Below are 72,089 nucleotides of genomic sequence, written 5' to 3'. Positions count from 1 at the left end.
AAGAATACCAAATATACACACAAGCTAAACATGCTCATAACAATCATACACAATCAAATCAATTAGTTGGAGACTCAAGACTACCCAAAACAAACAAAAAGACTTAAAAACTTTGTTTCTAAAACAATGTTGCAAACTTCTAAAGATTCGAATCCATCACTAAAGTGGATGAAATCTAAAGAAAAGATGGATTTTGATGTGGGTTTGACACCTTAAGTTTAAAAACAAAAACTCTTCTTTTTTTCTTTTTTTTTTTTAACAAAAAACAATGATAATTGCCTTCCCTCCCAAACTTAAATACATTGCCCTCAATGTATAAGAAATAAATGCATGAATGCTTAAAATAAGTAATAGGAAAATTGCAATTATTCAAAACACACAATTGAAATAGAAATTGTCTTATGAAGCACAAATAAGGAAATTGTTTACTTGCGCATGCAAGTTGGACACTCCAAGGGTAGGCATGGCCTCCTAGGTCTTTATTGAACTCTTGGATTCTTGAAAAAAAAACTTGGGTTGCCTCCCAATCAGTGCTTGGTTTATTGTTTTTCAGCCTGACATTGCCACTCCTCTACTCGCATCCTTTCTTTTTTTTCTTTCCATTGCTGCTCTCGGCATCCCTCAAGAATGGTTTGAAAAAGTTCTCCATCTCTTCCTTCTCATCTCCATAAAAGGTTGTCTCCTCATTTTCCGGAAGTTCGCAAGTGAGTTGGCATGGTACACTTCTTGGTGGTTCCTATGACGGATCCTCATTAAGCACTCCATAGCCTTGTACTCCATGTTAGTGGTGCACAAGAATGGCCTCCTAAGAAAAATAGAAGTATCTCTCGGAATTCTTGGAACATCTAACACTATGAAAGCAAAAGGAATTAGTAAACTTTGACATTTAACCAAAACATCAACAAGCATACCAAGGGGTTTTTCAACCGAAAAGTTGGCGAAGCAAATAGTCGACTCAAACGGGTGTAAATCAGCTTCCACAAACCCAAGCTTCTTGAACACACCAAGCGGCATAACATTGATAGAAGAACCATTGTCAATCAAAGCTCTCTCAATCTGATTCTCCCCTATGCTGCAAGGTATGATCAATGTACCCGGATCTCTTTTCTTTGTTGGATGAATCATGAAGAGATAACCACAAATCTCTTTCGGAATGTTGTGACTATGCCCTTGCTCCTCAACCTTTTTCTCAATTGACTTTAATTCCCTCATGGTTCCTGGAAATTTGGTGACATCAATATTCGAAATAAGAGGGATTACACGTGCTTCCTTATACTCTTCAGTCATAATCGGATCTTCATCTTCCTCACTATCAATGATCTCAATCACCTCCTTAGTCTTGATTACTCTCACCCTCATTCTTAGAGTTGTTCTCAAAATAGCATTCATATGCTCCTCATTCTTTGGGTTAACAACGGGCTGACTAGGTAGCTTCCCCTTCGCTCTTTGCCCCAAAGTTGTAGTAATTTGCCCCACTTGACTTTCGAAGTTTGCAAGAGACTTCGAATTGGCTTGCATCTGCTGCTCGGTTCGGTTCATGAATGCATTGGTGCTTTGAGCAATCTTCTCCTCCAAGCTAGACCTTTCGGCACTAGGGTGCACATAAGGCTTATTGTTGCTCCCACTAGCTTGCTGTCCATTGTTGTTGCTCCACCTAAAATTGGGGTTGTTCTTCCATCCAGGGTTATAAGTGTTGGAAAATGGATCATAAGGCACCCTAGGGTTAGTTCCCAACTTGATTTACTTGTTCCACATCATTCCCTTGTGCTTGCACACTCATCATCTTCTCTTGAGCTAATGATAGCTTCTGCATCATTGTCTTGATTTCGGCAATCTGTTCTTCCATTGTGTTAGGTGCATTGGCTATCTCATACAACCATCTCTTTGATCCTCCTCTTGAACGATTCACATCCCATTGCTGAGAATTCAAAGAGAGTGACTCAAACAATTCATTAGCCTCATCTTCAGTTTTGGACATTAATGCACCACCACATGCCGAATCCACCTTAGCTTGATCTCTCTCCAAAAGTCCTTTATAAAAGCAACAAATCACATACCAAGGGGATAGGTTGTGGTACGGGCAGCTAGTAAGAAACTCATTGAATCTGTCTCAAGTCTCATGGAATGGCTCATCGGCCTTCTGTACAAACCCAAGTATCTCCTTCCTAAACTCATTGGTCTTGGAAATTGAATAGAAATGGTTCAAGAACTTATTAGATAAGTCATCTCAAGTCGATACGGAACCACTAGGTAGAAAATACAACTATCTCTTTGCCTTGTATTTGAGCGCAAAAGGGAACATCCTCAAACGATACTAATTGGCGTTCAATCCCCTCAACTGTATGGCTTCACATACCCCAGAAAATTCCTTTAGGAAGTAGATAGGATCTTCTCCATTCAGACCATGATAACTCGACAACAAGTGGATTTGACCACTCTTGATCTCAAAATCAGTAGCTATTGTCGCATAACGGATGCATGAAGGTTGCGTGGGCAGCGATGGTGCTGAAAAGTGACTTAAGGGCTGCTGCACATTCTCATCAGCTTCAGTCATTTCGAAAATCTCAACTTCCTCACTACTTGACACAGATGCACTAGGTAGAGGGCTGCTATTCGGTTGTCCTAACGCTTCGTTCTTGAGCCTCTCCAACCTTTCTATGATTTCAGGGTTCATAAACAATACCTAATCAAGAGCAAACATCAAATCAGTAGAAATAATACTTATAAAGTAATGGCATTTATTTGAAACTAAAAACTAACCAAAAACAAATCTAACTAATATATCTTAATTCTAATGACTAATAAAATAAATTCATTAATATTAGACACCAACCCCCGGAAACAGCACAAAAAACTTGTTGATTGTTTTCTTAGAACAAAATAAAAACAGATTTTATTCTAAATTTACTCGCAAGTGCACGAATCGCATCAGTAGCAAAGCGTACAAGCACAAGGTCGATTTCACAGGAAATGGTTAATAAACAACAAATCAATTCAATCAATCAATTAGAATAACTAAATTGGGGGTTTGAGAGTTGGAAACACACACACACGCACACACACATTAAACTGTCTTGCAATGCTAAGTTTTCAGTTATCAATCCAAACAAGTGTTGAGCTCATTTTATATATAATTTTTATCCTTAAAACTATACATTTTTGTCTATGTCTTTTAGCAATTTTTAGTGTTTTAATTCTTATTTTTATTATTTAGTTAATTAGTGGGTTTTATTAGTTTTTGACTTATTTCTTAAATTTTATTAGGTTGCATTTATTTTTAGGCTAGATTAAAAATTAGAATTTTTATTAAATAGTTTTATTTGTGTTTTGTAGGTTTTTAAAGTTAAAGCCCAATAAAAGAATGAAGAAATGAAGTTGTAGTGGCCCAAATTCATGCACAAAGCCCAGCCCAATCCGCCAAGCAGAAGCCCAGCCCACCTCTTGGAAGTCAAACGGTCACTGAGCCCAGCAGAAGCCCAGCCCGCTTGCTCTCTTGCCTTCCGCCTCTCTCTCTCTTCATTTTGATTAATCAACCCATCATCCACTGGGAAGGCAACACGTGGCAACCACCCAACAGTTGCAGCTTCACCATTTCCTTCCGCCTCTCTCTTTTCCATTTCATTAATCATCATCTCTCCTCTCACATGCTGACACGTGGGAAGCCTTTCTCCTCATTCTTCCGCAAATCAACACTACCCATGTGAGCCAGCAGCCAGCCAAGCCAAGCCTTGAGCCGCTTCTCCACTATCTCTCTCTCCCTCACGGTTTCCTGTGCAGCCGCAACTTACAAGCCAAGCCAAGCCACCGGTGCAATATTAATCTTTCTTGCAGCGAATTGCATGCTGACACGTGGCACCTCTCTCCTAGCTGTTCCAGCTTTGCTCCAGCGCCATCTGTTTGTGTTAATCCTTATCTCAATAGCTGTCACCAGTAGGGGTGGGCGCGGTGCGGTTCGACTCACTTTTTCCTCGGAACCGTGCACCGCGCCAGACATGAATAGACGGTGCGGTTCGGTGCTTAAAACCGTGAAAAAAATAAAAAAACCGAACTAAACCAAACCATCTTGAATGCGGTGCGGTGCGGTTCTCACCACGGTTCTGGGCCTAATGGGGCCTCACACTTGTTTTTTTAAGCCTAACCCCAATTATTTAATGATGCAAACTCATCCTAATTAACAAGTTTTGGGACTTTGGGGTTTGGTTGGGCAAACTAGTTTATGTAACTAGACTATTAGAGTATATAGAATATATTAAATTTTAAACTTTATGGTTTAGGGTTTAGAGAATGAGAGATGAGTTGCAACCAAACCCTATACCATAAGTTTTAAATCCTTATACTATAAACCCTAATATCCTATACCTTATTACCTTATATGGCATATACCCTATATACACTTATATAGTATATAACTATATATTATACCCTAGAACTATAAACAATTAAAAATTTTAGTATATAGAGTATAAACTATAAAGAATATACTAATTTTTTTTATATAGAATATAAAGAATATACTAATTTTATTATATAGGGTAATGGGTATAACTAAAATTATATACTAAAACATTATTAATTTATTATTATATTATATATCTATAAAATAGGTCATAGGGTTATATAAATAAATTTTAGGGTTTAAACCCTAAAATATAGCTAGGTTAATATTAATTCCAATATTTTATTAGGGTTTAAGGTTTAGGGTCTAAAGTGTATAAAAATGTGTACAAAAAGTGTATAAAAAGTATATAAAAATAGTATAAATATATATAAAAAAAATATATAAAATGGTGTATATGACAATATGTGTATTAAAATATTAAAAAAAATATTTTTTGCAAGTATGCGGTGCGGTTCGGTTCGGTGCGGTTAAATAAGGTATAGAACCGGAACCGGAACCGGAGAGAAGTGGTGCGGTTCGGTTTTTTTGGCGGTGTTGACTTTTTTTTGTCAACGCGGTTTTTTTGCAGTGCGGTTCGGCCGGTTTTGGCGGTTCGCGGTAAATATGCCCACCCCTAGTCACCAGCTACCCCCCTTTTTCTGATATTTTCTACCCTAAGCTTTGCCTATATAAGGAAGCATTCAGCCCTTTTACCACATCTTTTTACCCTAAAATTTAATTTGCTGCCTTTTCTAGTATTCTCCAAGGATTTCTCTCTCAAGTCATTTGGCTATGATGTTTGAGAGAGAATAGGATGTAATTTTCTTGCATTTTAATTAATGAAATTTTAATATTATGTCACTATTTTCTCTTCTCCTAATCTTTATTTATTTTATGTTTAACTTTATATTATGTCTCTTTTCTCTCTTCTCTAATCCTCTATTTACTTTATGTCTTTTATTTTATATAGTTATTTACTTTATTGTTAGTAGTGTTATTTATTTTATTGTTCTTTATATTATATGCTCATTTATTTATTTATTTATTTATTTTTATTTAAGATATAAGATCATGGGTGGTCACTAAACCCCCTTACCAAGGTAAGGGGGAAGCACCACCATGAACATTATTAAGTGAGGTCTTTATGTTAAATTTTTCCTTGTTTAAGATCCTATAAGTTCTAGATTTTGATATTAAAATGAGAAAGAGATCCTCTTTCACCCATAATGTCATATATTATGGGTTGTTAAATCCTCTTTCCACATTTTAGCTTTATGGTTAATTGTTTTAAACAAAAACTTTTTGAACTCTAGTTGTTCCTTAGTTTTGGTTTACTTGAGTTGCTTAAAATTTGTACTTTCTAAGCAAAATCAAGATTTACCATATAAATCTTCAATTCTTGTGCTTAATTCATATTTATCTTTGTAAGAGGGCATCAAGTGACTCTTGGGTGCCCTCCTTTTTGGGAAAATTACTAAAAATCTCATTTAATATGTTCATAAGTGGTGTGGAACCCTAACCTTGGTTCTTATACCATTGTTTAGCTTCTAGAACCAAAAAGTTGTTATTTTCCTTTTTAGATTTAATTTTTCAATTCTTGCACCTTTATTTACATTTTTCTCTTTTCATCTACTTTTTTTGCTTTTTAATTTAGTTGCATTTTATTTTAAGTTTTCTCACAAACCAACAAAATTTCCAAACTAGGTTAGTTTTAAATTAACTTAAGTTTAAGCTTAGTGTATCGTTTGTCATCACTCCTTGAGGTTCGACCTCGTTAATATACTACTAGACTCGTATATTTGCGAGTAAATAAAATTTTACAACAACAAGCATACTCTAACCATTCAAGGCTAATGATAAACCAATTTAAACACATCATATCAAAGTTTGACTGCTAAAAAGGTTTGGCTAGTTACTTTCTCGCAATTGTTCTCCTAAGACATAATTAAGAGCTTCTTAGGCCTTCCTAATCAGTTAACTTACATGTTCCCTAGTACTAAGCTAAGACAGTTGTTACCCATGCAAGAGTCTTTAAGATCTATGAGAACGTCATACATGCACAACATACAAGCTTTGGTTATTTCCTTGTAGAGGTCATACAAAACCATTACCAAGAACAATTTCTTATTCCCTTGTTACTTGTGATTTACTGTCTTTAATTATTTCACATCTAAACCTAACAAATAAACTATATGCAATTACCCTAAGGTGATCAGTCAAAGAGTGCATACAACTAGCAAGCGGGTTCTAATAGATACATGAAATTTGATAAGTGCAAACATTAAATCAATTCATCAAGAGACGGATAAACGATTTGTTAGAGCATGACAAATCTGAAAATCAACCTACAACTTAACATGTAAGATAGAATAAACTAAAGCATAAGAAAAATAAAGAAACAAAACTGAAATATATAAATAAAATATCAATCCATGTTGGTTAATAAACTAATTAAAAGCAAGAAGAATTCCAAAAGAAAAACAAAAGAACATCACCAGAGGGGGCTGCAGCACAAGAGAGGAGAAGAAGGGAGAGACCTAAACAGCAAGGAGGCTCACGACAAGGTGAGCTAGGGTTGCAACATGGGTCTCTCTCTCTCTCTCTCTCTTCTCTGAATTTTGTGAACTGATGGATCCCCTGAATTATGAGAGAATGAGATGTATTTATAGAGGTATGGGTGAATTCCTTGGGAGGCAAGGAAAAGGAGGGTGTGACATAGGCTAGGGTTTTCAAACCTCATAGGCGCGCTGGCACATTGGGCTTTTAGGGTTTCATTAACTTGTGCGCATGGGCTGCTTGCATGTACTTGGCGTAATGGGTTGCTTGGAATGGGCTGCAAACTTGCGCATGGGCTGCCACCTCACCATCTTGTCCCTTTGACTTCACCTAGGCCCATGGCCTATTTGACTTCATGACATGGCATAGTTGACCCTTAACCATTGACTTTGACTTCCTATTTCGCCCCTCTCTCCCTCTTGGATTCTAATTTATTTCTTCACCCCATTTGATTCCATGGATGTCCAATACATTCTAGAAGTTCTTGGAACCTTGACTTGATTGGATTGACTTTGACCAACTTTTTCTAATTTGACTAGGATTGCTTGTCCATTTCAACTTCTCATAATGACCATATTGCCCCTAGTAAATCCTAGCATCATTAGGACTATTTTCCCTAGTAGGGTTAGGTTTTCTAGTTCAACCAGAAATTTTTGCTCTAATTAGGATTTTTTATTTCTGGCTTGACAATGATGGTTCTAGGCTTGATGTTTCCTCTTGTGCCTAGGAATCCTCATTTGACTAGGATTTCTGCTCTTTTCCTAGTTTAACCAAGAAATGTCTCAAAACGGCTTCATTTGCTCCTTTTTTCTATTTATTCTTCATTTGACCTAAAAACACAAAAACAAGACAACAGACACAAAAGTATCGAGTTATAATACTCTAGGTTAGAGAATTAGTATCATAAAATGATGTAAAATGCACACTCATCAGTGCCTTACCCCAAGTTTCTCCCTTGTTCACCTTGATTGCTTAGAAGAATGGTTTGCACCTGTCCGTGGATCGTGAGATGAATCTGTTTAATGCTGCTGGTCTCCCTATCAATACTTGTACCTCTCGGGGGGTTATGGGTTCTGCCATGTCCCGAAGTGCTTGAACTTTGCTAGGACTGTGTTATTTTCCTCTTTGGCTGACTATATTTCCCAGAAATTGTCTGGATGAGACTCTGAAGGCGCATTTGGTAGGATTTAACCCCATCTTGAATCTCCTCAAGGAGAAATTATTGTGTGTGACTGTAACACCACGTGACATGATAACGTGGTGTTACCAATCCACTCAAATTATAACACGTGTATAATAATTAATTTTTAAAACCCTAAAATCTAGGAAAAAAATCCTTAAAATCATCCACGTGTTATAATTTGAATGAATTGGTAACACCATATCATTATGCCACGTGGTGTTACGGTCACATATAATAATTTTTCCCTCTCAAGACCTCGAAGGTTTCTTTGAGATCATCGAGGTGTTTCTCTTTGCGCTTGCCTTGACCATCATGTCATCGATATAGACTTCCATAGTCCTACCTAGTTGGTCCTCGAACATCTAGTTGACTAGTCTCAGATAGGTTGACCCCGCATTCTTTAATCTGAATGGCATGACGGTATAAGAATATAACCCTCGCTCGGATATGAATGCAGTTTTTCCTTGGTCTTCGAACACCATAGGTATCTGGTTGTACCTAGAATACGCGTCGAGGAGCGTGAGTTGCTCGTACCCTGCTGTTGCATCGACCATTTGATCGATCTTGGGAAATGGATAACAGTCCTTTGGGTAAGCTTTGTTTAGATTCGTGAAATCCACGTAGACCCTCCACTTTCCATTCTTCTTATGTACGATGATGACATTCGATTTCCACGTCGGGCACCAGACGTCTCTGATGAATCCGACCTCGAGCAATTTATCGACCTGGTCGCTGATCACCTGGTTTCGCTCCGGGGCAAATCTCCTGTCTCTGTTGGTATGGGATTGCGTTTGGATCCACATTTAGGTGGTGGCATGCAATGCTGGGATCTATCCCTGGCATGTTTGCGTGCAACCACGCAAATACATCTTTATTTGCTCGAAGTATCCTTACGAGCTCTATTTGCTCGTCATTGTTCAGGAGGGTTCCCACCAATATCGTTTCTCTGGTTCTTTTTCATCCAGGATCACTTTTCTTAAAGGCTCGACGGTCATTGGTTCTCGCTCGTGCTCGATCCTGGCTGGTGAGTCCTCCTTTGATTGCTATTTTTTTTCCGGCTCAACCACCAGATTCTTAGTGACTGATCGGATTCCATTGGTGATATGATAGCATTGTCTTGCTATAGTTTGGTCTCCCACAATATCACTTGTGTATTTCCCATTGGGAGAGACCACTCTCATAATCAGGCATTTAGTTGATGCTTCTCCTTCCATCCACCAGATCTATTCCCTACCCATTATCACATTATACGTAGACGGGGAGTTGATGACCACGAAGGTTACCTGTAAGGTTTTTCGAGCAGCTACGACAGGTAAGGTGATTTCTCCGACGGGTATTGTCTGACTTCCCTTGAATGCTAGAATGGGGGTTGAGTTCGATTTCAAGGCCTTGTTGTCGAGGCCCATTTGCTTGAAGGCTTTGTAGTACATCACCTCAGTGCTGCTGTTACCGTCGATCATGACCCTCTGAACTCTGGAGGTTCCAATTTGAAGGGTTACCACCAAGGCGTCTTTGTGGGGACATTCGAGCCTTTCCAGGTCTTTCCTGCTAAATTGAATTAGTCCTTATCCTTCTTCTTGTGACGCTGCTGGAGTTGACGCCGAACTGATATTGTTTACCCTTCGTATCTTCTCGAGCTGATGTCCCAAGCTGCGTCTTTGCGCCGATTCTCCTTCTGGTGGTACCGGCCCTCCATGTATGGAATGTATCTCATGGAGGATGGGATCCGTCTGGTTACGTGTTGGCCGTTTCTACCATCTGTGTCTCCGGTGGTTTCGTGCTTTTTGTTTGGTACTGTGTTAATTGCCCCTTCTTCATCATTGTGGCAATCTGTCCTTATAGATTTCTGCACTCATCGAGGTTATGGCCGAAATCGTTGTGTAGCGCACAATGTTTGGTCTTGTCCCGCTTTTCGTGTGGACTTCTCATGGGTGTTAGGTCACGAAAGATGCCCTTCTTGTTTTCATGGTAAATTTTGGCGATACTGCAGGTGAGGTTAAGATTGGAGAACTTGTTCTGATCTCCCCAATACTTCCCCTATTTCTTCGAACTGCCAGAGCAATATCCTGATGAATTCAAAGCAGCTTGAACATTATTGACCTGGGAATGTTCGACAGGAGTCAGGATTTCTGGCGCCTGCTCCTGGGCTATTGCTGAGACTCTTCGACGGCTCATGGCATCCTCCTCTAGACGGATATACAGCTCAGCTCAAGTGATGCATTCGCTCATGTTGTGAGGTGGCATGGGTGCATGACGATGTCGACGTGCAGTTTGGATCCTGGTAAGAGTCCTTCTTTGAAAGCGTTGATAGTGGTTTCTCTGGGGCAGTTATGAAGAGATGACATCTCTACCAAGAAGCGGGACAAGTAGTCCTTAAGCTTCTCATTCTTGGTTTGCTTAGTGTTGAACAAGGCAATAATGTTCTTCTTGAGCTTCTGATTACAGACATACTGTGCGATAAATATCTCGCAAAGTTTGGTGAAGTTTCCTTTGGTCCTTGGCTTCAGCTGCCTAAACCAGGTCAAAGCTGATCCAGTAAGGCTTGAGGGAAAAAGCTTACAATGGAGAGCCTCATTATTTTTCTCCAAGACAAGCTGTTGCTGATAGTGATAGATGTGGTCAATTGGATCTCCGGTCTTGTCGAAAAGTTAGAATTTTGGAGGCTAGAATTTGTCTGGCTTTGGGACAGCCACGATGTCGTCAGTGAATGGGGATTTGCAGATTCCCCTCGCTGCTTTGATGGCGAGTTGAGCTAGGGTCAGAGTTCAGTAGTTGGAGAGAAGTTGGGGCAGATCCTCCACATCTCGTGCCTTCTTGTGGGATCGGGGGCCTTCCTACTTGTCATCGCTGATCACGATCTCTCCTTCCTCCCGTTCGTCATTGTGGTAGCTTTTTCGTAACCACTAGCTACTATTTTCCTCTTGTCGTTCACATCGTTGTTTGGCAGTCGCCCTTGCTTTATTGTCTCCAATACTTTGGTGGCCATGCAAGTGGCTTCCTTTACTTAGTTTGTCATCGCCTGTAAGAGAGCCATCATCTCTGCTTGGGTCTGGGATGCACTCAGGTTTTCATCACTTCCGTTCATATATCGTTGCTCTTCGTTCCCACAGACGGCGCCAACTGTTGATGCTAAAAATCTCTGATCTGGATAATTAATCAACAATAATAAAAATGTGAGCAATCTAACCTTAGAATCGTGACGAATACAATTGTGCTCCGCTATTGATCTCTTCTTTGATGCGATTATCGATTATCACAGGGGTGGTGGTACCTGCAAAGTCACTTTCATGGCTAAATGAGTGTTTGCTTTAGTTGGTATATATCTCTTAATTAGAATTTAGTGCATACCTTTGTTAGCTTGTGACTTCAATATTTATAGAATGTTTCACCTCAATTCTTGTGATACCATGATCTCCACTTCTCATTGATTCAAGTTGGTCGTGCATGAGAATCGTGGATGAAGTGTTTAATGATCATGGGTTTTTGGGAACTGACCCACGTTGGTTTGACCCCATGTGGACTGAAGCTTATTCAACACGTGTTGGGTTTTACATCAGTTCTACTGGACCTGAGTTTTATCCTTTTCGGGCCTTATGCACATATATTACTTAACCCAACTGATTTGTTGGCCCACTATGAAATATTTCCCACACCATATCTACCCCTGATGAACATTTTTTTTTTCAAACAATAGCAGGAATGTATTAAAGGGTAAAGGAAGAAAAAATGGAAAAAACTAGTAGAAAATTGATAATAACCAAGGAAGCATCAATACTTTAGAAAAATTTGGGTATGCATTATTCGATACACATTTTGTATCGATACAGCTTGATACGTATAAGATACGCAAAACGACATATTGGTTGACTTTTGGATACGGCAAGGATACGCCATCGCGAAACCTTTGATTCAACATAGGTTCTATGAAAAAGACCACTAATTCCCAGTACATACCATAGAAACAGTAAAGAGCTTATGAATTCGTACCATATCATCTTTTCAAGAACACTATCTGGGCACCCTAGCACTCCCCTTCTAAAGATTGATTTCCTTTGTTTGATTTAATTAAATACTTGATTATTCTTTTAACTAATTTTTAATTATTCATAAGCTAATTGTATTACATTAATATATAGGTTAACTAAAAAATTTGGCTTTGAAGAGGCCTAAATCTTTAAACAAAGGAAATTACAAGATAAGTCACCAAAAGTTGTAGATTTTTGCTAGTGTAAATATGAGAAAGAATAATTACAAAAAAGAAGTTGGGTCAAACTTAAAATACAAAATAATGGGGTCAAATAAACCCACTCTTAACCAAGGTATTAAATTTTGAAATTTTCGGCAAAATTTCGCCGAAAATTTTGATTTTTTGGGATTTCGAAATTTTAACACCAAACTAACAAAATTTTGTCCTAATTTTGACAATTTCACCTAAAATTTCAAAAAATTTCCCGAAATTCTTGAAATTTCAATGAAATTTTCGGCTCAGGAAGGCGGAAACCATAGGGAGAGAGGGGAGGAAGAGGCGAGCTGCCCTCATCGCCGGAGGCAACAGATTGAATGGCGATGTCGCCGGAGGCAGCAAATTGAAGAAAGATCAGAGGGTGATTGGGGAGGGAGGAGAGAGAAGAGATCTTGGAGAGGAAAGAGGAAAAGAAGGAGGAAGAGGGAGGAGAGAGAGGAGATGCGCAATGGGTTTGGTGTCTCATGTCTGCAGTGGCATCTAGGACTAGGAAAGAGGAAATGAGAAGGAAAAGTAAGTCACGGGAAGAAAGAAAGGAAAGAAAAGAGAAGGGAAGGAAAGAAAAGAAAAAAAAAAGGGAAAAAAAAAAGAGGAGAAAAAAAAAATTTAGGGTTAATTAGGGTTTGGGGTCTTTGGACAATTGGAAAGAAAAAAAAGGGTTTGGGGTTTATTTAGTTGTTTTTAAACCCTAATACATTTATATGTAAAATAATTAAAAATATCTTAAAGAGTCTAAACCCTAATATCTTAGTGTGTAGATTATAGAGAATAAAGAGCATTAGGATATATAAAGTATATAGGGTTTAGTGTATGAATTATAAAGTATAAATAATATATTAATTTCATTTATTTATTATACTAATTTTATTTAACAGTATTTGTCTCCAACGTGTATTATATTTATATTATATCACATGAAACCTACTATATAATTTGGTTTCTTCAATATTTTTTTATCAATGTAGTGTATAATATGTTAAATAAACATTTGGTAAAGTTTCATTCAAAATTGCGGTATTTTGATAGTAATTTCCGTCGTTTCTGTCTAATTTTTGTCGAAATTTAAAATTCTTCGAAATTTTCATTTAAATTTTTGCGAAATCTGAAATTTTACTCCTTGCTCTTAACCAAAAAAAGAAGAAGTAATATTACCCATAACCACTATAAAGATTATGAGATTAATGTCATTTTGCTCCGTAGGCTATTACATTTGTATCAGTTGGTGCTCACACGTCTAATTTAGAAAATTAAGGACTTTGAATTTTTCAATTTTGTCAATTGAGGTTATTCCGTCAATCTACACATTTTTCATCCAAATTTCCATTTGCATAGCACCATGTGCCAATCATTTAGGGTCCTTTTTTAGGGCAAAATGGTACATTCCATTTAGATCTTACCCTTTTTTTCTTATGCACCATTTTCACTCCATTTCTTGTTAATTTTGAATGGAATATATGTAAATTAACGGAATAACCTCAATTGGCAAAATTGAAAAAGCCACATTCCTTAATTTTCCAAATTAGAAGTCTGAACACCAAATTGATACAAGTGTAATAGTCTGAAAAGCAAAATAGCATTAATCCGAAAGATTATAGTATCCAAATGATGTTATAAGGTTTGAGCTTTCCTTCTCTCAGATACACCATTCAATTGAGGTGTATATAGAATGGTCCATTGTGATAGAATATTATCTTTGAGATGGTCAAGAAACTTGAAACTCTGGTGGCATTTAATTTAACTGTAATGTTCATGATAACGGATTAGAGTAGAACAAAACAATTGTATTTACAAATGAGACACATGCTCAACACATTGGAATTCTACAACTTATATTGATTTTTTTTTTCTCAAAAGTTTGCAAGGGCCATGACCCCTCTTAGTCCCGCCACAAGCCGTACTTGGAAATATGAGATCACCACTTGAATTGTCTGTCAATATCTACTTGTCCCCACCTCCGAACATCCCCATCATGTCTTTACCAGAACCCATTTGCTTCATCAAGTTCTGTAAGCCACCCATGCCACCAATTTGCTTCAGCATCTGGGGGGGAAGGACTTTGCTCATGTGCTGGGCATTCATATTTCGGGATAGTGCACTCATTTCACCCTTTTTCGGAATCTTAAGACCTTTCATCTTGCTCCATATCTTGGCAAGGCGCTTGTACTCTTCAAACATCTCCATTACTTCTCTAAGTTGACGACCAGAACCCCGTGCTATCCGCATTATACGTGATTCATTTATGAGTTTTGGATTTGTGCTATCCAGCTCTGCAACAAACACTAAGCTATTAGCAATAAAATTCAGTTGAACAAGATGATTACAGTAAAAACATGTGAGTGTCTTCAGGTTTTTCCCTAGAAAATAAACATGAGTTATTCCTGCAAGTATGTGGCTTCATATACAAAAACAAAACCCAAATGGCCTCGACTTACCTTCATTTGTCATTGAGTCCATCATGGTCATGTACCGCTTGATCTTTGTCTGGCTTTCCTTTTCACGACCTTTTGGCATTAATTCAGCACTAAATCCTGGAAGCATTGAAAAGACCTACATAAACAATAAATCATTAGCTTGCAGCATGATCCTCTCAAGAATGACATCAATGAGAATTGTACTTAATATCCTGTGTGTGTGCAGAGAGAGGGATGGAGGGATGGAGGGAGAGGGAGAGGGAGAGAGGGGGAGAGATGCAGAGAGAGAGAGGAGATAGAAAGTTTTTAGTCAACAAAAGGACATATAGTTCAAACCTATATTATCTAAAAACCAACAAGAAAGGTCAAAGGATAAAAATTAGCATTACAGTTGCTTTTCTTGTTCTGACCTATATTATCTAACGGATAGAGTCAACCTATATTATCTGTGGGCTGTCATAAGGCTAATAGCCCACAGATAATCATCAATATGATTCTGACCTCCCCAATCTTTTATTATTCTGTCCATTACTGAGTTGGATAATTCAACTGCATTGACATTTTTTTCTTGTTCTTTTCTTTAATAAAGTGTGTTGGTTAGTAAATTTTACTCATTACACAAACTACTCTAGCCATCAATAATATGGTTTCTTTAAATTCAGTAACGACATTCGAGGAGGGGAATTCAAAGACCTCTTCTTTAGAAGAGAGGTGTAGCTACTATTGACTAAGTAATCAGCAGCATTCGAGAACTGAAACCACAACAGTAAAGCAATTAAATGGGTAGCGGAAACAGAAAATTGGCGTAAACTTGATTCGAGTAAAAAGTCAAATTTAGGGAATGGTAAAGTCAAATATGGGAAAACAAGAAAACCCAACTTGATTTGGAGAGAAGTTTGGGGATTTCTCAAATTTGGAGAAGATTTAGGTAAGGTCTTTGTTTTTGGTCTTTTCTCAAATTTGAACCTGGGTTTTAAGTGATCTTTGCTAAACTAAGTCTGGGGAAGAATTCAGGGGAGAAATGTGATCCTAAAATAAAAAGTACAGTTTTTCCCTAGTCGTGAACCTAATATGTTGTTATTCTATTATTAGCTCAGGCAGTTCCCATACCACATACACCACCTAATTACGCCTAGATAAAAGAGGCACATTACAGTTAAAGTTCTACAAAAGAGAGTGATAACCTGGCTTATTGGACCCATTTTAAGTATGTTCTGGAACTGCTCATACATAATCCTTAACGTAAAGTTCCCTTCTGAAAGCTTTTGCAGAAGCTCTGGTTGTTGGTCCATAGGAACAACTTCATGAATCTTGTCCATAAATCCAGACCAGTCACCCATGCCTAATTGTAAAGACCATTGTTATTTAAATATTAAAAGCATTCATTGCATTTTAAGCACAGATCAAAACTTGAAGTGCCAAGACTGAACAAAAAAAGGAGCGTGCACCACCTAAGAGACGGCTGACAAACGGTTTAACATCAAAAACTTCAAACTCATCCATATGCTCTCCTGTTCCAATAAATATAACAGGACTCTTTGTTGCTGCAACACTGCGCACATATATTAAAAGAAAATCCAGTTGTCAAAGACTCGGATATTAATGAGCCAAGATTTACAGTTCTGATATGCTTTAATTGAAATGAGCAAGAAGTTTTCATTTAAAAAATATTGAAACCAAACTAGAACATAAATCAAATCTCAGCTAAAAAAAAGAACATAAATCAAATCCATAGAATTATGTTACAAATGAATTTTGGGCCATCTTTTTTGTCAGACCATGTTTATAAAAATAAAAAACGGAGAAGCGGAAAATGTTTAGGCTTACTCTAAAAACTCTAAAACACTACCTAAAAATTTCTGTTTCTCCCAAGTCAAACCATATTAAGGATTCATGTCTAATCTTTAGACATTATTTTTGTAGGCACTTCATTGAATTTAGTTTAATATGTTATTTCCATAGTTTTCTCTGTTATTTCATTATTTTCCCATGCATCGCACAACTTGGAAACTAGTCTAAGAACTAAAACAAATACTAAGTTTCCAGAGCGAAGCTCAATGAAACATTGTCATATCAGCTTAATCAATGCATTTAGATCCAACAAAAAAAACAGACAAGAAAAAACAAAGATCCAACTAAAAGTTATTAAATTATAAATTGCAATAATTACAGTAAAACTTACGCACTAAGAGCACCACCTCCCTTTGCATGACCATCCATTTTGGTAACAATAACAGCTCCAACTGAAACACTTTGCTTAAATGCTTGAGCTTGATCAAATGCAGCCTGACCAATACTGCTATCCATAACAAATATAACAAGATCTGGTTTCTGGAAGATGAAAAGAAAAATATTAAAAGAAAGATATTATGAACTGAACATGATAAACCAGAAAGTTAACAGAGTATTAAATCCCGGAAAAATACCGTTGCTTCAGCAACTTGACGCATTTCTTCAAAAAGAGCAGCTTCTTGTTTGTGACGTCCACTGGTATCAACAATTATAAGATCGCAATTCTCCTTTTTGAAGGTTTCCACACCTTCAACTGCAATTTTCATGGGGTCTGACTCCATATAGCTGCAGGGGTAAAAGACCAATAATCAATTGAAACGGTAAAAGCAGCATTTTCAGAACATCAAATTGTAATCCAAACATCAAAATAGGAAGACTAAAATACAACCATTTCTATATAAGAATCTTAAATTTGCCTTCCAATTTTTATTTTTTTTCATTTCCACTATCAAGAAATAACTACTATGCTAGAATGCCAATGTTTGTAAAACAAATTTTTCAACATTCTTAAACTCCACAATGCTTATCAGGATTGAAGTTTTACAAAGAAAAGAAAAACATAACCAGTAGAAAGTAAAAAAAAGTACCTTCCATAAAATGGAATCTTAGCCTTAGTTGCATTCTGCTTCAACTGATCAAATGCACCAGCTCGGAATGTATCAGCACAAACCAGGGCAGGCTTCCAGCCTTTTTTCTGATGATAATATGCATATTTTGTACAAGTTGTGGTTTTTCCAGACCCTGAATGTTTTAAAAAATTAATAAGCATGGCTTGATCAAAAATATAAACGAAATAGATAAGCTCACAGTAAATTAGATAAAGACACAACATGTTTCAATTCAAAATACACTTTTAAGAAAAAAAAAAAAAAAAAAATTCCAGAACATGAATCAATCCTAATATATTTCTCTCATATAGCCAGTTCAAAACCCAACTTGCTTATGAAAATTGCATCAATTGCACATGAGAAATGTCAAATAATCCAATCAGAATGAAAGTGATCCATTGGCCAAGATACCTTGTAAACCAACAAACATGACAACACTTGCTTTCCCTTTTTTTGGAGTGAAAGACAGCTTTCCTGGATCCAGCATCTGGCAGAGTTCATTGAATATAGCCTAGAAAGAAGAAACACTTCATTACAAAACAGCAGAAAACCAAGAGAAAATAACAAAACAAAATAGATCATCATATATCATTAGAGAAAATGGTCTACGAAAACTAAAGACTAACAACAAAAAGGGATACCCCACAGTAAAAAGTGGGCTTAACATACTAATTCCCAAGAAAATGTATCCAAAAGGCAGCTGTTAGAAGTTTATCCATCTCCATCTTCTGTCATACTTACAACTCTAAAACCCAAAATATTATTTGTCAAAACATAATGTAGGCTAGACATGATAAACAATCTATCAACTACTTCTTGTTTCTCACTATTTTCTTGAAAAAGCATCCCCCATAGATTAAAAATTTAAAAGGAACTTTATGTGAACACACATATACTTGGGGCAATGGGGAGATTCTACCCTGCTCAACTGCTATTTCGCTTTTCAAAACCGAAATTGTTTTACAAAGCAAAATTAAACCAAACTTTTGGATGAAATTCTTTATGTCAACATTTCTAAAGTCCTCAACATACTTAATTGTTGATTCTACACATGCTATTTACAACTATTAGATGTTGATAATATTTTGTCAGGAAAAAGAGACCATATTAAAAAACCTAAAATGGTGTAGCCAATCATATTTCTAGTACGAAGGTGTTGCAAGGAAGTGTAAAATTGAGCCAAATCACGTTCTTCCAGTGAAACAAGAAGGTTGAGTCGTATTGATTAAGTCATAAACATATTGACCATGAATTATTAATAGGCAACAAACTAAACTTTGCATATATCTACTTATTTCCATACACTATTAATTGCTCAAGGTAAAACATTGAACTGTCTTTAAATCCAATAAAGCAATATAAGAAAATCAAATTATTTAAAAGAAACCATTAAAAATACCCATGAGAAATATAAGGCAAATCAGACTAAACCCAACAAAAAAAACACATGATGTTCATAAAGTCAATCTAAAACCAATTACTAAGCCCCAAATATCAACAAAATACCTACTTAATGACCTCCCAAGCAGACCAATTTATCGCTTGTCACTAAACCAACCATTCAGATTTAAAAATTAAATGCTTGAGAGTGAATAAGAAATGTACTTGTTGAATGATCTTGCGCTTATTGTGACCAGCAGCGAGGTCATCCAAATTGACGATCTTTTTGATATTGGTTTGCATGTCACGGACGAGCTTGAATTGCACATCGGATTGGAGCAGAGCGCGAGTGATCTCATTGAGGCACTCATTCAGTACCTTCTCGTCGATCACCGTCGCATTGCTCATCTGCTGGAGAGCACGTGAAATGCTCCCCCCTAATTCCGCTAACACCATTTTCGCTGATTAAAGGAGAAGAATTTGACGGGTTTGGATGGGAATTTGGGAATTGATTGCGAATTTTGGGATTGGGTTTGGGTGAAAATTAGGGTTAGGGTTAGGGCTTTGTGTGAAATCAGAACCCCAGTGATGTTTCTTCTTCTTCCTGATTTGTGTACTGTAATCGAAACAAAACATAGCCAAGGAACTGCAAATTGAGTTTGATTTATTTTTTTGGTGGAATGGGCTGGGTTTTGGAATGGGCCTAACGCCACAAAGCGCTCAATGGTTAATAGTGTTTTGGTGGTGGGCTGAGTTTTGAGCTTGTTGTCGATGACAACTTGTTCCGCAACCCCCTTCCCAGTCTTAATTATCCGTTTAATAATGTTATATACAGTACGTGTTAATTAGGGAGCTTCTGTTATGGGATTTTATTTTTTTTTATAAAAAAAAAAAAAAAAAAAGCTTATTTAAGAATTCCTTCATAGAGTTTACTCTACATTTTATTTCAACAATACGAATTGTCTACTTTTTTAGGTCTCTATTTAATAAATTAAAAATTATTAATTGTTTAATTAAATTGTTATTATTTCAAGTGTTTGTATAATATTTGTATAAATGATCTGTATAATATTTGTCTTAATGGTTTCTGATTTGTATAATATTTGGTATAAATAATCTGTAATAAAGACATAAATAATTGATGAATTATATCATTGAAAAGCAATTTAGAGTGGACCCCATGAATTGGATTTACACTTTGAGGGCTTGGTTTACCTTTATTACTTTAGAATTTGATTCTCAAATAGGGGTGTAAACGAGTCGAGCCAAGTCGAATATTATCGTGCCCAAACTTGGCTTGTTTTAAATTTTTCGAGCTTGAGCTTGAGCTTGGCTTAAACTTGTTTCTTATACGAGTCGAGCTTTGAACGAGCCAAAAAAAATTGATCCCAATATGAACTCAAGTTGTATCGGGTTTATTTACATAATTTTATCTAAGTTATTTCATTAGCTACTATTTTTAAAAATATTAATTTCTATTGAACATTTTCTTCTTGAAAGCATTATAATATGTTAATTCAATTTATAGTTAATATATATTTTTAATTAAATTAGATAGGCACCAAAGATTTCTTTAAAACGACATATAGATGAATATGGTTTCCTTGAAATACAACTGTACCAAATAATCTCATCTAAACATTCATAACTATATAGTTTTCTTGAAATATGAACTGCTCACGAACTTTCCTAGTCGAACATATCTAAGCTCAAATAAACCAAGTCTGAGCCAAACTCGATACAAACTGAAGCGCTATATCGAGCTGATTTACAGCCCTATGCTCAGACAATTGTATCTGCACACACTAGGACAGGTTTCCAACCTTTTTTTTTTTATATGGTAATGTGCATAATTTGTACAAGTGGTAGTTTTCTCAGACCCTGAATGTCGTAAACATATAAGCATGAAGTGATTAGAAATTTAAACAAAATAAATAAGCTCAATAAGGGAAAACAATAAATAAGATATAGATACAGCATGCTTCAATTAAAAATACACATGAACATGAATCAATAATTGTATATTTCATTAAGAAATATTTAGTTTATCAATAAGTGAAAGCTGAACATCAGAAGCCGTCAGTATTACTACAACCACTGCCAATACCTGAGTGGAAGTGGGAAAACATCAGTATAGAATTCATCACTGATTTACCTAGATTTGTGAAAGGTTATAATGGAATTTGGGTTGTGGTAGATCGACTCACTAAGTCTGCACACTTTCTGGCAGTAAAGATGGATTATCCTATTGGTTACTTTGCTCAATTGTATGTTGGAGAAATAGTACGACTACATGGAATTCCAAAGAGCATAGTATCAGAAAGAGATCCTCAATTCACGTTTCAACTTTGGAGAACGTTGCAAGCACAACTCGAAACTCAACTCGATTTGAGTTCCCTAAACTTCCGGAAGGGATTTGTACGGACAAGTTAGTCGAATGTCCGATAGGGAGGCTAACTTATAAGATACTAATCAGAGATGGCTACTCTCACTACGGTACCAAACTTTGGTTGGTAAGCGTGGTTTTTCATTAATGTGTTCTATCATCAGGTAAGTTTCAATTATTGAGTACCCACAAAACGTTTGCGAAAAACTGCATGTTCGTACTAAAAGATTGTAAAAATTCAACTATCATTATTGTTGCTGGTTTTTGTGGTGATCTTTTTCAACTGTTTTTCTCTTCTGACCATATATCTATATATTTATTTTAACCTACTATTTTCAAACCTAGCCAGGGTCCTCCGAGGGAAATCTATGAACGTATATGATGCTTTCCCCCTACCTGCTTTCTTGCAGCTGTTTCTGAGTTTAACGATCTCGATTGATCAGTTTGAGAGTGGCATTCCTACATCTTGGGTGGCTTCAGCAAGATCTCTAGGTCCTTTACCATATCTTTTTGCTACTACAATTGGAGCCTTGTTTTCTCTTTTGTTGTTGTCATTTTTTTTTCCGTTAAATTTGTAATGTATTTTGAACATCTTTAGTATTAAGGTTAGTGTCTTTTGTAAAATATTGATTAAGAATCTTTTTGAGAACTCGTTACCCTAACAGTTGGCTTTTTAATGTAAAATAGTTTAAAGTGCAATCCTATGTGAAATTTAACTTTGGTCCTATCTATTCCTCTAGTTGAAGATGTCCGACCCCCTAAGATAGCTTCATACACTGCAAAGGCAGACCAATATGATCACCTTATGAACTACCGGTAGGTCCTAGAGTCTAAGGGCGTGGACGATGCCACAAGGTGTCAGATCTTTCCTTCCACCCATATGATCACCTTATGAACTACCACGACAATACGACCTTCATCATTGACCGGAGACTGTATTGCTATAAAGTCATGCCCTTTGGTTAAAAAATGTCGGGGCCACTTACCAACTCCTCGTCAACTCAATTTTTTATGAGTATATCAGCAAATTCATGGAGATTTATGTGGATGATATACTCGTCAAAAGTGTCTGGGCAGAAGAGTACATCCAAAAATTTCGGAGATGTTTTCAGTGCTCAAAAAGTACCAAATGCGTCTTAACCCTGCCAAGTGCACATTCGGCGTATTTTTAGGAAAATTCCTTAGCTTCATGGTCAACCAAAGGGGGATCGAGGGACACTTTGAGAAAATAAAGGTCTTGATCAACATGTAGTCCCCCCGGACCCAGAAAGAAGTCCAAAGCCTAACAAGCTGGGTCGCTGCCTTTACACGATTCATATCTAAGGCTACCGACCGTTGCGCTCCATTTTTCAAAACTCTCAAGGCTCAGATAAAGTACATTGATTGGACTCTTGAGAGTGAGAAGGCCTTCCAGGACCTTAAGGAGTAGATGAGCAAATCACTTCTTCTATCCAAACCCGAGCCAGGGAAGGAGCTACTCCTCTATTTGTTCGTCTCCCAAACAACAATAAGCTCAGTCTTAATCAGAGGACAGGGTCGAGCACCGGGTGTACTATACCAGCAAAGCCCTCCACGATGTTGAGACTATGTATCCAGAGATAGAATAGTTAGCTCTCGCCTTGCTCACATCGGCCTCCGTCTATACTTTTAGGCTCACCGTATTGTGGTTCTGATTAACCAACCATTAAGGCAGTCTTGCAACGGCCCGAGGTCTTTGGTCGACTAATCAAATGGTTCATCGAGTTAAGTGAATTTGACATCTTATACTGCCCACGCCCAACAATAAAGGGGCAGGTTATTGCAAACTTCATTTTGGAATCCACATTCCTACCCGAGGTTGAGCCCTCATCTGCCATTGTCCCGACCAATGACCCACTTACTTCATCTTCTCCAGCAATTAGGACGGATCGACCAATTTGATCTTTATATGTAGATGGCTCTTCGAACCAGTAGGGCAGTGGTGCCTAACTCGTTTTGATTGCACTTGATCAGACCACCATCGAGTATGCCCTCTAATTTGGCTTCAAAGCATCTAATAATGAGGCTGAGTATGAGGCATTCCTTGCCGGTCTGTCTTTGTCACTAGATATGGATGTCAAGGAACTTAGGATCTACAGTGACTCTCAACTTGTTGTGAACTAGGTCACACAGGAGTACCAAGCAAAGGGCGAATGCATGGCAGCCTACCTAGTCAAAGTCTAAAACCAACTAAATCAGTTCTCGGCATACCAATTCACACAAATTCCCCAGGCAGACAATAAGAGGGCGGATGCCCTAGCTCGCCTCTTCTTGCATAGGTTGTTGACCAAACCTCCAGAAGGTCTGTCCTGGTCGAGTTCCTACCCTAAAGAAGTACGGACGCTATGGAAATTTGCCAGTCTGAGCACCAACCAAGTTGGATGGACCCTATCCTAACTTTTATCAACTATGGCAACCCACCCGCAGATAAGTCCAAGCCTCCCAGTACATTATTATCAACAACAAATTATACAAGCAGGGTTTCTCCATGTCATACCTACAATGTCTTACTCCTGAGCAGAATGACTGAAGTACCATATAAAAAGTGGTCAAGGCTATTGTTCTCCACATATTCGTAAACAAGTATCTTTTCTTCTCCTTCCGAGCAAAATCCCAATAGCCTCACCAAATTTATGTGCTAAAACTTAGCTACCAAAACAACCTCATTCTTAAACTCCTTAGCGCCTTGGCCCGAGCTTCTATATAATCTCTTCACAGCTATTTCTTGACCATTAGGAAGTGTGCCCTGAAAGTCGTTAAACCAGTTTTACAAACATCTTATTAACATTCATGAGTTACAACACATTTAAATCTGCATACTTTTTTAATTTCATGAAATTTGCCAAGTCAAAGTCATAACCTTGTAGACCTCACCAAAGCTACCTGCCCCCAACCTGTTATCATCAGAGAACAATTTTGTGGCTGCTGCAATTGTACCCAAATCAAACTGCAATGACTCCACACTAGTAATTTCGTCACCCACTACACAAAATCAAGAATTACTTAAAATGTAGAAATCAAATTGTAATGAGAAATTAAATTATATGAAGTAACATATTAATGAGAACGATTAGAAATCAAATTGTACTAGAGAAATGAAAATGAACATAATTTGGGCCTAGTAAGGAATTAAAGTAAAAAAATTAAATGTTTACCATTTTGTTGATGTCTAGCATCATACTTTTTCCTTGCTCTTCTTCCAAGGAATAAGCAGCATACTGGGAAAAGCAATATCAATATGGCAAGTGGAACAACAATGGCCACTATAGTTAACGATGAAATTTTGTCATTTCATGCACACAATATTAATAAACAGTAGAAATAAAACAATCTATAAATATTGCTTCGCCCTCTAATACTATAATTAAACAATATAATATCCAACTCAAAATCAATTAACAATAGATAAAACATTCTATTATGCAAGATATTATTTCTCCGATTGGGATACTACTTTCAACAGAATAAATTAAGACCAAATATGTACATGAATATGAGCCCTGCTAATTTACCTTAAGGCCTTGTTACTAAACCTGGAGGTGGAGGAGGAAGAAGCAGTGGCGTCGGGGGAGGTGTCGAAGCTACCTTTGTCTAAAATGGATACATTCCGTATTTAAGATTACAACTAGTAGCCAATCATTGTTTCAGTCAGCATCTCAACAAAGCGGTTAGGCTCAGTAATATTCCTACTGTTATACAATAAAACTCATGGATTTTCTTCCATTTTGCCAACGAAAGATACGTAGGAGTACCGTAGCATGCACTCATCGTACTAGATTACAACAACCTTTCGTAAGGGGCAGTACTGTTGGACTGCCTCTCTAGCTAAGGTAGCCACGCACTCTTGGCACTCATCCAGTGTGAGATCGCCACGGCATAAAAAAGCACCGTAGACTGCGGCATTGGAGTCTCCACTGCCGCCACCTGCGATGGTGTTGTAGTTGTTGAAATATTAATGCTTCATTGATTTTTTGTTTCACACAATCGATCGTACCCTGCTTTATGATCGAGTGTCCTTTTGGTCTCTATCTTCTACCAATGTTGACTCAAGCCAAGTTTTTTAGAAATTTTGTCTTTCTGTTTTGTTGTCTTAATACTTAAGTGTTTGTACTTGGTTCTTAGTCAGCCACGTTAGTAATCTTGTGTGTGGTTGTTTTTGGCTTTGTATTAGTTAAAGCCTTAGGGTTGTAATGAATCAAGAGATGTTAATGAAAGCTATTTCAGTAAGTTTCTAATTCTCTGGAAAAGCTGGGAGTCCTACCAACGATGCCGATCTCGGACAACCTTCTCCTCCGATTGCTCAGACCGACATAGACTCTAAGGCCAAAGGTTAGACTATATGAGATTCAGATTGTAACAACAGACTACCTTTTAAATCATTTTATATAAATGAAATTCACAATTTAAATTCGCAAACCACCCACGAACTACCTTTTCACTCACTACAAGAAATTCGGGATTAGGCAACGCTGCAAAATTCATTGCCTAATACGAGAATAGACAACGAAGTTTTTTACAAGCGCAACGATTATGTACTTGATCTATGATAATTAATAGGCAACGATCTCGATAGTATAGGCAACGATGTTTTGGTTGTAGAGTATAAGAATAGGCAAGGTGAAAGTTTAGTTTAGGTGATCTATTCACTTAATTAACTTGATTAATTTTACTTTCAGTGATCGGACCCCAATTTTTGGTTTATGTGATTACTCACGAACTAGTCAACCAAACACAACTCAGACAGTCCAGTAACAAAATGTGAAACTCCACATTGACTTCTAAAAACCAAAATCACTTCAGTAAAACAACACAAATCAAACACACCAAGGATCAAGTGACATCCTATACACTCAGAGGATCCATCACAATAGGCATCCCAGTGTTATCCACAACTACAGTGGTGTGTGATTTTCTAAACAATTATATAAGGCATATATCAATTTTAATCAAATAGCTCCAGTACAGATTTGTGTTTAAAAGATGAGTGAGTCAGTAATCATAACAACACAAATATGGAAGACAGAAACACACAAGATGTTCACCCAGAAAAACCACAAAGGGTAAAAACTGGGGGTCTATCCAGCTGACCAGGCAATCCACTAAATCAGAAGTTCAATACAAAGGAGGGCACTCAGCACACAAGCTCAATCACTAAGTCCTAGACTAAGTGGCAGCTAGCTTACCCATTTTGTGCAACTTCCATACGCAAGGCAGATGGTCATTCATGAAGAAGGCAGCTCCACTCCAAGCTCATCAACCCATGGCACCAATCCGCACCAAGCTCAGTGGTTTCATCAATGCATGAACATGATATGCAAATATAGGATTCACAAACAAAGATTAATCTTCTCAAGCTATCGGCATGAAAAGATCAATATTGAATCCTTCAACTTAAATCTAAAATGAATGTGTTTGAAGTATATATGAAGACATTTAAGCACTCAAACCCATATAGAATTTCAGATTTAACAAAAACAATTTCAGAAAATCTCTATGTGATTTTTCAAGAATTAAAAATCATTTTCTGAAAATTTATGAAGATGAGCACCTCACATGGAAAATACCCAGCGGTGAAAACCCAAGAATTCACGCTCTGAAATGGCTCATCGACGTACACACCAGATCTGGACAGCCAGCCCACTTATCCCCGTACACACCCACGCAAGAGGCATGTTCGCCCATGCCACGTGGAAGCCAATCAATGGCTGTCCACAAGAGACGGATTAAGGGCATATTCCCTTTGTCCTAGAGGGGTATCCTAGTATTTACTAAGGATAGAAAAAATCAGCTGTCAAAAGGAATTTTGCATTTAAAAATCAGAATGTAGAAGATGATGAATAGTGTGTGTGCGTGAATGGGAAAGAGGAAATCAGATCTGAATGCTACAGTGGAGAAAACAAGTCTTGTGCAATGCACATGCATGTCTAATACTAAATAGAATATGGGCTTTCAAAGAATTGGGCTTAAAAAGCAAAACCCGAAATGACCCACTGTAGCAACTGTAATTTAAGTAACAGTCACTGTACGTGAAAAACAGTGTTCATTATGATCAGTGAATGACTAGTCAAATAGACAAAAATCTGTTAATTTCATGAAATGAATGAAGTGCAGTATACCTTGTGACTTGTTCATTCTTGACTTCTTCAAAGCAGCAGACCTTGTCCTAAATCTAGCCTAGAGCTTGTGAGTGAATAAATACAAATTAATACAATTGTTTTGACAAGGAAAATAGCCAACATTAACAAATCCTAAAAACTAACAATCTCCCCCTTTGGCTTTCCTTGACAAAACAATAACCCATTTATCTCACAAGACTCTCAACACACAGCCCAACACTTGTTATATGTACCTACATGAAGAAAAAACTTGCACAACACAAAGTATGATAGTATGCAGTTTAAACGCAGCAAGCAATGGAGATTAAACAACAGCCAAGGTACATCAACCAATACATTCTCCCCCTTTTTGTCATGGAAGGACAAAAGGTCAGTCATAAAAGACAATTCAGTTCAGAAGCACAGAAAAATGGAGAGATATGCAAGAAAAATACATGCCGAAAGAGAAACATTCCATACAAGTCTAACTCCCCCTAAATTTTAACTCCTCTAAAGACAAACTCCCCCTAAAGACAAACTCCCCCTAAATGCAACATCTCGATACCGGGCTTGCAGAATATAGACATGTAATATGAGGGACAGCTAGAGAAGAACCTCGGTATGTAGAAAAGTCTGAAATGCCCTTAATGAACAGTGATTCAAAGTGCAGAATGGCTCTGTGAAATTGACTGTATTTGACGATTGGTAAACTAGTCAAAATGAACAAACTGCGTACTGGAGCATAAAACAAAAAAAAGATAGAGGAATCCTTAGAAAATTGGAAGCAATGACACACAAGGAAAATCTATGAGTTAGATGTGCTTCAGGGATTTTATTTTTGACAAAACAAATTTGACAAAACAACAAACACACTTGAAAAGAATTTAACCACCAATGTCAACACTCTAATAGATATGGAAAATGAAGATTGCAAATTTTGTGCAAGAGAATAAGCATATTTGGGATATAGGGAGGTCAATGCTAGCATGCAAGACTTGTTCAAGATGGTAAAACAATGTCAATGACAATCAAAGAGTTTAAATAAGTTTCATCCACTACAAGAGATTGGAATTTAACCACTCAAGAGAATTTCTAATTTGGGAACAAATCTTGAAAGCAAAGATTTTCAACTCATGACAATGGCTTTTCAAAAATTATTTTCATTTGTTTTGTTTAAGCACATCCCAAGTTAAGTGCAATGAATTGGTCCAATTTTGCGACTCTTTACCCTAGAACACCATAAAAACACCTTGTTTCTCCCTAGGGCCGTGACTTCTTTGGTCACACTTCCTCCTTTTTTTTTGTTATTTTGTATGATGCACATTTGTTCAAATGAGAAAAGTGTAGCTGAAGATGGGTCACAAATGAGGAATTATATTGAAGGGCTAAATTGCATCCTCAAACAAATTGTCTTTGAAAAGTATTTAACAAGTTTGATTGACCATGACAAAGTGTTAAATAGAAAGAGATCTCAAAGCTAACATTTGACAAGAAGGAGGGATTATGCTTATTGACATGACTCATGTTATGCAAGAACCTTTTTGAATATCAAAGAGAGTGTGACACATAATGTTAAGACCTTTCAAAGTGGTTATTTTCGTTAAAAGAAAAACTACTTAACCAAATAAAAGAAACTTAAACAATGAAGCACATTTAACTACAAAGACTCATGCATGTGTACAAATGCCAATTGACTTCCGAAGACTAATGTGCTTTGGATTCTCTAGAGCTTTTGTAAAGATGTCTGCAAGTTGTTGTTCGGAAGGAACAAAAGTCAAAGTAAGAGTTCCACTCTCCACAAGATCTCGAATGAAATGATGTCTTATGTCAATATGCTTGGTTCTAGTATGTTGCACCGGGTTCTTGGAGATATCTATAGCACTCATGTTATCACAATAGATGAGAAAAGTTTTCTCATCAATTCCATAATCGGCTAACATTTGTCTCATCCAAATGAGTTGTGTACAACAACTCCCTGCTGCTATGTATTCAGCTTCAGCAGTCGACAAAGAGACAGAATTCTGCTTCTTGCTATGCCAAGACACTAGGTTATTCCCAACATAGAAAGCACCACCCGAGGTGCTCTTCAAATCATCACTACACCCAGCCCAATCGGAGTCACTAAATCCAACCAATTTAGTGTTGGTATCATGGGTATACCACAACCCATAGTCAAGAGTCCCACTTACATATTTGATGATTCTTTTTGTTGCAAACAAATGGGAGTCTTTGGGATCACTTTGGAACCTAGCACACACTCCTACCGCAAACGATATGTCCGGTCTACTAGCTGTGAGGTAGAGGAGACTTCCTATCATGCTTCTATACAAGGTTTGGTCCACTTGCTTACCATTTGGATCCCTATGAAGTTTGGAGCTTTTACTCATTGGAGTAGTAGCCACTTTGGAAGACTCAAGCCCAAACTTTTTGACCAAGTTTCTAGCATACTTAGATTGGGAGATAAATATCCCACTATCTACTTGCTTGACTTGAAGCCCTAAAAAGAAATTCATTTCACCAACTAGACTCATTTCAAATTCACTAGACATTACATCAATGAATCTCTTAACATGAAAATCTGAAGTAGAACAAAAAACAATATCATCCACATAAACTTGAGCAATCAAGACATCATTTTTCAACCTTTTTACAAATAGGGTCTTGTCAACCGACCCTCTTTGATACCCATTGGACAACAAGTGATGAGAGAGTCTCTCATACCAAGCTCTTGGAGCTTGCTTCAGCCCATACAAGGCTTTCCTCAATTTATAGACACCATCTCTCATGTGAGGATCCTCAAAACCTTTTGGTTGTTCTACAAAAACTTCCTCATTCAAGTATCCATTTAAAAACGCTGTTTTGACATCCATTTGATACAATTTGAACTTAAGATGACATGCAATGGCACAAAGCAACCTAACGGACTCAAGTCTAGCAACGGGTGCAAAAGTCTCATCAAAATCAATACCCTCTAGTTGAGAGTACCCTTGAGCAACAAGCCTTGCCTTGTTTCTAACTACATTCCCAAATTCATCGGATTTATTTTTGAATATCCATTTGGTTCCAATGACATTTGTGTTGGTTGGTCTCTCTACAAGAGTCCACACTTGGTTTCTCTCAAATTGGTTCAATTCCTCATGCATTGCACTCACCCATTCCTCATGATTGAGTGCCTCTTTGACATTTTTAGGTTCAACAATGGAAACATAGCACACATGAGCAAGTTCATTGGCCATTTGTTTTCTAGTCCTAACTGGCTTGTCTAAAGAACCTAGAATTACATCTTCACCATGGTTACACCTCACCCATCTTGGTTTTTCAGATCTGTCACTCAGAGTTTTGTCATTTTGTTCGCTCTCTGACTTGTCAAACTCAACAATTTTTGAGTCATCAGTAGGTTCATCACTGTCTGACTTGGACTCTTCTTTAACCAAACTAACCTCTTTAGGATCAGATTGTGGGAACAATCCATCCTTATCTGCAGCCATTTCAATAGATGCATCATGATCATCTATTTTCACATTTATGGATTCCAACATAGAATTTGTTCGCAAATTGAAGACTCTAAATGCTCTACTGTTGGAAGAATAGCCTAAAAACAGACCCTCATCCCTCTTGGAATCAAATTTTCCCAAATGTTCCCTATCCCTAAGGATGTAACATGCACTCCCAAACACTCTAAAGTGTGTAACCTTAGGTTTCCTACCCTTCCACAGTTCATAGGGAGTCTTTTTGGTTCCCGGCCTAAGATAGACTCTATTTATGATGTAACATGCCGTGTTTACCGCCTCAGCCCAGAAATGTTTAGCAAGATTTTTGCTATTCAACATCACTCTAGCCATCTCAATCAAAACCCTATTCTTTCTCTCAACGATTCCATTTTGTTGGGGTGTTATTGGAGCTGAGAATTCATGTTTAATACCCATTTGACAACAAAACTCATCGAATTGAGAGTTTTCAAACTCAGTACCATGGTCTGATCTGATTCTAGACAGGGTTGACAGACTCGACATACCTTCACTTTTCTGCAGTTTCACAATCTTGACAAAATGATGAAATGTCTCCGACTTGTCCTTAAGAAATGACACCCAAGTGTACCTAGAAAAATCATCTACCATGACTAGAATGTATTTCTTTCCACCTATTGACAAGGTTTGGACCGGACCAACTAAATCCAAGTGAATTAGTTCAAGTGTCCTAGAGGTGCCTATGTCTTTGACTCTTTTGTGTGGTTCTTTGGTTTGTTTCCCCATTTGACATGGACCACAAACAAAAGTTTCGGGCTTTCCTATCTTTGGAAGACCTCTAACAACCTCATGCTTAGACAACTTGTAAAGGTCATGAACATTAATGTGACCAAGTCTTTGATGCCAAAGAGAGCTAGTGTCATCAATAGCTCTATTGCAAGTATTCTCAATTTTTCCAACATTGCCATCAAACACATAGCAATCATCCCTAGACCTAGGGGCATTCAAGATCTCCCTTCCTTGGGAGTCAACAATTCTACATCCACTCTTGGACATACACACTTCACCACCCCATTCATCACAAAGTTGGCTAATACTAAGCAAATTAGAATTTAGCCCATCAACAAATCTCACATTTTTCAATTCGGGTATACCGGGTATGTGTACAACCCCCTTTCCACTCACATATGACTTCTCTCCTCCTCCAAAAGTCACACTACCACCATCATAAGGAGCAAGAGAGGTAAAGACCTCCTTATCTCCCGTCATATGTTTGGAACACCCACTATCTAGGTACCAAATGTTCCTCTTAGTGGCTGAAAAAGCATTCAAGGTTACCTACAATGTCTTACTCCTGAGCAGAATGACTGAAGTACCATATAAAAAGTGGTCAAGGCTATTGTTCTCCACATATTCGTAAACAAGTATCTTTTCTTCTCCTTCCGAGCAAAATCCCAATAGCCTCACCAAATTTATGTGCTAAAACTTAGCTACCAAAACAACCTCATTCTTAAACTCCTTAGCGCCTTGGCCCGAGCTTCTATATAATCTCTTCACAGCTATTTCTTGACCATTAGGAAGTGTGCCCTGAAAGTCGTTAAACCAGTTTTACAAACATCTTATTAACATTCATGAGTTACAACACATTTAAATCTGCATACTTTTTTAATTTCATGAAATTTGCCAAGTCAAAGTCATAACCTTGTAGACCTCACCAAAGCTACCTGCCCCCAACCTGTTATCATCAGAGAACAATTTTGTGGCTGCTGCAATTGTACCCAAATCAAACTGCAATGACTCCACACTAGTAATTTCGTCACCCACTACACAAAATCAAGAATTACTTAAAATGTAGAAATCAAATTGTAATGAGAAATTAAATTATATGAAGTAACATATTAATGAGAACGATTAGAAATCAAATTGTACTAGAGAAATGAAAATGAACATAATTTGGGCCTAGTAAGGAATTAAAGTAAAAAAATTAAATGTTTACCATTTTGTTGATGTCTAGCATCATACTTTTTCCTTGCTCTTCTTCCAAGGAATAAGCAGCATACTGGGAAAAGCAATATCAATATGGCAAGTGGAACAACAATGGCCACTATAGTTAACGATGAAATTTTGTCATTTCATGCACACAATATTAATAAACAGTAGAAATAAAACAATCTATAAATATTGCTTCGCCCTCTAATACTATAATTAAACAATATAATATCCAACTCAAAATCAATTAACAATAGATAAAACATTCTATTATGCAAGATATTATTTCTCCGATTGGGATACTACTTTCAACAGAATAAATTAAGACCAAATATGTACATGAATATGAGCCCTGCTAATTTACCTTAAGGCCTTGTTACTAAACCTGGAGGTGGAGGAGGAAGAAGCAGTGGCGTCGGGGGAGGTGTCGAAGCTACCTTTGTCTAAAATGGATACATTCCGTATTTAAGATTACAACTAGTAGCCAATCATTGTTTCAGTCAGCATCTCAACAAAGCGGTTAGGCTCAGTAATATTCCTACTGTTATACAATAAAACTCATGGATTTTCTTCCATTTTGCCAACGAAAGATACGTAGGAGTACCGTAGCATGCACTCATCGTACTAGATTACAACAACCTTTCGTAAGGGGCAGTACTGTTGGACTGCCTCTCTAGCTAAGGTAGCCACGCACTCTTGGCACTCATCCAGTGTGAGATCGCCACGGCATAAAAAAGCACCGTAGACTGCGGCATTGGAGTCTCCACTGCCGCCACCTGCGATGGTGTTGTAGTTGTTGAAATATTAATGCTTCATTGATTTTTTGTTTCACACAATCGATCGTACCCTGCTTTATGATCGAGTGTCCTTTTGGTCTCTATCTTCTACCAATGTTGACTCAAGCCAAGTTTTTTAGAAATTTTGTCTTTCTGTTTTGTTGTCTTAATACTTAAGTGTTTGTACTTGGTTCTTAGTCAGCCACGTTAGTAATCTTGTGTGTGGTTGTTTTTGGCTTTGTATTAGTTAAAGCCTTAGGGTTGTAATGAATCAAGAGATGTTAATGAAAGCTATTTCAGTAAGTTTCTAATTCTCTGGAAAAGCTGGGAGTCCTACCAACGATGCCGATCTCGGACAACCTTCTCCTCCGATTGCTCAGACCGACATAGACTCTAAGGCCAAAGGTTAGACTATATGAGATTCAGATTGTAACAACAGACTACCTTTTAAATCATTTTATATAAATGAAATTCACAATTTAAATTCGCAAACCACCCACGAACTACCTTTTCACTCACTACAAGAAATTCGGGATTAGGCAACGCTGCAAAATTCATTGCCTAATACGAGAATAGACAACGAAGTTTTTTACAAGCGCAACGATTATGTACTTGATCTATGATAATTAATAGGCAACGATCTCGATAGTATAGGCAACGATGTTTTGGTTGTAGAGTATAAGAATAGGCAAGGTGAAAGTTTAGTTTAGGTGATCTATTCACTTAATTAACTTGATTAATTTTACTTTCAGTGATCGGACCCCAATTTTTGGTTTATGTGATTACTCACGAACTAGTCAACCAAACACAACTCAGACAGTCCAGTAACAAAATGTGAAACTCCACATTGACTTCTAAAAACCAAAATCACTTCAGTAAAACAACACAAATCAAACACACCAAGGATCAAGTGACATCCTATACACTCAGAGGATCCATCACAATAGGCATCCCAGTGTTATCCACAACTACAGTGGTGTGTGATTTTCTAAACAATTATATAAGGCATATATCAATTTTAATCAAATAGCTCCAGTACAGATTTGTGTTTAAAAGATGAGTGAGTCAGTAATCATAACAACACAAATATGGAAGACAGAAACACACAAGATGTTCACCCAGAAAAACCACAAAGGGTAAAAACTGGGGGTCTATCCAGCTGACCAGGCAATCCACTAAATCAGAAGTTCAATACAAAGGAGGGCACTCAGCACACAAGCTCAATCACTAAGTCCTAGACTAAGTGGCAGCTAGCTTACCCATTTTGTGCAACTTCCATACGCAAGGCAGATGGTCATTCATGAAGAAGGCAGCTCCACTCCAAGCTCATCAACCCATGGCACCAATCCGCACCAAGCTCAGTGGTTTCATCAATGCATGAACATGATATGCAAATATAGGATTCACAAACAAAGATTAATCTTCTCAAGCTATCGGCATGAAAAGATCAATATTGAATCCTTCAACTTAAATCTAAAATGAATGTGTTTGAAGTATATATGAAGACATTTAAGCACTCAAACCCATATAGAATTTCAGATTTAACAAAAACAATTTCAGAAAATCTCTATGTGATTTTTCAAGAATTAAAAATCATTTTCTGAAAATTTATGAAGATGAGCACCTCACATGGAAAATACCCAGCGGTGAAAACCCAAGAATTCACGCTCTGAAATGGCTCATCGACGTACACACCAGATCTGGACAGCCAGCCCACTTATCCCCGTACACACCCACGCAAGAGGCATGTTCGCCCATGCCACGTGGAAGCCAATCAATGGCTGTCCACAAGAGACGGATTAAGGGCATATTCCCTTTGTCCTAGAGGGGTATCCTAGTATTTACTAAGGATAGAAAAAATCAGCTGTCAAAAGGAATTTTGCATTTAAAAATCAGAATGTAGAAGATGATGAATAGTGTGTGTGCGTGAATGGGAAAGAGGAAATCAGATCTGAATGCTACAGTGGAGAAAACAAGTCTTGTGCAATGCACATGCATGTCTAATACTAAATAGAATATGGGCTTTCAAAGAATTGGGCTTAAAAAGCAAAACCCGAAATGACCCACTGTAGCAACTGTAATTTAAGTAACAGTCACTGTACGTGAAAAACAGTGTTCATTATGATCAGTGAATGACTAGTCAAATAGACAAAAATCTGTTAATTTCATGAAATGAATGAAGTGCAGTATACCTTGTGACTTGTTCATTCTTGACTTCTTCAAAGCAGCAGACCTTGTCCTAAATCTAGCCTAGAGCTTGTGAGTGAATAAATACAAATTAATACAATTGTTTTGACAAGGAAAATAGCCAACATTAACAAATCCTAAAAACTAACACAAGGAGATAAAAAGGGGGTTGCCTATAATTTGGCGGGAAATGATCACAACGATGAGGTCGTTGCCTATTGTTTTCAAGTGGTTGCCTATTCATTTGGCGGAAAATTTTGGCACCATAATGAACATAATATAGGCAACGACTGTTTTTGTCGTTGCCTATGCGTATAGGCTATGAATGTGCAAGAGTTTAGGTAACAAAGTGAATTTGTTTTCTATTAAGTTTGGCAACGATTACTCTATAATAGGCAACAAACATGAACGCAATATTGAAAAAATATAAGGCAACGACTTCAGTACAATAGGCAACGACGTGATCATTGCATATTGTAGGGATTGGCAAGGAACTAAGTAGGGCGTTGTCTATTAGTACAAGAAAAAAAGACACAAAGTTTAGCAACAACGAGGTCGTTGCCTATTATTTTTCACGTGGTTACCAATTCATATGTGGAGGATTTTTAGCACTATATTTAATATAAAATAGGTATGGACTGTTATTGACATTGCATATGAGTAGATATAAGCAATAAACTTCCCAATATAAGAAACAAATTAAACTGAACACATTGATTTTTGACCCTTATAAGGAAATAATCTTATGAACGACAATTGTTGATTAATAGAAAAAAAAAAAAGTTTTGGAGTCGAGTTTCTTTTTTTTTTCTTTGAACATTTATGTAGATAGAGAGAGTCCATACACATAATATAAAGATATTACTACTTAATATAAATCAAGACAAAACAAGGAAGAGGCAAATCCCCTACACATTTCTAAGTGTAGTGCAATGAAACTTTGACATGCTGGTATGTTTAAAAAGGGATTCAGCTCCAATACTTCATTATAAGTCTTTGTCCTTCTTTCCTGGCTCTTAATTCACAATCTCTGTGTGCTTCTCAATAATAACAATACAGCTAACATTGTTCTTCTTGAAAGTTAAAAATGAATAAATAGGAATATTGGAAGTTGAAAGCTCAAGCAGGACATTGAAACTTATAAATTACATTAATAGTAAATATTTTGCTCACAGTATATACATATATAATTTCCAAATACATGCACTAATTAATTAATCTTGAGCTAATGCTATTTCTCAATGTCTTGCTTTTTCGTATTTCCAGAGCATGGCTAATATGTGATTCTTCTTATGCATCAACCTCCATCTTTATCTTTTCACTTAAGATGCGATGATTGCAATGAGCTTCTTCAATGAATAACTAGGCTGTCACTTAAAACTTTCACTTCTTCTTTCAAACTCCAAAAGTTGGTTAATTGTGTATGAAGGGCAAGCATGCAAGACCATCTCCTGGTACTGAAATCATGAAAAAAAAAAACATAATAGATTTTGAATGTTCAAGATCGTTATAATAAATAATATACTGCAACCACAGAACTTGTAACTTGAGAAGTCCATTCTAACATAATATTAACAGCCAACAAGAAGTTCAAATTATGGTTTTCTGCTCAAAGCCCATAACTTTCATACAACTAGAGTCTACAGTTAGTAACTCATATTAATTTTCTACAAAGAAATATGTAGAGAACATTGTAAAAATCCCATAAACAACAATGACTCCTATGATCAATTGCTATCATCAAATCTAAGGCATATCCATAACTTACCACCTACGGACAAATGTATTCCTCGAAATTTAACACAAGGGAAAAAAGGTTCAATTTATCATAATGAAGCAACGCTTCTCTTGAAATTAATGAAATAAACAGCAACCTCATGCTATCATCATCGATTTCAGATTCTCAAAAGGAACCCACAACAAATTACTCATAATTTCATTGAACAAAAGCCATAATCATGGAGGATGATTTCACCCAAAAAAAAAAAGCCCCTCCTGACTTAACCCATTAAGCCACAACTATGAAGGATGATTTAACCCAAAAGTCCGTCCTGACTAGCCAATTTATTCCACCCAACAAATTAAAAAACAAAAAATACAAAAATAATTACAAAAATGGTGAAGAAAAAAAAAATTCTGAAAATGAAAAGCTCAAGCACCTTAATGGGATCAGCCTTCTTACCCTGCACAACCACCTTGTGAGTCTTGCAATTTGTGCTCACATCTTCAACCCCTAAAATTAAACACAAACAACCCATTAACATAAATCTCAAAATATAAATTACTTGTTCCTTGAATAGAAGATGCAAGAATAGAAGCTAGGGGAATTTTCCTTGACAAACATATTTGTTTCAATATTCAGTTCAGGCATATGCATTGCACTCATCACTGTATTATTCAATGGTAGCAACAAAACAAACTCAGAAAAACAGTACATAACGAGTTCATAAAATCATAAACTAAAATGTGACCACGTGAACAAAAGTTAAGGTTTAAAGCAAATAACATACCTGTAACCGAGGGTTCAACTTTAAGAAATTGTACTCGACAGTGTCCATACTGTATAGATACTAACAGTAACTGCTCCAACGTAATTAACACTTTTAGCCAACCTTCGAGCAGCCAAATTTTTATTCTAAATCACTAAATGAGTCAACATTAACATTCTCATCATCATCCTCATCTCCAGATTGTATTCCAGCCTCTTCTATATCATCTTAGGTGAAGTTTGATGTAGACTTGACCCTCCAATATGTAGTTGAATATATTAATAAGAAGATGGAGGTGGGATACACCCGCTTCAAGAATAGATTGTTTAAGCATTACCAGAACTGTGGAACAGCTGAGCATGGACGAGATACACCTCCTAAGAAAGGTTTATGGTTTGAAAGACCACTAGATCAATGACATTGGCTATGTGACAACGTTTATAGAGATCCAAAATTCTTGGTATAATTAAATCCATCCTTTTCTCATGCATATTGGTAATATTTATTCCACGAATGAACATTCAATTATAATTAATATATTTTGTATTGCAGGAAATTTCTGAAACCAATTCCAACAACCGTAACAAACGACCGAACAACCATCATGGAGGTGCAAAACCATTTGTCCAGTATGTTCTGCAGAAGGCTAAGGTAATTAAATTTAATTATTTCACTCCATTTAATTAAATTGATACATGCATAAGGATATATAAGGATGTATTGCTGCATAAATTGATGGCTTATTTACTAGTTTGTCCCCTGAAAGTAACTTCAATTCTCACGTTACCCCCTAAGGTTTATTTTGTATCACATTACCCCATGAAACTAATTCTCATGTATCACTCTGCTCACTTTCTATTTTTACAAACTTTGAAAATTAATTATAAATAGCTCCGGATTCAGAAAAATACACGGAAAATTTCAACGGATTCGTCTTGACTAGTTCTAATTTACTATAGGGTCAAATTATCAATTTACCCTCTGAGAGTTTCCAGAAAATTTGGGAAGTTCAAATTTATTTCTAGAAAATTAAAATAAATTTCCTTCTATAAAAATTCTAAATTTCCGTTAAGTCTCGGATGAATTCTCAAAAATATTTTAGAAATTACCAAAACCTGATTTAGAGAATTCTTCCGAGACTTTATGGAAATTCTTGAATTTTTCTAGAATTTATTTTATAGAGAGAAATTTATTTCCCTATAAGACCGAGAGGTCTTTTGGGTAGCAAGTGTTCACAAGAAAGGTAATGTTATTGTTTAAAAGACCAACAGTGCAAACCTCGTATTTTTTGGAGTTTGAAAAATTATCCTATGAATTTTAAAAGAGTCTAAAGTATTTTAATTTTCTGGAAACACTCGGATGGAAAATTGGTAACTTGACCCCATAGTTAATTAGTACTAGTCAAGACGAGTTCGTAGAAATTTTTTCGTGTATTTTTCTGAGTCCAAAGCTATTTTTAATTAATTTTCAAAGTTTGTAAAAATAAGAAGTGGGCAAAGTGATACACGAGAATTAGTTTCAAGGGGTAATGTGATACAAAATAAACCTTAGGGGGTGAAGTGAGAATTGAAGTTACTTTCAGGGGGTGAAATAGTAAATAAGCCTAAATTGATACATGCATAAGGATGAATTGATCTTGCTTTTACTTTAACACCCAACATTCTACTCCATAAAGAATAGCTGGCCTAATAATAATCTATAAACTTTCCTTTTAATCTATTTGGTATTCTTTTAAGCTTTATATTTCTTTTCTTTTTAGCTATATAATTCAGTTCTATAAACAATACCTATATATTTCTAATTTTAATATTCAAGGTGCATAAACAAGCTACAATGTGTTTTACAACTTGTTTTTAATTTTTTGCCACTAACCAAGTTGTTTTTTCCTTTTGTATTTTTAATATAGGAGGGCAAGGTCCCATCTTTTATTGATAATTGGAAAGATATGTACGTTAACAAGAATCAGCAGTGGACTATTGATAAAGCAAGGAAGAAACATGTAAGTCATGTGTTTGTAAATTTAAAAGCTTTAATTCCACCATGTGTATGTGCTCTTTAATTAAATGAAAATATGCCAGTGAAATTTTCATATAAATTATGCATTTGGGTTGAAGAATGGATGATTTACCAACACTGCTAGTTTAATATAAAGATTCCTAATTTCTTTTCTTCATAACAGTATAACACTACTGCATTCTACCATTTACTTTTAGTTTCACCTCTTGAGTATAATTTTTGTACTGTAGGAAAACATGGAGAAGAAGAGGGATGCAATTGAGTTGAGTATGGCTCAAGAAGCACCTGAGGGTACTCAAGTGGATTCCATACAAGTGCTTTTGGAAGTTGAGTATGGGATCTGTGGTGAGGAACTCGGGGTGAAAGGTAAAACCGTATGTGGTCTTGGTGCTTTTCCTCGTTTGGACAAATCTTCCTCCTCCTCCACTGCTGCATCTAGGCCTTCATTCGATGGTTGGATGGAGATGCAGAACATGATGAAACAACTTGTTGATGGCTTTAAGACTTTGCAAAATGAGAATGTTGAACTAAGATCTGAGTTGCAAGCTTTTAAAGGATCTCAAATGTGCAATAGTAGCGGCGGATCTATCTATGAGCAAGTGACTCCCAGTCACACTCCTCAACAATCTAGAGATGGCATAAATGACGGTCTTGCAGGCAATAGTAGTGAGGATGAGGATGAAATTTGATTTAGATGCATTTTTTTTTATCTTTATTGCATTTGTGTTTAAGTTATCATTTTCTAACATTTTGATTTTTTAAATTTTTGTTTAAGTTTTAGATTAGACAAGTTAGAATATGACGGTCAATTTAACATTTGGATTTATTATATTATAAAGCTTTATTGGGATTTTAACTTTTATATGTTGAAAAAATAACATTATTTATATTTATGAAAATTAATTAAAATAAATAATTGATAATTAAAAAATTATTCGTTGCTAATTCTAAATGAAAACCACATTATGCACCTCAAAAGGCAACGATAACCATGTTGCCAATTGAGGGAAAAGGCAACGATGACATGGTTGCCAAGAAGATTAGCCAAGGACCAACCCATGTTGCCTTTTGAGAGAAAAGACAACGATGACATGGTTCGGTTGCTAAGAAGATTAGGCAAGGACTAAACCATGTTGCATTTTCAGGAAAAAGGCAACGATGACATGGTTGCTAAGAAGATTAGACAAGGACCAAACCATGTTGCCTTTTGAGGGAAAATGCAATGATGATAGTTTTTGGTTGCCAAGAAGATTAGGCAAGGACTAAACCATGTTGTCTTTTATGGGAAAAGGCAACGATGACATGGTTGCCAAGAAGATTGGGCAACGCCATGGTCCTTGCATATTTCATACTTAAGCAACAATAGAGTCATTGTTTGATAGCATAGGCAACATCATAGAATGTCACCACAATTATTAAGCAACAACATAGTGGTTGCCTATAAATTGAAAAGGCAACGACAACAGTGTTGCGTAATATAATACGCAACGCGGCTTTCGTTGTCTAAATGATATATGTAACATAGGCAATGCGGTGATCGTTGCTAAATATCCTCAAATTTGGTTTTTTATGCCAGAATAGATAATGAAGTATTCGTTGCCAAATTAGCAACGACCGTCAAAATCGTTGCCTATAGTTATTGACAAGGGTCTTAGGGCAACGCCCATGGCAACGGCATAATTTTGTTGCCAATAGTTATTGGCAAGGGTCTTAGGGCAACGCCCATGGCAACGGCATAATTTTGTTGCCAATAGTTTTAGGCAACAAATTTCGAGCTTTAGACAACGACCTCCAATCATTGCCAAATCTCTATTCTCTTGTAGTGTCTTTTGATTGATTTTTTTAATTAAGATATGAGAGGACTACCTTTTGATTGATTTGATATTAGATTACCCACAGACTAGCTTTTCACTTTTGATTGATTTGATTTAATTGAAATTCAATTCAGATTCGCAAATCACCCACGGACTACCTTTTCACTTTTAATTGAATTTTGATTGATTTGATAAATGAAATTCAATACGTTAAGATTACCCACGGACTACCTTTAGAGATTTTACTCTACTATTTGCATTGTAGGTAGATTGGAGGCCTTTGATCGATCCTCTTGTCCGCAACCAGATTATTGATGACTGCACCCCGATCGCCATCATCGACTGCCTACAGACACAGATTCATTTAGAGATTGGGGAGTGGGTACGCCTCTCTCCCCAACACATAGTAGTTGTTTAGGGCCTCTGGGCTGTAAGAAGCATATGTCTGATCGAGTTTCCAAAAGACCTTAAATGACACTTAGCTATGTTTCAGGCTTAGGAACAACTCGACCTCCAATGAAAAGTTGGCTCTCGCATCGCTTTCAAGTTGTGTTATTTAAGTGTAATTAATTTAATACAAACCCGAATATAAACAACAATATTAAACTTGATTATGACTTAATATCTGTGAACACAAACACTTGATGGTATGAGAATAATCCATTTATTCTTGCCACTATGGCGAAACTAGTATGTTATCTGGATGATCCTAAGGCAGGTGTGGGTTGGAAAGTAGCTCAGATGATTCAGAATCGTAATATATGGGATATTCTGGAAAAGGAAAATCAGGATGACGTGACCTATCAAGAGGATTCATCTTCGATCATACTCAATCCATACAACAATAATGTTATCATACAACAAGTTGAGATACATCACTACAGCAAAACTTGCTTTTAATGACACAAATTTTATGGCGTTTATTATAAAATGTCATTAAATATTACTATAGATGACATTTTTATAATATGCGTCATTAAATGTATCAAATGACAAAGGTATAATGACATACACATGAATATGTCATTAAATATGATTTCCATGACATTTAGACACATGTCATGAGAAATAGTACATTTTAATGGCGCGTACAGTATGTCATTAAAAGATTATTACATACATGACATTTTTTAAATCGCCATAAAAAACATGACATTTATTCTAATGTCATAAAAAAGTATAACGATAATATTTTTCCAGTGTCATAGATTTTACATTTTATGGCCTATTAAAAATGCCATAGGCGCGCCCAAAATTTGTGGCCCAAAACATTCCCCCGGGTTTATTTTTAGTTTCGCGCCAGTTTGAAAAGAAAAAAAAAACACAAAAACCAAAGTCCAAAACAGTCTCCAACTCCTTCTATTCTGACACAGTTCACCAACCCTCTCTCTCTCTCTCTCTCTCTCTCTCTCTCTCTCTCTCTCTCTCTCTCTTTCTCTATCTACCATGATCATATCTCCTTCTGATTCATAGCCCCCTTTATCGTACATGCACTAATGCATTTACAATTTGCTTAATATTTAACAGAAGAAGTTGAATGTCAATCTTAAGAACTGGAAAGCGCCTGCAAGGATTGATCATCATGGTGGTTCGATGCCCTTCTCATACCGGGTGGAGTCGTATCGTCAAGTGTGCCATTATATAATTTAATATATATATTCCTTAATATTGTTTGAGTCTTTGTCAACATTACATTCTTTTTTAGGCTGGTTCGCAATTCCCAGAACTCGACAACTACGGGGATGTTTATGGCCGACCCGACAACAAGAAAGGCATGACGAAGCATATTAGTTTTTTATTTTTAGTTTTTTTTCACAATTTTTTATATTTGTATTTAATTTCTTAATTTCTAACTTGTGTATAACATTTTGAAGGCTGAGATGCTCGCCAAGAATGCGAGTTATTTGGAGGAGATGGCCAGCCAGTACCCTCCGGACACTCCGTTGGAGTCGATCTTAGTCCTCAATTGCGATGCCGGTCTTCGTATTATGTCGGAGACACTAGGTGTTAGGCGTGGTAGGGAGATACGCGGAATGGGAGCGGGTCGGGTTCATGATTTCAGCGCCGAGTCTCCGTCTCAGCCATCTGCAGAATTCGTTAACCTGTCTACTGAAGTGCAGTTGTTGAGGGGTCAGCTAGGAGAATCGAGAGCGGCATATGCACAGCAGACAAGTAAGGTGTATCAAATGGAGCAAATGTTTGGCCAGTTGGCAAGATCGTACCTGGGTTTGTGTTGTCACCAAACATTGACCAGTGCAAGCTAGGCTCCTCTGCCGGTGCCAATGATGTTACTGACTTAGGGGGCCATTAGTGATTGTATGTACCGATTATATTTGCATATAGTATTAAATTGTTGCTACTTTGTATGGATATTTGGATATATAAATTTATTAATTTTGTGTTATATAGTTTTTGAATAAAGACTTTTTTTAATATTAAATTTAAATATATAATCTAAATAAAAAAAATATTTTTTAAAAAAATAAATATGTTTAGGCGACGAAATTGTTCGTCGCCTAAACACTCTTTGGGTGAGAAATAATTAATTTCGTCGCCCAAAGTATGTTTAGGCGACGAACAATTCTGTCGCATAAACATACTTTGGGCGAAGAATAATTAATTTCGTCGTCCAAAGTATGTTTAGGCAACGAAAAATTCCGCCGAACAATATGTTCGTCGCCCAAAGTCTCTTCAGGAGACGAACCAAATTCGTCGTCCCACATATTTTTGGGCGACGAAATTTACTTGTTCGTCGCCCAAAGTCTTGGGCATCATGGCTTGGGCGACTAAATTGTCGACGAAGACATTTCGTCGCCCAAAAGTTTGGGCAACGAAATTCGACTTTGGGAAAGAAACTAGGTTCGTCGCCTAAACTCTTTTTTCTTGTAGTGAGTATTAGATCGTTCAAAGTCTCATACATACATATACATATACATATACATACACACACACACATATATATATAAAATTGTATATGGAGAGGAACGAGAATGAAACCTAAATAAGCCTAAATAGCCTTATGAAGGTCAGGATACTTTTTGACAGAGCACTCTTTGAGTATCGACTCGTATGCTCGGGTCACGAAACCTCCAGCTGCAACACCCGCCATCTTCAATTATGACTCGAATTCGCCTGAAATTCGGATCCAATCAAGATCTATTTATATACTAATTGTAAAATGATAACTAAGCAATGAGTGTTCATTACACAAATCACATAATCGAAGAGAGACAATGAGAGAATTGTGTGTTACCTGAATTTGTTCAAATTGATAGCTGAAGACGATGAAAAGTGAAATGAGAAACCAATTGCGATGAGTTTGGAGGAGAAAATTGAAGATTTGGAAGAGAGAGAGACGATGAAGAGAGAGAACAGAGAGAATGATGCTGAATTTGAAATGAGAGAAATGAGAGAGGAAGTGGGAGAAAGACGGAGAAAGAAACATAAAAGGGAAAAAAAAAGACCGGTTTGGTATAAACTGGGCCTACTTCAAACACAAAAAAAGACCTGGTGTAACACTCCGAACCTCGGGCCCATAAAAATACTAAAACATTGCATTTCAACTCTTTTTCAAACAATGAGCCATGTACATAAACATAAATAAATACATTTCTTTCAAAGAAAACATTTATGTAAAACCACTGTATTAAAAATATTTAATAAAATTCTAGTGGGTCCCATTGCCTCGTCTTCTCCCTACTGCCTCCTCAGTATGCTAAATTTGTAAAACATCAAACCCTACACCATGTCCATGGTGCACCGGGTTATACAAGAAACCCGGTAAGCTCGAAAGCTTGTATGAGTAAAATGACTTAAACAATTATCTCCAATAATTATTCAATTTTCATACTCAATAATAATCCACAATAATATCCATAATTACTCAAAACATATAATATTTCATTCACCAATGATCAAAGCATCAAGATAATCATAATTTCTCGTATTCACATCAAATCCCACCAATAATAATAATTATTATTATGGCAAATCAATTGTCTAATAGTCAACTATTAACCTCAACATCAATCATTCACATCCTAACCAATAATCTCATTGCATAATCATCATCATTTCCATTCTCAAAGATTCAAGCCTAGACTTTACCAAGCCCTAGCCAAACCAAATCCTAGCAAACAGATGCATACAAGTAAGTAAAGCAATAAATCCAACTATCTAATTTTACTCACAGTGCAATCACGTGAAATGACCCAAATGCCCTTCATAGCGCCTTTACTCAGATATCAAATCTGGCAGCATGACGGCATCATGAATAAAATTTCTTGAGCCCGTATACCTGTTAAGACCAGACAACCAATCAAATACAAACTAGAAATACAGATGGGCCATTAAGCGATCGAAACGAGCGGCAATCGCCATGTGCGGTGGCTGCCCGAATTAGAACAGCACACAAAACACACAGAACTCACCACCAGACCTGGAAAAGCTTATGGAGTTTCCGAGGAGGCACAACAACTGAGAAAACCATCCAAAATGCTGCCACACAAGGCGAAGCTACAGTGGCCGTGGCTGCAAAAAGATGAGTTCGGATTCAAACCACTGTTGACTCGAAACAAAGGCACCAATAGCAAGAGCAGACAGAGAAGATCAACTCTTATACCTGGGTTGACGACCAAAAGTCATCGGAAAAGCTAGAAAATCACCAGAGAAGCTGCAGCTGTTTGGGCTTCGATCTACTGTCGTGGGGCATTGGGTGGACGATCGGAGCACACCACCATGCTAGGTTTGACGAGAGGAAAAAGATGAGGGTGGTCGCCGGCCTCGATTCTGCCAGAAAAGACGCGTCGCCGCCGGAGGCAGTTGGGTCTGCTCGAGTTCACACGCCGTCGTCGCGGCTTCCTAGGTGATCAGCTTACATGGTCAGAGAGAGGAGGAGGAGACGACTCCATTGCCGCTGGTCTTGTCGAAATCCGTAGCCGGAGGGTTGAGAAATCTAAGAGAGAGAGTAACAATGGAGAGAGAAGAGAGAACCAGAGAGAAGAGAGAGAATCAGGGAGAGAGAGTGTGCGTGAGAGAGGAGAGAAAGAGTGATATAAAAACTGAAATTTTGGGTTTTAAAACCCTTCAACGTAAAATTACAAAAATGCCTCTCACTTTGAACGTCCGTAAAACCCAAACCGTAACTCCGATTTACGCGTGCTTTGTGTCTACGAATTTGTGGACTCGAGACCTACCAACGAGCACAAAGTCAAAAACGAAAGCCCATTAACTTTAAAATTCAACTTTTGGGTCAAACCCAATTTAAAACAAAAAAATTAAATTAAATAAAAACCTTTTTATTTCAATTCCCAAAATCTCAAAATAAAACTTGAAAAATACGGGGTCTCACACCTGGGTCTCAAAAGTAGTGAGAGTCCAAAAATGGACTTTATAATAATTTACTTTAAAATTTATGTAATTATTAATTAGTAAACAATTTTTGTTTACCAGTATTTGCCTCTAGCACGCATTATATTAATCTTATATTACATGAAACCTACTATATAATTTAGTTTCTTCAATTTTTTTTTATAATTGTAGTAGATAATATGTTAAATAAACATATGTTAAATTTTTATTCAAAATTTTCATATTTTGATAGCAATTTTTGTTGTTTCTGTCTAATTTTTGTCGAAATCGAAATTTTCGTATGTTTGGACCCTCAAAATTTCCTTAAAACTCGAAATTTAATCCCTTAATTAAAAGGAGTTATTTAGTGTAATTTTTTATTTTTTTATGGGTGATATTTGTGCACATAATCTAAAGTAATGGTAAATCTACAAAAATCCCTTATATTTACTAGCCTCTCCGAACTCGCTCTCGCGAGTGCGAAGCGGCTCTTTCTATTGCGCATACGTTAATTTTGGGGCATACATTCTATTTATTAATGTGCATCTTTGAAGTTTTTTTGTTTTTAGTGTGAGAATGTTTCATTTTTTTTTTTAGATTGGCATCAAATTTTTTACGCATACACCGTTGATTTATTACAATAGTTGTTGTTATGAGTCTAAGTATCGGGTTCATCTAAAGTAATACATGCGAGAGGCCGGATTTTCCCTTCTGACCAAATTGTCGTCGCACTTTGTAGTAAATGTTATCACTTTTTGAGGTCTGGATTAACTAAGAATGCAATTACTATATTTATTGAAATAGTTCTCAAAATATATGTGCAAATGAGCAATAAAGTTGTAGGGAAAACCACCCTAATCCATATGATTAGGTTGCTTATAAGAGACACGTTATACGTTATCGGGTTGGAGCAAAACTTCTTTGTACACCACATTTCTGGTAAAAATGCCACTTTCACCGGCTATAAGCCTTTTTTTACAATTGATGATTACACTTGAGTATTATATAATTTTAATTTTACTTTTCATGCTTAAAAAATTATAATTAAAGAAGAAGAATAATAAAAATGCTACTTAATTGTGTAAACAATTATGAACTTATTTTAAATAAGAACCCTAAAAATGTATAAATATTAGTTAAGCGTACAAAAAATACCAGGGGATGACTGATCTCTATTACTGGTGTCTGCCTCAATTCGATCATCACAAACATTATCAACCATTGGTCGCTTTCCTCGAGATGCCTCGTGCCGTCGAGCCAAATAATTGCGATATTGTGAAGAACTCAATGATTGTGAAAAAATAAAGACGTGTGAAAAAATTAGGGTTCATTTTATTTTCAAGGAAAATTATCAGTCAAGTTTTTTATATCATGGTGCACTTTAAAATTAGCATAACGACAACCATGTTGATTGACTACAATCCCAAATATTTATGGTGGGCTGCACTCAGAGAAGGAAATGATATATAAAATATATTACATTATTCAGCTTAAATTTTATTTCCTTGTAGCACCTTCAAAGTTAGCACTGCCACGTATTCTCTACTCGATCAATGCCTCTTTTTTTACTTTAGAAACAGTGATTTACAGAGTTAGAGCAACGTAACACATTAGCAATTTTCAGGTTGCCATCTCCCCTTGGTATAAACACTAAAAGTCCCCTAAATAAATATATGAACATCCCCATTTTTGCTCAAATTTATCCCCAAATTATATGTAACAACATCATACTAACACTTGCCTCATTTGAAATTGTTAAGAGAGAGATATAGAGCATTCATTCTAATAAGTTTCTCAATTTTTTTTAGCAAACCAAAAAGCTCATTACCAAGAAAGAAGCATACCAATTCTAAGTTCAAAAAAATCATGCACAACCTGATGAGCAATGCCAAAACAGCCTCTTTTTTTTTTTTTTTTTTTTTTTTTTCAATTAACGCTAGGAATTTAAATACTCTAATTTCACAATCTAAAGAATCATATAGTCTTCTCTAGCTGTTGGTCCTATTGCTTACTTCTGTTTTGCTTGCTTTTGTTCTTCAGTACATTATTTCTCTTCGTAAATATGTAATGGGCCAGAAGAGATTATTGCTTTGGTTACTCAAAGTCTCAAATTACATGCAAAAGAGATTATGAACAAATTACAATATGGCCAGACATATATAGTGGCTCACAAACAGATAGAGGAGTATGATGCCTTTAAAAAATTAAATAAAATAAAAATGAATTTGGGAAGCTGTTTCAAAGTGATGAAACTATGAGAAACTATATGTTGTCTCACAAACAGTAGTGCACAGATGTATTCTAAGAGATTACACAGTTATATGACAAAATTAAATGAAAGAAAAAATATGTAAACAAATAGAACCGTACAATCAAAGGAGCCACATTATATAGAGATCGATTTTAATCATTGTTGAAACTTTTTATAACATTATTACATAGACGGCAACTTGATAGGGATTAGGGATTACGTAAAGATATCATGCTGCAATATGTAAGAATCTCTCTTCACCTTTTTGTTTTCTTTTATTGTTTTTATGATTTCTAACCAAGACTTTCATTTAGTCTTTAGGTTTCATAAACAAAAAGTAAAATGCAGAACAGTAATTTATTATGTAACAGATACGAAATCCAAAATTTTAGTCTTTATAACCCAAATACACATATACCCTAAAACCCAATTTTCAATTCTCTTCCACTATTTCTCTCATTTTGTAGGGAAACAAACAGAAAGTTAAAAGGGGGTAATTCTCATACCTCCTGTTACTGCAGACAGTAAGGCATGAAAGTGAAAGGAGGGCTATGATTGTAAGGTCTAGAACTGCAAATGCGGGAGAGCTTTGCGTAGGATTTTGGGTACACAACGCCCTCCTCGATTGCCATGTCAAAAACAGAATCTGTAGTTAAAGCAAAATATGAGAATTCCAAGATTACTCAAGAAACTGCATTTTGTTCTCCTCTTCCATCAATTGCATTCCAAATTTTATGAACAAAATCCAAAACATACCAAAGCTAAAATCCAACAAACCAAAAGTTTTTGGTAATTCAAAATTTTTCAATTCTCTTCCACTATTTCTCTCATTTTGTAGGGAAACAAACAAAATGCTAAAAAGGGGTCATTCTCATACCTTAAAGTGAAAGGAGGGGCATGATTGTAAGGTTCATATTTAAGATCGAGGCAGAGCTTACCCGACGCCCTTGTAATACAGAAGCAAAAAATATAACCTATAGTTAGATATATATGGGGATTTCAAGAGAATTCATGAGGTGAGCAGTTTCCACAGAATTCTCATGAATAAAAACAGATCATATATAGCTAAAAGTATACAAATAAAACATATTGATGATGAAAATAGTACTTATAATATCAATGCAATTAGATTATTAAATGAAATTTGATAATATCAAAGTGAAACCCCATCAATACTTTTTCCGCCCCACACATACTTTTTCGTCAACCAAATAGATGGTGCTATTTACTTAATTTGCTCAAACCCACACTTCTCCAAAGTTCCACCAAATATACAAATGGAACTTAACCATAATAGATGTGTACAAAAGGTTAACATAAATACACCAGATCAACATAAACCCATATGTGCATATGCCCATATGCATAAATAGGAACAACTTAAAATGGTAATTAAAAATTGAAAAGTGATACATGTCACAACAATAACTTAAAATGGTAATTAAAAATTTAAAAGTGATACATGTCATAATTGATTTCACGTGCACTTTCCTCACCAACCAAACAGAATAGTGGGTTCGCCCAAAAAAAGAAAAAAAGAAAACAGATCCCAGAAAATTCAAAAAGAAAACAAAGCAAAGCAAAAAATTAGAACTATTCAACACACCCTATACAATGAAATTCTTATAAACGGCAATTCTCATTTTGATTTGTTTCCCTTTTCCTCACTTTCTCATCAACCAATCACAACCATATAATAAACTCCTGTAAAAATTGAAAAAAGAAAAAGAAAAAAGGAAGGTCTGCAACCAAGAATTGAAGTACTAAAAGAAAGAGACGGAATTAAATGATGCATAGCCTAGAACCCCAGGACACACATGAAAAATCAGTAAAATAAATTCAAAACTAAAACTTTAGTCTCAAAGACAATAATGTAAAATTAAAAAGGAAAAAGACAAAAATGATAGTAAATTACCAATTTAGAGGCATATGTTACTCTACTCTAGCAAGCGACTCTTGTCTATGATCTCAAATATTGAATTAAAATGAAAAAAATAAAAAGAGTGATGAGGAAGAAACAAATTAAAATGAAACATATATCAAATAGGAAAAACATTACCAAATACATTACATAACTTAAATATGTTGAAACACATCATGAGATGAATGATTACCTAATAGTAAGCCAGACATCAGAAAATCTACTTCTTCTGTTTTATTGTTCTTTTTCTCCTGTATTTGTTTGCATTTGGCTTTGGACTGGGTTTCTTCCCTTCTTTGCCTTTGCCTCTGGGCTTAATGAATTCAGTTTCGACAAAAAAAAAAAGCCAGACTTCAGAACCCTAAATTGTATATCCAAGACTAGGGCTGGGTCGGGTTGACCGAAAAACCAAGGTCGAGCCCGAAACCGGCCCAACCGATACCGAAAAAAACCGTACCGAAATAAAACCGTACCGGAAGTTCGGTTTGACTACCGAACTGGGAGGTTCGGACTCGGTCCCGGTTCCCACATCCTTAAACCGTCGGTAAACCGAACCGAACCGAATATATTTAACAAATCATTTACATAATTCATTTTTATACATTTCTAATACATTTCTAATAAATAATTTATAATTTTATATAATACATTTCTATAAATTATATAAAACATATATAAATTTATAAACCCCTATAATTTTAATTTATATGTTTTTTAATATATATAAACTAATTAAAAATACCCTAAACCATAATATTAATTTATTATACTAAATTAGTGAATGGAGTCAAGGCCCAAAAATGGCCCAAAATGTGGCCCAAAACATGGCCCAACATGTGTTCGGTCTAGGCCCATAACCGAGCCGAGCCGACCGGATTCTTCGGTTGACCGAACATCGGTTTATCGGCTTTTCGGTCTCGGTCTCGGTTGCCGTGGAGGCTTACCGGAGGGGTTCGGTTCGGTCTTCGGTTTAGGGGTTTCGGTTCGGTTACCGATCCGAACCCACCCCTATCCAAGACTTAATCAAACATTAATTTAAAGATTACAAATTATTTAACGTAAAAAGATATAAAGCTAATTGGCATTTTTACATGTCAATTGGCCTTTTTACATGCAAATTGAATGATTAAGATAAAATAAAAAGATATAAAGCTAATTAATAATTGTTAAAACATGATTTAAAAAAAAATATATATATATATATGTAGTTCATATATGGTTCCTCTTTTTTAGGAGCATGTTCTCTTTTTACTTTTCTTTTTGGTTTTTCAATTTTTTAATTAGTTGTTTGTTTTACCATTGTACCCAATATTGATAACATTTGTTTAGATTGACATTTGAATATAAGCATGGGCATTTTTTGGTATTTTGAAAATTTCACCTAGCAGCCCTGTTTGCGTCCTCTTTTTTAGGAGCATGTTCTCTTTTTACTTTTCTTTTTGGTTTTTCAATTTTTTAATTAGTTGTTTGTTTTACCATTGTACCCTCTATTGATAACATTTGTTTAGATTGACATTTGAATATAAGCATGGGCATTTTTTGGTATTTTGAAAATTTCACCTAGCAGCCCTGTTTGCGTCCTCTTTTTTAGGAGCATGTTCTCTTTTTACTTTTCTTTTTGGTTTTTCAATTTTTTAATTAGTTGTTTGTTTTACCATTGTACCCTCTATTGATAACATTTGTTTAGATTGATATTTGAATATAAGCATGGGCATTTTTTGGTATTTTGAAAATTTCACCTAGCAGCCCTGTTTGCTTTATATATATAGAAAATAGAAATATAGAAATATAGAAATAGAATAGAAGAATAGAAGAATAGATAAATCAAAAAGAAGTTTACAGTTAGAGAGAATATGCCTTCCTTCCAGTTTTCTTACGCGTCAGCTTCCCTCCTCTGTGTACCGGTCATTACATTACGTGGATCAGTGTATGCACAGACAAAGAAATAAAGAATCATATATTTCGCCATTTCCGATTTCTTTTTTCTTAGGAGCAGAGCAGAGAGCCAGAGACAGAAGAAAAGAACAGAAAAGAAAAAGAAAAGAACAGAAAAGAAAAAGAAAAGAAAAAAAAGAAAAAAAGAAAAAGAAAAAGAAAAATAATTCCTCCGCCTTCTCTTCTCTCTCTGTCTCCTCAACCTTGATTGGATTGAATTGGATCAAATTTGTGGAGTGTTAGCGGAGGCCAATGGCGTCGGGTCTTCTCCGGCTTCTGTTTCTGTTATCTCTGATTGGACTGTCATTGGCCGACCTTGGCAATGACTACATCTTTGGCGAGGATAAGGACCCCAACACTCCCTCCTGCAACAACCCTTATCTAATGGTCAATTTCTTTGATTTATATATATATATTTATTTGTTTTCGCAAAATTGAATTCTTAATTTGTTGATTTGGAATTTTATATGAATGTATGAATGAATACATTTTTTTTTTGTGGGAATTGAATTGGGTTTGTTTGTTTTTTTTGGTAATTCTATTTCATACTGGCATTGTTCTTTCTTTTTTCTTGCTAAAATCCCATTTGTACTGTTTAATCTAATCTCAGGTCAAGGTTAAGAATTGGGTTGATGGCGGCGAAGGAAAAACTTATGAAGGGGTTGGTGCAAAGTTTGGGGCTTTATTGCCTTCTGAGGTTGAAAAAGGCCTCAGATTGCCTGTTGTTCTCTCCAATCCCTTAAATGGCTGTTCCGCATCAACTTCAAAGGTTTCACTTGTTTTTTCTTAAATTGAAGCTTTTTGTAAATCACCTTAAGTGTGGATTGACAACCATCCCTGTTAATCACCTTAAATTTAGAAACAAATTATGCCTTGAGGTTCTTGGAAATGGTCAAGCATCAATGTCTCATTAAAAACATTGTATCAGATGAACAAATATTGAGTTTTTGAAAAGCATTTGGGTGGATATGGTTCGTTTTTCCCTCTTGCAGTTATCTGGAGCTATTGCCTTGTCTACACGTGGGGATTGTGACTTCTCTGAAAAGGCACAAGTTGCAGAGTCAGGAGGTGCTAAGGCGCTGGTGGTGATAAATAATGAAGAAGGTTGTAATTTTCAATGCACTTAAACATGTCTTCAGCATATTTTAGTTTGATTAACTACCACTCCTGTTTTTAAGTAAAGTTATCATGTACTCGGAGTCGCAAGTAAAACTTGTGTTGTAGGTACGTTTAGAGCTTTGATACAGCACAGCAAAGAGCTGTAGCATAATTTATGAAAGCCAAAGTCGTGCAAGAAAGCCCCCTAAGGAAGGGAATATGGCTGGTTTTTTGGAAATGAGGTTAGCTAGTTGTATTTTTGAGGTTAGGAGTGAAGGTATTATTTGATTTTTCTCGTAATAAGTTAGGTTTGATGCTTGAAATTATCCTACTGCTGAAAATTTGATCTTTTCAAGAGTACTTCAGTAGAATACTGAATTGCTTCTATACTATATTTTACCATAAACCTTGCCAACCTGAAGGGTAAAGGGTAGCTTTTTAAATTCCTCTGTTGTATGGCCCAATAACTGGGGAACGTAGGTATCACAATCCTAAATCTAAATGCCAAGCGGCATGTTGGAAATGTGTATAGAAATTTCTTTCTATTTATTGTTGTTCCTTGGATCTATGTTTCTGTTTTCTCTGAATTATTTTAATTCTCTTTGAAGTATCATCAAAGCTTGAAAAACTGAAAATGTTTTCAAGAAATCGTCTTACCTTGAAATAGAACTTAAGTTTAAATGTAACATGGGACTGTGATTTTCAGAACAAAAGAAGAATGTATTGACAGGAGGTAGTTGACTCTAATTTGTTTTCCCTCCTAAAATACTATATTCTGACACTATCTCCCTTTTGTTACAGATCTTGCCATGATGGGTTGTCCTGAAAATGGCACTTTGGATATTTCGATTTTAGTTGCGATGATTCAAAAGTCAGATGGAGAAGCGCTCAAGAAATCTGTTGAAGATGGAAGGAAAGGTTAACTTTTGATATTTACAGTTTTTTGTCAAATTCTTTACCATCTTGAAATGTGGTTAGTAGTGATATATAGAACATAATAGGAAGATGGCACACTGATGGAGGACAGCAAGGGAAGTCTGATTTATGGATTCTACAAATGGCATTTGATAGCAAGAGGGTTTGAATTAATAGCGGTTTCAGAAGGGGATTAGATAAAGTCTTCAAGAGCAGGTTGAGTTAGGGCTTTCAAGTTTAGAAATTTAGGTTCAATACAAAGCCTGATGGTGGCAGGGAAATCAGTGGAATATACAGAAAATGAAGTTGGAAAGTAGAAGACAAGAGTAGGAGACAAGAAGAAGAATATAACCAAGAGAATATAACCAAGGCACTAGGATACAAATATTGATATCGGTAAAAAATAAAAAAATGACGGATATTTTCTTTAGAACATGAAAATTTGGAATGAAACTTTAGGAAATGTTATACCAATCAATAAAAATTAGACATGTAATACGTTTCCATAACTTATGTATATAATTTGTATGTATTAGATCTAAATCAAATTGTTTATTTATTTATTTATTTTTTGCATAGAACATATTTATATAAGTTTCATATCAAATGGGTATTAATTATTTAGTGTAATTCTTCTCCATTTAGGGGGGCCGGGGGAAAGAGTGTTTGTATTGGGTGTCTTTTGTGTTTTTGGTTGAGGTTGTTACACTAGTTTGATGGTTTTCTCATCCATATTACTTGTAGTATTTTTTTTTTTGCATTTTTATTAACAAAGTATGTGCTTCATATTTAAAAAAGAAGAAAAACATGCTCCAATAGTATAAGGGGTAAAAAACAAATATCTTTAGTGTATTTCCTACAGACAATTTGAATTGGAACACCATATCTTAATTTTTACCCCTGGATATATACATTCTCTAGGATGACAATTGTCAGGCTGTTCAAATGTTGCTTATTTATATATGACGATTTGTGTATCAACTGGCCTAGTAATGCAGCAGCCTTATCTTGATTAGGGAAGAATTATTCATTGTGGAAACCCAAGGCCATGCCTCCTAAAGGGTGTGTCCTTAGTGGATTTCACTATTTAAGTACTTCTATTACGTTGTTTTGAGTCTATATTTATCAGAGTCCAATTGTTCGTTGTTGTTTGTTTATTCATCTACTTATGTATAAGCACGTATATGAAATGCATTTTCATGTTATATATATATATCGATAGTTTTCTTTACTTATGCTTGTACTTTTCAATCCTCAAGTTTGTTTTATGCAATAATATATGGTTAACTCTCGTAATTTTATTATTGCAGTGGAGCTTCTATTATATTCTCCCAAGCGTCCAGTGGTGGACTTATCAGTTTTGTTCTTGTGGCTGATGGCTGTTGGAACAGTAATACTTGCTGCACTGTGGTCGAAGATTACTGCTTCTGATCAAAATGATGAGCGCTATAATGAGCTAGCGGAAAAGGTTGTTGCATACAAGCCTCAATTCATTGTCTTAAAATTACGTGTTTGGGATTTAAATGCTTTTCTCATACTGATTTACATCACTTGAACTTGGCTTTTACATGAAATACTGTGTGATGGTTGAAATGATATTTTAATGAAAAAGAATTTGAAGAATTCCTCTGGCTATGTCAACTCATCTAAATTGTTGTCAGAACTTAAAAGAGAGGATACGAGATGGTCGGCTGCTCTTAAGTACTTCAATTGTCTCCATGAAAAGTGTGTTTCTCTTATTGCTTTCCGGAGGCCTTTTATTGAAGGGACTGAATGGGTTGAATTCACCAGATAAAATTTTATTTCACTTGGTTTATCTGTTGTTAGTGTGTTGTACCTTGAGATGATCATGTGAGAGCTGAGGACAGTTCTTGATGAGTATTCTTATTGTGGGGCAGGCAGTTTATAATCTTAAACTTTTTTTTTTTTTTTTTGAGAAGAAAGAAACTTTATTAAGAAGAGACCACAATTGTACAACCAATGGACAAGGAGTCCATCAACTTAGGTGCAACACAAAATACAAAATAAGAAAAACAACTCTCATACGACACCCTTGACTAAACAAATCGAGTCCAAAACTAACTAATTTCTGCCTTCCAATCAAGTAGAATGGCAAACAAAGATACTTCCCTAAAAACACTAGAGACAGAGGCCCAAAAAGATGACCAAAAAGAAACTAACTCCCACAATTCTTCCACATCTATCCCTCTATAATCTTCAAAAATTCTTTTATAATCTTAACCTATTACTTAGATTATTGCTCGCTTATTAACATACACGGAAGTTATAGAGCTTGTGTGATTCTTTTGGTTCCCTTCTTTAATTGCATTTAAAGTTACAATATGTAAAAGCTGAAGAGTAAGAACACTTTATTTTTTCTTTGTCACTAATTTTTTTTATTTCTTTTCCCAAAATTCACAGTATATGAAAATGTTTTATTTCTGATTTTGGGAGTGGAATTGTCATGGAGGAGGATTATTAATTGAGAAAGAGGTCATAAGTTTCTAGATCCTCTATTCAAGTGAGGGAGGTGTGCCTGTGAGACTGAAAATTCATGGTTTAGAGCAGTGCTTTCAAAGGCTTCATCAAAGCACGCCTTGAAGCAAGGCGACAGAGAAATGCCTCAGGGATTCTCTGTTTCGGTAAAAGCCCTAGAGGCATACGCATTTTGGGCAACTTTTTTTTTTTTTCACCAAATGCCTAAGGCCAAACTATGGCTGTTGGCCCAGGATTTTAAAAAGAAAAAGAAGAGTATCAGACAACTCCAAATAAAAGAGTGAAGTCTGAAACCCGTACTGATAGAAATAAAAAAACCTAAGGGCCTGTTTAGATGAAAATATTTGGATTTCAAATATGTGCATGTCATGCCTATAGATTTGAAATTCATTGTATGGCTTCGCCTGTGCTTAAGAAAAGAAAAAAATAAATAAAAAACCTTATATGTTTATTTTCCATTTTTTAATGTTCTATGTGGAGCCTTAGTATTCAATTGTAAAGACATATATCATCCTGTTTCCAATTGTTTCCAAGCAATCAATTTTACATTTTGACTCTTCTGGTACTGTATGCTGTGCTGTGATTATGGTAAAGAGTTTTTATATCTGCTTTGATTGAATAGGAATCTTCTACTGCTGGAGCAGCGAAAGACGATTCTGAGAATGAAGTCATGGATCTTAGTGTGAAGGGTGCTGTGTTTTTTGTCATAACAGCATCCACTATGCTGTTGCTACTATATTTTTTTATGTCTACTTGGTTTGTCTGGGTGCTGATCATACTTTTCTGCATTGGTGGTATTGAGGTAAAATGATTATTTCCATTATTTATTTTCTTCTTGATCAAATAGAATACTGACAACAAAGTAGTGGGAATGAAAAAACTGACTATGAACAGATGGAAGTTTTGCTCCTCGGTTCAATTCTCATATCATACGTGGTTTGACTTTAAGAATGTGTCTAGTAGTGAAATATTGGTAAACTTCATAGAACTGAGCCTTTTGATCTACAGAATGCTGGATAATGCATAATTTAGAGAATACTGTCTTTCCCTTTTTTATATTATAAATTTATAACCTTTTTGATACCCATTCTTCATTTTTCTCTTAATTTTCGAATGCTATTTTCACCCTTTATTTTGAAATATTACTTGATCAGTTATGTCAGTGGTTTCGTTGAAGTATTAAAAAGCTGTTTGTGAGAAGGGGAAGTACATTTTTTGAACATCCAGTCATTCATTTTTATTGGAAAGCAGAAAAAAATGGAAAAAGAAGAAAACAATTAGAGCATAAACTGAGAAGAAAATGATCTGATATACTCTGATACATGCCTACACTTTAAATTGTGCTCTCGAACATGTTCTGTCTCCTCCTTTTTGTTGTTCTCTATTATTATTACTGGTTTATATTCTGTCAGTAAACTTATGTGTGTCAGATAATTGATGTAGCTTTTGTTTACAGGGAGTGCATAATTGTATATTAAGCCTGATTTTGAGGTACAGTCGACATTTGTTTCCAATTTGTACTAAACCCACCACTCTCTGCATTGTTTGTAATAATTTCTTTAAATCAATGTTTCTTAATTTCCCTACTCCTTGTTGAGCAGTAAATGGAAAAATGGTGGACAGAAGGCAATAAATTTGCCTGTTCTGGGAGAGGTGTCTGTTCTCTCACTTGTTATATTATTTTTCTCTGCGGTGTTTGCAATATTCTGGGCTGTAACGCGGCGGGCATCATATTCATGGATTGGGCAAGATATTCTTGTAAGTTTCAAGTTTTGATATCTGTGTCCTAGGCTAATTCTATTATGCATTTAAAGAAATTACCTGCAGTTGCGGAAATTTGAATCTTTTTGATTGCTGAATGCTTGTTCAAATAGAGTGGTTGGATGTCCAGACTACTGAGAGTCCGTCTTTCATTCTACATTTCAGAAAATTTCTAATGGTCAATACCTGTTGTTTTGGTAATAGAAGGTAAAATGAGTTACTTTTTACTGTGGATGTCTTTTGTATTTATTTTTTAAAGAGATAAATATTTTATGAATCTAAAAACAGTACAAAGTTTTCCAAATTGATTAAATAATTCAGAAAGTCTAATAAAATGAAAAGAAGAATGAACCATGAAATGTTGCTTGACCTTCTTTGGGAACTTGGAGAAGCCCACCTCACCAATACAACAAGAAAACTAGCTATTATAACAAAATGTTCTTCTCTAACAAAGAAAACCAAAGCCTACCGCATAACAAACACACCAGTACACCACTGCCTTCCAATCTCTAAATATCAGAAAATGGTAGATCCTTAAACTTTACGCCCAAATGGAAGACCAAATCTGATTTTGCTAAGTGCCTGAAGCTGTGAAGATCCTTCCGAGTGTGTCGTTTACATACCTGAAACCCCTACTGCTCTCTCGCTCTCTCTCCATTTTCTTTCTGTTGTGGTTGTCTTTTGTGAGTCAAAGCTGTGTGAGATATGAGGCTAATTAATCTGATTTAGAGTTTTTTATTGTCTTTTCAATCTCCGAGGTCTTGTATGTATATTCTATCCTACATTTTCCTTAAAACACACCATCTATTCAAGTTAAACAAATGTACACTGTCCTTAAAGCATACAGGAACAATTTATTGTTTCTTTTTTGTAAGCTATTCAAATATTAATTCCAGAGTAGGAGAACTGGAAGGAGGCTGTTACTTACCACCCATTTAGTTAATCTATTGATGGCAGTCAGATGCATGCTATTGAAAATTTGGAAATGCATTTTTGTGCTTAGATTTTTTGTTGAGATTGTCACCCAGAGTTCTTCTATGACCTTAAGTTGAGTGATTTGTGCGTTCGTTATGGACTACTGTTATTTTGCCAAGAAACCTCAAATGTTACGATGTTATGCCTTGTCATACTGCATATTTTACAATTTTTTTACTATTTTTAATCCGGGGGTTTGCTGCAACATGCCATTCATGGTGTGTGAACAAGGATGTCGATCTTTAAATCCTTTTATTCATGTCTGGTTTCTAAATGGGACATTTTGACAGGGTATCTGCTTGATGATAACTGTATTGCAAATTGCTCGATTACCCAATATCAAGGTACCAGTTTGTTTGTTATTTAATTAATGTATCACTACCACACCTTTCTCTTATAAATTTAACATGTTTCAGGTTGCAACGGTACTACTTTGTTGCGCATTTGTCTACGACATCTTTTGGGTATTCCTATCACCCTTAATATTCGAAGATAGTGTTATGGTTGCGGTAGGTTCTAATCTCAGTTTTTATTCTCCTTTTCTCTTGTTTATTAAATTTCAAGTTACTTTCTTTCATGTTAGGCATGATAGATGTTATCAGAATTTTTTTGTTTGTAAAAAAATTGGAAAGGTAGGACAGTTTATTCTTGTGGAACCATTGTGCTGATAGGAAGTCATTAAGTCAAAGTTTCAATGGCTGGAGAAGCATTTTTTGCCCTTGTCATGTTCTTTGATTAAAACCCTCTAAACTTCAGATAGATCACCCAAGGAGTTCCCATGATTTCAATGGATGCGGCAAGCATAAGTTTCTTATGATATGGGCTTGTTTATACAAATACTTTCTAGTTTCAAATACTAGGACGATTTAACTAACAAGTACGGAAATTTTCATATATGGATGTGCTCATCAAACAGTCGCAGGCCCCTCCTAAAGTCCGTGTTCTGGCATGATTATTTCTCAGGGGAAGTTAAATACGTGTGATATGCTTCAAAAGAGAAGACCCCGTACCAGTTTGTCTCCTCATTGGTGTGCCCTTTGTAGAAAGGAAGCTGAATCTGGGAACCATCTGTTTCTGTATTGTCCTTTTGCTTTGGGCTTATGGGGTTATTTGTTTGAAGCTGCTGGTATCAGCTGGGATAATCCTCAGTCAGTATCCGCGTTGTTGTGTGAAAAAGATGTTGTGTTTGGGAGGAGGGGTAGGAAGGCAAAGGTCCTGTGGTCTTGTGATGTGATGGCAGTGGTGTGGGTAATTTGGTGGGAGAGAAATAGAAGAATCTTTGAAGATTTTAAGGGGGATAATGTGGAGTGTTCCTGGGACAAAGTGAGATTTCGGGTGTCGTTATGGTCCTCAGTTTCTCCAGCTTTCAGATATCTTTAGTTTCTTTAATTTTGTTAGATTGGAAAGCTGCAGCTGGATAGGGTGGTTTTGGGGTTGTGTGGGTTTGTTTATGTTGGTGGTAGTGTGCTTTGTGTTTTATCTCGTCCTTTCTTTATTTTTAGTAGCTGCTAGTAGGCTAGTGGACATCTTGTTCACTGCTTGGTTTGTTTGTTCTGTTTGTTTTTGTTATATGAAAGTTTGTTTCTTATCAAAAAAAAAAAAATCAAACATCCGGCTATTAACTAAAGTAAATTAAACATCTACCAAGTATAATCAACCTATAAGATGCCTATATTGCATTTATACACATTGAATTGGAAAGTGCAGAGGTTTTGGTGTGAAATGCATCCATTGGAGTTTTGGGTATATTTCTTTTGTTTATCATAATTTTCATGAAGGGCATGCAATTGTTCAAAATGATTCTGCTTTTATTGTTTCATATCAGGGTACATAACAAGAAAATCTATGTGATATCATATTACTATTTATTTTCCCTTTTAGATGTTACAATTTATTTTTTTCCTTTCCAAATAACTGTATTTTTATTCTTCGGCTCGTTCTTTTTTTAAATAAGATTTTCGGGCTTGTTCTTAACTAATGCTTGAAGGACAATTGGTTCACCAACATAGTACAAGCATATTTGTTTCTGACATCTTTGGCTAATGTCCTGAGATTCCCGTTTCTAGTAAAATCTTGTGGCATGTGCAATGCTTTGTATTTACTTGATATACATTGTTGGGCAATTGGTTCCAAGGTGTTTTTTTTTTTTTGGCCACATTGGTTCCAAGTTGTTAGAGATGGGCTTGAGTGTATTATTAGATTTTATAATTTATTGCTTTTTTTATTTTCAATCCTCATATTTTTTAAATCATATTAGATAGGTAGAAATGTAACAATTTCCTTTTGTGTATAGGTTGCTAGAGGTGACAATAGTGGTGGGGAATCGCTGCCAATGCTCCTGAGAATCCCTCGGTTTTTTGACCCCTGGGGTGGTCAGAATATGATTGGCTTTGGGGACATTCTGTTTCCTGGTTTGCTTGTTTGTTTTACTTACAGGTACATTTCTGTCATCAGGTCTTATAATTTATGTGTCAATCAAGTTTCTGGTGTTTTGTAGATTATGATATTCGTTAAAGTTGGTTAATTTTTGTGGTAGATAGATTAGCTAGTTCTGAATGCATACTGGTTTCCTTAGTAGTCTATAATAATAAAGTACACAATGAGAAACAAAAGTACAGAATACAAAGGGTCCAAGAGATTCACCCACAACTTGATACAAAAATAACAGAACCGAGCCAAAAGTCATCCTGCATCTACCACACTGCAGCTCCCCCATCTACTAAAATAACAGGAATTGGTGGATCCCTAAACATTGGAGGCACTAAAGCCCATAATAATGCCCAAAATCTGACTTTATCCCACAAAATCTCTACTTCATCCCTGCTATAATCCTTGAATATCCTTCTGTTTCTCTCCAACCAAATTACCCTTAAATCAGCTAATACCCAACACTACCACAGGATCTTCGCCTTCCTCCCTCCTCCAAAAGCTTGTGACTTTTCACAAAAAATCTCTGAAGGTAATTGTTGGATAACCCAACAGACCCCAGCAGCCGCAACCAACCGCCGCCACAGCCCCAAAGAAAATGGGCAATGTAAAAACAAATGAGCCCCAGATTCCATCTCTTGTTTGCACAACACACACCAGTTAGATGTCAAATAAGGATTAGATCTTCTTTGGACCAAATCATACATGCTTGCCTTTCCATGAGAGCAATAATCCAAGCCAAAAACAGTACCTTAGGAGGGGGACAAGTCTTCCAAGTCATTCTTGCAGGCTGGAACAAAGAATATGACTGATTGTCACCAAGAAAATAAAAGAAAGACTTAAAACAAGAAAGCACCAGAGGAATCAAGTTTCCATTTCCTTCTATCTGGCCTCGTAAAGGCACCTGAACATTCTTCCAAAACTATCGTTAAAGCTGCAAAACTCTTCTCCTCGAAGCTCTCTTTGAAGACCAATGATTAGATTTTACTTACCAACAACAGAGGGTTGGGGCGAGAGATTAATGATGGCGTGAAAAGAAAATTGCTTCGTCTTTTATTTTCTTACTGGACTTGAGCTTTCTGCAGTTTTTGCCGATGAACCTGAAAGTCCATTCTAAAAATGTTGTTGGGTGGCCAAAATATTTATAGTTAAACGGGTTATTTATTCAGTGATATTATGTGAAATGCATGCATATTGAATTTGTGTTTTTTTTTTGTTTAACTTCCTTTTCTATTTGAGTATTTTGTGTACGTTTACTCTTTAATATCTCTTTCCTAATTCTAAAGTCTTCCTGGGTTTGGCTGTCTCAGATTTGACAAAGAGAGTAAGAAGCGTACATTAAATGGATATTTTCTTTGGTTGGTAATTGGCTATGGAATTGGTGAGCTCCTGCGCAACCTCTTTTGGTTTTTATTTTAGCAATTTATGTTTTCCTCTCTTATAATTGACGTGAACTACAAAACTTATGCCAGCCTCATTGGTAAAATGTGTTTTCTGTTATTTATATCTGTCACGTTCTCTGTACGTTCAAATTTACGTGCTCTAATGTAGATCTCCAGGTGCTAGTATTTGTGATGCCATTTAAGTTTTGATTCATTTTGGGAAGCTTTACCTGGCATTGGAATATTACAATTTTTTTTTTTCTTTTAAGTTGGAAGAATACATTTATTTACTTGCGAAGGAAAAACAGAAAGGGAAAAAAATGGCATCAACAAACAAGGTTGCTATGTTTTCGTGCACCTTAATTATCATTTCAATGGAACAAAATCTTTTATTTTTATATGAAAGGTCCGCCATGTTTTTGGTGGGGAGAAAGGAAATTGCAAATGTATGGCAATTGATAAAATTTTAATTTGGGCAATTGAGTTAGAACATTTACAATCCTTTCCCTATGTATTCCTCAAATTTGTTGTTAAATTTAGGGAAGAGTACTCCCATGGTAAGGTTAAATATTGAACCCTGTCAAGAATGTGATAAAAAATGACTAAAAGTAAAAAAAGTCATGTCATTTCTTTAAATAAAGAACTGGCATTCTGCACAGAGAAAAATCATATATATATATATATATATATATATATATATATACAGGCTCCTTCTATTGAGGTATACCTCAACTTATTTATGTTGAGTATATCTTTATGTATTTTCATTTATTTATTTGATAGCATTTATTGGATAAAGTAATATCTATTTTTTGGTCTGAGGATAAAGTAATATTCTAATATCATTGGATCATTTTTATTTTTCTATTATTCTATGGCATGCATAGTTCCTCCATCTCAAATGTAGCAGGGGTAATTATGTTGCTGAATCTCTTGGAGTGTTGCTTAGAAATTCTTGCTCATAATATTAAAATATATATTGTTATAAATTTTTTATCTTCATATCTTGGTAGTGTATTAGTTTCATTTTCTCAATATCTGATTGCATCATGATCAAACTATAAATGTCCATTGTCTTCTTGGTGGGGTACTAATGGAGGGTAATTCCTGTTCCAGGTCTCCTTCTAACATACCTGGGCTTATATATCATGAATGGGAATGGTCAGCCTGCACTCCTCTATCTTGTTCCATGTACACTAGGTAATATCTAGTATATAGATCTTACATATTATTATTTTTTTTTCTTCCTTTTTAGTCTTTGAGAAGTCTTTCTTTTTTTAGCCAATAAAATTTTCGGATGTTTTACTTTGTGTTTTATTCCTGCTCTATAATCAGGTGTTACTGTGGTTTTGGGTTTGATAAGAGGTGAGCTGAAACGACTTTGGAATTATGGCTCTGAGGTATCTCCATTTAGCATTGATCCTGCTGGACAAGGCAATAGTAGATCAGTCTCAGTGCCCAATTGTTGATGAATGGATGGAAATGATATGCTGATGTCCATAAAGCTTACAGTGTAAAGAGGTTCATTTATTTATTTTGTAAGGGATTTATGTGCTCAAAATGTGTAAAGAATACAGTGGCGAGGGAAGTACGGGCTTATTATACCATTTGATGTAATTCACTTTGCTCGTGTTTATTATCAATGTATTGAATTTAATGGCCAACATTCTGTCCTTCCCACTAATTATTTTTTTTTTATGAATTAGGATCCATCTTTGTCTATACTATTCTTGGATTTTAGTCTTCGATGTCTATTAGAAATCCAAGGTCTCTCCCATCTTGAGAGTTAAAAAATATGAAAATTGCAAAAGAATTTTCGATTTTGTTGGAAATTTAAACTAAAACAATTGAAACTTTTAATAAAATTTTGATAATTTCATTTCGGTAATATTTCGAAACCTAAAAAAAATGGAAGTTTCTTCAAAAATTTTTGAAATTTAATTTCATGCTATTATGGCTTAGATTATAAATTAATGGTTTGAGGATCTAAAACCAAGAGCACTCTAATTTCATCTTTTATGTAGTCCATGCACTTTATTATACCAATTATTTGGTATAAATAGTGTGATATGTATTTCTCTACCGAAGCCGTATTTGTCCCATCACTACTCAATTACTTCACTTTTTCACAAACTGTGCCGCTCTCTTCTTCTAGTACTCTCTTCTTCTAGTACGTTCATCATCTGTCCTTAGCCATAATATCATCACAAATGGATTGAGGTCAATCTGCTTCGATCGATCAATAAGCTAAATTTGGGTTAGGGTTAGAAATTTGTTGCAAGATTGAAGTTTATAGTCTCATGTACACAATATATTTTCAGGTCTCACATATCGATTATTCTCAGGGCACCATTTCTATTAGAATTAGTTAATGAGTAAAGTGCAACTTAGTACCTCAATTATACTACGTTTTTCAAGTTGGTACATCAATTTCAAAGTTGGGATTTTGATGCTCCAACCAATTTTGCTAAACTTCCATACCTCTGTTAGAGCGTTTGTCAACAGTGCGTCAGAGCACCTCTGTTTTGGGGGAAAGGGTTTGGGTCAGCGCTGACGTGGAAGGTTTGGGCATGAACCATTCTCCTTGCACCATTTGGACTCTAGCAATGCAGTCCCCCAATGCCACTTTAGGGCAAACGTATCGGACCTCCTAACAAACGCTTTAACAGATATACGAAAGTGTTGAAAAATTGAAGTTGGGACACTCAACATAGGTTGGATCAAATCTCATTTATTTTGTCTCTTTTTGTTTTTACATGAGTTTTAATTTTAATTGTTTGCATACAATGTATTTTTTTAAGGATGTGTAAGGAGAAAACAAAATAGATTTACAAAACTTTTTAGGTATGTATGAGCTAATAATATAATATACATGAATTTATAACTCTTTGATTTAAAATACACGACTAGTCAGGATTGAAAAGTAAAAACAAGTATAGTAGAGAATTCAAATCCATAATAGTTGTATTTCACATTTGAATGTAAACATTCATGCATAGTACAATGAACACAACCTAGTTTACAATATTAATTACAGGCAAAAAATGCTTAGGAAATTCATACATTTGATATACAACATTGGCTATCAACCTTTGGGTTATCAACCTCGTATTTGTAATTTTGTAGTCCATCAATTGACTAAGTTTAGTATTGATCTTGATCATCCTTTGATATGGCTAGAAGATGGTCCACTTTGACCCCTTGCCAACTCTCCCACTTTATATTTTTTTCATTTCAAACTTTGTAAATTTTTTATATGTCATCAATCTTATTTTAGACGCTTTTTACTTATTTTAAATATTGGCATACTGTGTAAATAAATTAATTTAATATGGGTTATGACAAAACTCTAGGTTTGGGGATAATTTTCTGATATCTTATTCTTCTCAATTAGAGGAATTATATAGGAATACAGATATACAAGTATGGTAAGTCAACTACACAAATTAAGCTATACAATCCCACAAATCTCTCTTACAAATCTCTATAATATCTGCACAATTGACTCACTTCAACACTCTCCCTCAAGTTGGTGAGTGGATATCGCACATACCCAACTTGACTAGTAAGTCATTAAATACCCTGCTGGCCACTGCTTTAGTAAGTACATCTGCTAATTGATCTTCGGACTTCACAAATAGAAAGTTAACAATTCCAGCTTCAAGCTTCTCTTTAATAAAATGTCTGTCAACCTCTACATGTTTAGTCCGATCATGCTGAACTGGATTATGTGCAATATTTATGGCTGACTTATTATCACAATATAAATTCATAGCAGTTCTTGGTTTTAAACCCAAGTCCCTAAGTAAGTTCCGTAGCCATAGTAACTCACATACTCCAAGTGCCATACCTCTATACTCAGCTTTAGCACTTGACCTTGCTACTACTGGTTGCTTTTTACTTCTCCAAGTTACCAGATTACCACCGACAAAGGTGAAGTACCCAGAGGTAGACCTTCTATTGTCAGCCGAACCTGCCCAATCAGCATCAGTGTAGCCTTCCACCTTCAGGTGGCCATGATTAGAAAACAATAGACCCTTGCTTGGAGCAGCCTTCAAATATCTCAATATGCGATCTACGGCATCCATGTGAGGTTTCCGTGGATCATGCATGAACTGACTTACCACGCTTACTGCATATGCAATATCAGGTCTAGTATGAGATAAAAAGATCAATTTTCCCACAAGCCTTTGGTATCTCCCTTTGTCAGTAGGAGATGCACTCAAATACTCAAATAACTTGTGATTCTGCTCGATGGGTGTGTCACACGGTTTACATCCAAGCATCCCTGTTTCAGATAGCAAGTCAAGGACATATTTTCGTTGGGATAAGAAGATACCATGCTTCGATCAAGCCACTTCAATCCCAAGAAAATATTTCAAGTCTCCAAGCTGCTTCATCTCAAACTCAGAGGCTAAATACTGCTGTAAACTAGACATCTCTTCATGATCATCTCCAGTAACCACCATATCATCAACATAGATAATCAAAGCAGTGATTTTACCTCTTCTTTGCTTCAAGAACAAAGTATGATCTGAATTACTTTGTTTGTAGCCAAAAATCCTCATAGCTGTGGTGAACCTGCCAAACCAAGCCCTTGGTGACTGCTTCAATCCATACAGAGCCTTCTTCAGTCTACATACCATTCCTGTGTCTGAATACTCTGATATACCTGGAGGGGGATCCATATATACTTCTTCAGTGAGGTCTCCATGCAAGAAAGCATTTTTGACATCAAACTGAAGAAGCGGCCAATTCTGATTGGCAGCTAACGATAAAAGCACTCTGACTGTATTCAGCTTGGCAACTGGTGCAAAAGTCTGTTGATAGTCAACACCATAAGATTGAGTGTACCCTTTTGCAACCAACCGAGCTTTGAACCTTTCAATGGATCCATCTGCTCTATGTTTCACTGCAAATACCCATCTACATCCTACGGCTTTCTTTCCCTTTGGTAGGAGAACAAGTTCCCAAGTTCCATTTTTCTTCAATGCTTCCATTTCCTCTGTCATCGCTTTGGTCCACCTAGAATCTGCTAGAGCATCCTGCAATTTACTAGGGATAGATGCAGAAGATAATTGATGTACATAAGATGCATATGACTTCGATAACCTATGGGATGAAACGTGATTATTAATTGGATATTTGACTTTGGCTTTAGGATCAGGTTCATACATAACAGGAGGAATACCTCGAGTACTACAAGGTGGAAGTTGATATTTTGGAGAATTAGACACAAAATCAAACAAATCAGAAGAAGAAGGTACCTCAAGAAGCACATCTGGAGGTGATTGTACTAGTGGTTCAGTAGTTGTATTATCATGGACATCACCAGAAATAATATGTTCAGGAGCATGCTGTTCACCATCCCCTTCTGGAGTTGAGCGTTCAGGACAATCGTGATCACTAGAAGAAGTAGAATGCTCAGATTCAATTGCCTTTGTCTCTTCTAAAGGCTCTTTCATCTTGAACATCATAAAACCCCAAGTCTAAAACCCATTCGGTCTGAGTCGTCCCTTCACCATTCATCTCCCCCGGAAGGGAAGAATCAGTACTTGTCATAGGATAAAATAACTCATGTTCATGGAAGGTAACGTCCATAGTCACATAGAATCTCTGAGTTGAAGGATCATAACATTGATAACCTTTTTGGTTAGAGCCATAATCCACAAAGATACATTTGAGAGCACGAGGGTGAAGTTTGTCACGCTGATGAGGATGTATGTGGACGAAAACCACACAACCAAATACCCAAGGCTCCAAATGTAAAATAGAGGGAAGAGCAAAGTTATCAGACAAAACATCCAAAGGCCGACGAAACTCCAAAACACTGGACGGAGTTCGATTAATGAGATAAACAGCAGAACTAAGGGCAGCACCCCACAAATAAGTAGGTACACGTCCACCAATCAACAATGCTCGAGCAACTTCCAACAAATGTCGATTTTTCCTCTCAGCAACCCCATTTTGTTGGGGAGTGTAAGAGCATGAAGTCTGATGAAGGACGCCATGAGAATCAAAAAAATCACGTAACTCGTGATTGACAAATTCACCTCCATTATCAGAACGAAGAATTTGAATACGAGACTGAAATTGAGTTTGAACCATGTGATAAAAGGACTTAATTGCAGCACAAGCATCAGATTTATATCGGAGAAACTGAACCCACACCATTCTGGTACAATCATCAATGAAAGTAATAAACCAGCGCATACCGTGAGTAGTAGTCAGTGGAGCGGGCCCCCAAACATCAGAATGAACGAGTTGGAAAGGAGTAGTAGCCCGATGATCACTGGGAGTAAACGAAGTACGGTGACTCTTAGCCATCACACAAGTTGCACACCGAAAATCTGAAGCACTACAACCAATGAACAAGGAGGGAAATAACCATCGAAGATAAGAAAACGAAGGATGGCCTAATCGGCGATGCCACAACCAAACCAGCTTCTTATTATCCAAGACTTTATCATCAACTAAATGAGCATGTCCAAAGCGGCCTAAATGTCCATCATGGTCTAGATAATACAAGCCCCCTCTTCTAGTACCACTACCAATTCTCTCCTGTGTGCGGATGTCCTGAAAAATACAATGAGTGGGAAAAAAAGTGGCAACACAATTGAGGGACTTGGTTAGTTGACTAACAGAAATAAGATTGCAATTTAGCGATGGAACAAAGAGCGTATTGGATAAAGATAAAGATGGAGACAAGGACACAGTACCGACTCCTACAACGGGAGATGACACACCATTGGCATTAGTAATAAAATGTGGAGAAATAGGTGTTGACAAAGACTGAATCACATACTGATTATTAGTCATATGGTCAGAAGTACCAGAATCAATTATCCAAGCATTATCACATATAAATTGAGGAGTACTCAAAGCAGAATTAGGTGTACCTGATGTGGCAACAAAGTCGGAAGTCGAGGCAAAATTTTGACTAAGAACGGACATCTCCACCGTAGAGTCAGAAGCTGCCAAATATGTCTTATCGGGAGGAATTAAGAAAGACATAGCCTGAGTATCTATTCAAAAAATTTCCTTTTTTTTTTTTTTTTGAAATATGAAATAACAAATATATATATAGATATATATATATCTGCCAATCGAACACAGAACCTGGTGTGCCTTTGGAATACACCAACGTCAACAATCGGCTCGGCGAGGATGGGCTCGGCAAGGCTGGGCAAAGGGCAGGATGGGCGCGCACAGGCAAGATCTCATTGGCAGCGACTGGGTGGTGCATAGCGAACGGCGTCGTCACGGCGAGTGAGAGATCGGCGCACCAGTG

The 72,089-nt window shown here is 36.1% G+C and overlaps 3 protein-coding genes, 1 long non-coding RNA gene, 1 other non-coding gene and 1 pseudogene across 5 annotated transcripts; 3 read left to right on the top strand and 3 right to left on the bottom strand.

Annotated features, from left to right (window-relative positions):
* The first annotated feature begins 2,066 nt into the window (after positions 1-2,066).
* LOC147292751 (small nucleolar RNA R71) lies at positions 2,067-2,173 on the top strand. Its single transcript, XR_015121001.1, has one exon. It is a non-coding gene; the product is annotated as a small nucleolar RNA R71 (small nucleolar RNA).
* An 11,892-nt stretch (positions 2,174-14,065) lies between these two features.
* On the bottom strand, positions 14,066-19,668 carry LOC147292750 (signal recognition particle subunit SRP54 2). The gene is made up of 9 exons (XM_086234132.1): positions 19,277-19,668; positions 18,083-18,182; positions 17,651-17,804; positions 17,198-17,348; positions 16,954-17,102; positions 16,223-16,323; positions 15,956-16,113; positions 14,793-14,907; positions 14,066-14,627 (listed from the first exon to the last, which is right to left on the bottom strand). Exons 1-9 carry the CDS (start codon positions 19,505-19,507, stop codon positions 14,299-14,301), a joined length of 1,488 nt encoding a protein of 495 aa, XP_086090258.1. The 5' UTR covers positions 19,508-19,668; the 3' UTR covers positions 14,066-14,298.
* Positions 19,669-37,148: 17,480 nt separating this feature from the next.
* LOC147292748 (uncharacterized) lies at positions 37,149-46,805 on the bottom strand. The gene is made up of 4 exons (XR_015120558.1): positions 46,719-46,805; positions 46,479-46,585; positions 38,152-38,202; positions 37,149-37,426 (listed from the first exon to the last, which is right to left on the bottom strand). It is a non-coding gene; the product is annotated as an uncharacterized LOC147292748 (long non-coding RNA).
* Positions 38,370-41,926, top strand: LOC147292749 (uncharacterized). Its single transcript, XM_086234479.1, has 6 exons — positions 38,370-38,400; positions 38,537-38,559; positions 38,691-38,873; positions 39,011-39,109; positions 40,365-40,457; positions 40,705-41,926. The coding sequence occupies exons 1-6, from the start codon at positions 38,370-38,372 to the stop codon at positions 41,161-41,163; spliced, it is 888 nt and encodes a 295-aa protein (XP_086090605.1). The 3' UTR covers positions 41,164-41,926.
* A 6,864-nt stretch (positions 46,806-53,669) lies between the features above and the next one.
* Positions 53,670-66,541, top strand: SPPL3 (SIGNAL PEPTIDE PEPTIDASE-LIKE 3). The gene is made up of 14 exons (XM_086231313.1): positions 53,670-54,131; positions 54,355-54,513; positions 54,737-54,848; positions 55,644-55,760; positions 57,068-57,225; positions 58,876-59,055; positions 59,710-59,744; positions 59,855-60,011; positions 61,280-61,333; positions 61,406-61,498; positions 63,283-63,425; positions 64,727-64,797; positions 65,915-65,998; positions 66,134-66,541. Exons 1-14 carry the CDS (start codon positions 53,997-53,999, stop codon positions 66,265-66,267), a joined length of 1,632 nt encoding a protein of 543 aa, XP_086087439.1. The 5' UTR covers positions 53,670-53,996; the 3' UTR covers positions 66,268-66,541.
* Positions 66,542-68,322: 1,781 nt separating this feature from the next.
* LOC147292746 (secreted RxLR effector protein 161 pseudogene) lies at positions 68,323-69,084 on the bottom strand (annotated as a pseudogene).
* Positions 69,085-72,089: the final 3,005 nt, after the last annotated feature.

The sequence above is a fragment of the Dryas octopetala genome, chromosome 2 (genome assembly GCF_963921425.1).
Source record: "Dryas octopetala chromosome 2, drDryOcto1.1, whole genome shotgun sequence".
In the NCBI taxonomy this organism is placed as follows: domain Eukaryota; kingdom Viridiplantae; phylum Streptophyta; class Magnoliopsida; order Rosales; family Rosaceae; genus Dryas; species Dryas octopetala.
The sequence above is the reverse complement of the archived record's forward strand: the minus strand, read 5'-3'. Positions and strand labels throughout refer to the sequence as shown.

What these genes read in the sequence shown, in the direction of transcription:
- LOC147292750 (XM_086234132.1), bottom strand. Translation starts at nt 19,507, where the DNA reads ATGGTGTTAGCGGAATTAGGGGGGAGCATTTCACGTGCTCTCCAGCAG. An exon ending in GTCAAGTTGCTGAAGCAACG is followed by an intron (nt 17,103 to 17,197) that starts GTATTTTTCCGG and finishes TTCATCTTCCAG; the next exon opens with AAACCAGATCTTGTTATATT. An exon ending in AAATGGGTCCAATAAGCCAG is followed by an intron (nt 14,908 to 15,955) that starts GTTATCACTCTC and finishes TTGTTTATGTAG; the next exon opens with GTCTTTTCAATGCTTCCAGG.
- LOC147292749 (XM_086234479.1), top strand. Translation starts at nt 38,370, where the DNA reads ATGGTAGCAACAAAACAAACTCAGAAAAACA. An exon ending in CTAACAGTAACTGCTCCAAC is followed by an intron (nt 38,560 to 38,690) that starts GTAATTAACACT and finishes ATATCATCTTAG; the next exon opens with GTGAAGTTTGATGTAGACTT. An exon ending in ATAAAGCAAGGAAGAAACAT is followed by an intron (nt 40,458 to 40,704) that starts GTAAGTCATGTG and finishes TTTGTACTGTAG; the next exon opens with GAAAACATGGAGAAGAAGAG.
- SPPL3 (XM_086231313.1), top strand. Translation starts at nt 53,997, where the DNA reads ATGGCGTCGGGTCTTCTCCGGCTTCTGTTTCTGTTATCTCTGATTGGA. An exon ending in GTTCCGCATCAACTTCAAAG is followed by an intron (nt 54,514 to 54,736) that starts GTTTCACTTGTT and finishes TCCCTCTTGCAG; the next exon opens with TTATCTGGAGCTATTGCCTT. An exon ending in ATATTAAGCCTGATTTTGAG is followed by an intron (nt 59,745 to 59,854) that starts GTACAGTCGACA and finishes CTTGTTGAGCAG; the next exon opens with TAAATGGAAAAATGGTGGAC.